Raw genomic sequence first — 72089 nt, 5'->3', positions numbered from 1 at the left:
TGCCAGTTCTGTGCATGGGGCCAGAGGGAGTGGTGAATCTGTGTCCTCTGTTACACAGTAACTCAAGGAGACCCTGAGATGCTAAGGGGGAGCGATCCTGTTCATCTTGTGGGTAAAGTCCCTTCATGTGCTTGAAGTTCCTGATTGAATCTCCCCTCTGCGTCACCCCATGAACAGCTGTGCACAGATGCCCATTGCTCCTGACTCAGATAACAAAGTAGTTCTCCCCTGGGAGGAGAGACAGGCGTCACCGACCAGGAAGGGAGAGCTGTTTTTGAATCCTCTGGAGGGGCAGCTGCAAAAGAGAGAGTGTGGTCATTAGACAGATTCTCCTGGCGTCCCTAAAGCCTAAAATAGCTAATTGAGGCAAAGGTCGGTTTCCTGAGCCTAACTTACACACTTCATGTTCTTTTGCTTCTCCACTACTTTATAAGCGTAGATTTAGTCGAAACAAACTTACAGCCTTAAGAGAAGAAAAAAATTTACCAAGGGATTTTATCTACATTATTTTATGTAAACCCTTTAATAACCCTGCAAGATAGATTGCATCATTTCCATTTTATAGGTGAGAAAATTTGAGCCTCAGAAAAAGCTTGAGTGGTCAATCTACTATTACCAAGCCAGGCCAGCCTTATTCTGGGCAAGCTGGAAGCCAGCACCCACCCGCCACGTGTAGAGGGGGATTTGGGAGGAGACCTGGGTTCGGGGCACTAATGTACATGGACGTATATGTTTCTCATTATCGTGAGCTAGGCAAGAGCAGTGTCTCAGAGGCCAGGAAGCAGGGCTCTTTGTGACCGTGTGTTGCAGCAGAGGCAGTGGAACACCTGCCATCCTGCCTTTGCTGCCAGGCACCACAGTCAGAGGTGAGGGCAGAGGCCATTGTAGAATTGAACGGGAAGAGAGCAAAAGAGGCTTGGAGCGAAAGGGGGCTCCTAAAACAGCACAGGATTAAACACTGCTAACTCCTGGAGAAGATGGATTGCAGGCGAATTCGAGTTATTGAAGACTGAGCAGGTTTTCAGCACTACTGCCTCGCCTGCTGAGACTGCAGGGGAGCTGAGGTCTGTTATCCATTGACAGCTGCTCTTGGGGTTCCCCAGCGCTCCTAGCCCGTTGCCATGTAGACAGATCAGAGGCCTCAGGGAAAGAATGGCAGGTGCTCACAGTAAGAAGCCTTTGGTATGTAGAGGAATGGTGAGTGCTGAGGCAATATGGTGGGCCCAACAGGGTCTGCTAGGCCTGATTTCATGGGGTGTCTGCCACAAACACAGGCGTTTCCCATTCTGTAGATTCATGTGGATCCTCTTAGTTAACCTGGGATGTGCCTTAGAGTCTAAAATCTCAGTTAAAGAACTGAAGGGTTTGGAGATGCAGCACTTTCACTTCTCTTTTCACTTGTTGGACCTAAGGAATGAGTGGAGGGTGTGGGGTGGGAACAGCTGGCTCCAGATACCAGCAGGGAGAAGGTAATTTTTCCTGGACTGTGGCCTTTGATGGCGAGGAGGAGGGTTCCTGGCTAGGGAAGGAAGGCACTTCATGAAAAAAAGGAGAAAGGTGCTTCATGAGGCCTTGCTTCCTTGATAAAGAGGGAGCTAGATGAACCTCGAGAGAAGGAGGGAGAAATGAAACACAGGGAAAATCAAAGTGACCAAAATTTTAATCTAAAAGCGGAACAATAGTCTCATCAAGTACGCTTGGGTCTGGTAAAGAACTCATCTGAAGTACAAGTAGATGGGTGCCATGGTCAAAAGAATGGCCTCCAGGCTCACACTGTAGAATAAGGTGTGATACCCAGGAACTCACGGCGCCAGTGGAGAAGTGCAGTGGGAATGTTCCAGTGAGGCGAGAAGGTGGGCAGTACGATCTGTTTTGCGTCAGGGTTCTAGTGATGGGGCTGGGGCTGCGGTGGCAGCTCTCCAGACTCTGCTGCAAGCCCCACTTCCTGAAAGCAGAGCCATTCCTAAACTGCGCAGCTGACAGCTTCCACTCCCAGCAAGGCAGGGAAAGCCACGAAGGAAGAAAAACTGTTCCAGAATGACTCTGACCACCAACAAAAAACTAGTCGGCAAAATGAAGAGATAAAAGCTTTGTAAGAAGTGACCATTTTACCCGGGGATTCTCAGTGAAATATTGGGGATGGTAAGAAAATGGATTCTAGACTTCAGAAGGCAGATAAAATGCCCACAAAAGATAGGTAAGTCCTGTGGCTGGAGTATTTAAATGGTGAAATGACATGAGACAAAGTAGAGGCTTTAAAAACCAAATTATAACAATCCAAGAAGAAGGCATCTCCAGAGAGAAATGTGCCTATATATGAGGCTCTCAGATAAATTCTACTCTAGAAAGTATAAGGAAAAGACAGAAGGAAGGGCAGAGCCAAGGACTACGATAAAAGTAAGGTATGGGACAGGAGGGCTTCTGGAAGCCCGAATCCCAGGGAAACCCTGACTACCTCCCCCCAAATAATCACTGAACGTTTACTGAGTGCCTTCTGTGTTCCAATCTCTGTGGAAAGCATAATATCCTATTTGATCCTCATATCCATCCTATGAGGTTGGAAGAGGAAACTGAGGCTCAGAGCTAAGTGACTTGTTCAAGTTCACACAGTTAGTTAGTGGGTTTAGTACTGAGTGACTTGTTCAAGTTCACACAGTTAGTTAGTGGGTTTAGTACTGAGTGACTTGTTCAAGTTCACACAGTTAGTGGGTTTAGTACTGAGTGACTTGTTCAAGTTCACACAGTTAGTGGGTTTAGTACTGAGTGACTTGTTCAAGTTCACACAGTTAGTTAGTGGGTTAAGCAAAAATATTTACAAGTGAGGTGGACTTACAGCCGATTCAACCATTGCTCAAAGAGCACTGATTTATGCCTCCACATTAGCCTGGAGAAAGGTTCCTAGTGGGTTACTAACAGGCTCTGCCGTGGGCATGGGTTGGGTTAACGTTTTTGTGAATGCCCCTGATGGAGGTTGCATAAAGCCAGGAGGCGCATAGAAGGAATTTTGGTAGATAAAGATTCAAAATTATGAGGAGTTGGACTTCTTATACAAACCAGTGTCCATGCACAGGTCGAAAGGCCCTCTGGGGAATTCCTGGGGTGCTTTGTGGTGGGGGCCAGATAATCACAAACTCACATGGACTGACAGGGTGTTGTGGCCACATCTGGTGAGGGCCTGGTGGTCTGACCGTCTGCTCTGAGTAACTACACTCACACACAGTTCTGAGCGGTCACACAGGCCTGCCTGGTGGGGAGGAATGCCCCCACTACACCACGTGGTTGCTCCATTGCACCACCCTAACTAGTGATGCTGCTGGTTACCCAGGGCCCCCTCCAGGTCCTGGATTCCACCACACTAGTCCTCATTGCTGTGTCCCCTTTCCACGGCCACCACAGCCACACTGTCTCACGCATTCCTCATTGCCTGTCTTCCTGTTCAATGTGATTCTCTCTGATTTCTGTTGTTCACAAGTTTCTCATAGCTTTTTATCCATTGAGAGCTCCTCTTCTTATTTTTGAGTGTGTTTACATAGCTGTGTAGTATGTTCTTTTAGATTTCCTATCATTTCTAGGATTTGGCTTATGAGGGGCTGACTCTGTTGCCACCAGCCACGCTGAAACCAGAAGTCACTGCCTACATGCTCTGCTGAACACTATTTATGAAGCCTCTATTTGAGAGCCACAAAAGACAGAGAAATTGTTTTCTTTTTAATTCCAACTCAAAAGGTACAAAGAACTGTTTATGCTCAATGCCCACGTGACAGCCACTTTCTCTTTTTTCACACACCCACACAGGTGCCTCCTCTGGTCAAAGACTGAAAAGGCAGTTGCAACAATTCTTCATCAAACACTTTTTAGACTTGCAGTGAATTTTTATTTGTGAAATCCTGGAGCAAGCTTTGGAGTATCTCCCGGAATAATAATTGCTTATAAGGTATCCAGTGAAATTATAATAGCTGGAGGCTATGAAAAATAATAACTTGTGTGGTGATTACATAATGTTTCCATTTTTTTCGTTATAGATTACTAGAGCCACAACTTTTCGATTTTTTCCAGCACACTTAATTTGAGCTATCAAAACTCCTTCTACTTGCCTTCTTATTCTTTCTTTTTGTCTTGGCAAGAAAAATAGAAGAAAAGGGGAATTAAATTGAGTCTTTTTATCTCACCTTATTATCAAGAATTTGTTCTACAAATTGAACAAGAAATAATATCCGAATGCAGCTTACGGTTAGTAGGACTAGCAAGGGTTCCCAGAGTCCAATTTTGTCCTTTGATATAAATCTCAGGAGATTTTGTTTAAAGACAAAGCAAATTTGGAGAGCCAGAGTCATCAGAATCGACCATAAGAGATATGTAAGAAAATCTGAATAATGCAGAGGAGAGTCAGAACTCTAACTGTGCGTGCAAGCGTTTGAGAAACTTGCAGAGAGTGGAGAGATCCTGGGTTGTCCTCACTGGGTTTAAATTCTTGGTGAACCAGCTCCTTCTTCCTTTCCAGGCTTATTTCCCACTGTTTTCTCTTGCTCTCACTTTTCCTCTCTCCATACATACGCACACACAGATGTATACAAAGGAGAGAACAGTTCAGCTGAAGTTCACCAAGATTCCCAAGATATTCTTACAGTTGACAGTGAAGGCTAGAGTTGCCAGTTCAAGTGTTAAAATACAGGATGCCTAGTTGAATTTGAATTTCAGACAAACGATGAATATTGGCACCTGAAATACAAAAAAAAAGTTTTGTTATTTATCTGAAATTCAGTTTCAATTGAGGAGCTTGTGTTTTCATTCTGTTAAATCTGGTAACCCTAATGGGGGCGGTGTGTCAGTCAGGGTCTTGTCAGAAAAGAGATCACACACTGAAATTGGGTAATTTGAGGAGAGTTTCAAAAAGAGATTATTTACAAAGGTGTGGACAGTCCCAGGAGACCAGAAAGGATGCTGGGGGTGTCCTAGAGTTAGAAACAGCAGGGCACAAGACAGCAGGGTACAATTACTACCCCCAAAGGGACAAGGAGAACCAGAGACAGAGGCTCCAGGGAGAGGGCAGCCCGACAGGAGTGACAACCTTCACGTGGGGCGCTGAATCCAAGGGCGGCCTGGAGCTGAGAGAACCTGCCGACGTGGCTCTCACAAAGATCAGCTTCCTGAGGCTGGTGCAGAATGGAGGAGGTTGGATCTAAGGGTCAAATGGAAAATATCCAGCACAGGACATCTTGGTGACTCTGGGCATCCAGGTGATGTGGCTCTAGTACAAAAGAGGCCATAGCACCCTGGGGTGGAAACACTTCACTGTCAGATGCCTGCCTGGGAAGGCTCCCTCTGCCCTGGCACAGCCTCCGCCTGTGAGCTTAGGCAGATCAGCTCCCGCCCCCAGTGAGAGACAAACTCCCCAGCTGTGGGTCTGTTTTTCTTGGGTTTACCTTTCCTTTCTTCTTCCCAGCTGTGGGCCTGAGAGAAAGTTCAAGGAACATCTTGGCCTGTGTATTAGTCAGAGTTCTCCAGAGAAACAGAATCTATAGGATATATACATATATCCATATATATATATATACCAGGGTCAGTTTTTTGTGCTACTCGGGACTTCAACTGATTGGATGAGGCCCACCCACATTATGAAGGGAAATCTGCTTTACTCAGTTTACCAATTAAAATGTTAATCTCAGCCAAAAACACCCTCACAGAAACATTCAGAATAATATTTGAGCAAATATCTGGGCACCATGGCCCAGCCAAGCTGACACATAAAACCAGCACAGACTGCTCTTAATGTAGTCCTTGGCCAAAGACACAAAGGTTGTCTGTTCTCTCCTGTGGTCCAGTTCAGCTACCAAGGCTGGGCTCTTCCTATGCAGTTCTGGGGCCAAAGCAAGTGAAAGCTTGCATTTTCTTCACCCTGGCCTCTTCCTTATTTCTCCCCTAGGAACCTGGCAAAGGTGTAGGCAGGTGGCCAAGGATTGGGGAATTTAGAATCTTGATCCTCTGATCCTCAATCTTAAATAGCGTGGAGGTATTTTGAAAAATAATCTACCACAATCAAGAAGCATTTACCTAAAATGGTGTCATGAGTTCTTGATCATGGAAAATATTAGAAGCTGGTGTCATGGTGTGCTGGCATATATTTTCCTTGTAACTGTTTGCAGTATTGGGGTTAAGAACTGGCCATCAAGCCAGGATTTTTTCAAGCTTTTATGTGGACAATTCCTAGAAGATCCACTTGTATAATAGCTAAACTAATATGATGAGTGTCTTTTGGAGAAATAATTCTGCTTCACAGGCAGATACGAAATGGTCCTGATACTTGAGAGATTCAAATTCCTCTGAATTAGAAATAATATTCAGTTTAAATTATGAACCAGTTTCCGACTTCACACAATTAAATGTGCAAAATGATCTGGGACCTGCTGTGGCATTTCGATTTTTACATTAGATGTTTCTCCGCTAGGTATATTACTATGTCAAAGGATTTCAGCATTGCATAGGTAGGAGCAAAAATAAAAATTATGGTCACATATTTTGATAAAATCTTGATCGGTGCTCCCTGTAATGTTGTCCTAGGAGTGGCAGATGTTTTTAACTACTGAGATGAGAGCAAAAGTTTACCTTGTGTTCCTAAGGATTGAGTAATGGGAGCCACATGGTCATTCTCTCATTTTGTGGCAAGAACTTCCTGTAGTCTTTCTGTGGCTAATTATTGGTTTACCTCATGATTAGGTAGGATCAGTTAATGTCATTTCCCAAAAAATGGTACCACCTTTAAGTTCTAGATGGCAGGGTGTCTACAAAGTCTTGGAAAAATCTCAAGGTCAACAAAATTCCAAATGGAGAACTTGAATGCAGTTTCTTGAGTTTGATTGTGTTTTTTCTGTAATAGCATTAATAATTAGCTGTTGATAAGCTTAGTAAATTCACATTTCACAAAGGTTTTAATTCCCCAACAAGATCAACAAGAGATTCACTGACTTTCAGTAAAGGTAATGCTTAAGAGTTTCAGTTAAATTCTATTTTCAGTCTCCATAGAGTCTTAGCTCACCCAGAGGTCTGAGTGCTGGAATAATGCACGTGTTACTAGTTCAAGGACATCTTGTTTGATTAAACGTTCAATCAATCTCTTATTCAGAGCAAGAACTCCGTTTATAGATTTCAAGGGAATTGGTAAAATCATTACTGAAGGCTCTAAGCAGAGGATTGACATATTCGATTTGGGTTTTAGAAAGGTCTTTCTGACTGCAGTGTGGAAATAGGTTTGGAGGGATAAAGATCAGCAGCAGGGAGACCGGTTGGGGGGCTACTGCCATCCTGCAGACAGGGAAGGGTCTGAACTGGGCTGGGGACAGTAGAGCTGGTGAGGAGCCATGTGTCTGGCCTCACATGGTGGTGGCCGTGAGTCTAGCCTCATGGATCTCCAATTACAGGGAGCACCCAGGGCCCTGCTGCCGTGCTCTGAAATCCAGCCTCATGTTTGTGTCGAAGTCATGCTTCCCATGGACTGCTCTCCACCAGTTACTGTAGGCAGCGGTTAACAAATGCAGGAAGATTCCCAGGAGACATGGAACCCCTCTGATGGCTGATTTTGCCCCAAGAACTCCCCAGTGGCTTTGTGAAACAGCAGTGTAAGGATATTTCCACCCAACCTTCCTTTCTGCTCTCTTTCACTCTGGGCCACACCGCATCATGGTCTGATGGCTCCTCCAGTCTCCCCTGGCTTCCTCCACATTTTCTCTCACGGCCATTTCCCTTAATCAAAATCCTTGCATGTTTAATCACACCTTGGTGTCTGCTTCTTGGAGAACCTGGTCAAACACAGGAGACAATTTCAAAATTTTTTTAAAAATCTGTTTTACTTTAAATCTTTTAAAAATAGAATTGACAAAGGAAGGAGGGAGAAGGGCGAGTTTATGACAATTCTTGTGTTTCCACCCAGCAAGAGGGTGGATGGTGGAAGCATTCATGGAGGTAGAGAACCAAGGAGAGGGGCAGGTTTGGAGTTGAGACTTACTTTATATCTATGGTCTCTGTGATGACGTGGAGCCCCTGATGCCTGAGGGGTCACTCTTTGCTGTCCCTTCTGTCTACAGTGTATAAAACATTGCTGTTCCTGGCTTCTTCCTTTCCTGAAGTTTGAGGTATGTAATGGTACAGGAACCTAAACCCCTGTCTTCTATCAATTAATTTCATTCCACCTTCCACTGTGATAATCCATGCACTCTTCACGCTCTTCCTGTGTTCTTGTCATCCAAGAACACACTCCACTGGATCTCCACGCTTTTGCTTCTGCTCTGTCCTCAGCCTGGAAAGCTCACCCAGAATTCTTCTGAAGTGTTTCTCTTTCTCTGGACAGTAGCTGTGTGAGAGAATGGGAAAGCACAGGGTTTTAAGTCGTGAGTCGTGGGCTCCAGCTCTGCCGTTAAGAGAGACAGCTGTGGTGGCTCTGGAGAGGACAATGTGGGGTCAAACCCTTGCTCTACCACCTGCAAGCTATGTGACCTTGGACAAACTGCTTCAGCTCTCTGTGCCTCAGTTTCTTTATCTGTAAAATGAAGATGGCAAGAGTCCCCATCTCCTAGGGTTGTTGTGAGGTTTAAAACATCAGTCTTGACGGTGACTGGCACATGGTCTGTGTTCAGTATGTGAGTGATTATCAAGCCCGGAGTCTTTGCACTGCCTGGATCCGGACCTGTGAAGTGAGGGTGTTGGACTAGACGACTGTAGCAGACTCTAAGGCCTCACTCATGTGCAAGAGTCCTTCCCTGACCGCTCCCCACTCCCCTCCAGAGCCCTTGGTTGCTTCCTAGGCATTCCTGCAGTGTGCACTCTATTTGGTTCTCATGCTTGTTTTGCTTTATATTTTACTTGCTTGGTTACAAATCTGTCTACTCCACCGGACCGGAAGCGACTGGAGGGCAGAGACTATGCCATATTCTTCCTTGGAACCCGAGTGACCAGCACTGTGCTTCACAGGAGCACAAAAATGTTTGTAATTAATTCCATTAATTAAAAATGACTTCTAGAGAAAAATGGTGGCAAAACGGAAGCATTATAATAATAGATATGTTGATTGAGTTCTCACTCATACCAATCACTATGCTTCAGTACTTTAAAACATTCTCTCACCTAACTCTCCAATCAGCTCTAACGATAGGCATTCGTTATGATTCCCGTTTTGCAGATGAGGAAAGAGGCCCACAGAGATTTGGAACTCAGTAGTGAGTGGCAGAACCAGGATGGAAACCCAGCTCGGTTGGTTTTCAGAGACCGTGCTATTCATGCTCCAATGCCAGAGTCTTCAATGCTCAGTGTTCCTCAAACTCCCGCAGGCTAATTTGTGTTGCATTCCACTTCCAGCTCCAGAGGCCCAAAAGCCACTGTGTTGTCCCGTGCCTGCCAATTGCACCCGTCCCCTGCGACTGTGGTTGTCATTCCAGGCTGGCCTTCCCAAGTGTCATTCCAGTCGCTAGACCTCTCCCTCCCCATCAGTACATCCTATTGCCCCAGAACCTTGCCAACTGGATGCTTTAGTGCATCTGAAGGTATTAGATACTCAAAAGGTTGTTCCTCCAGGATGAAGTTCTCTCTCAGGCTGTTGATGCCTTAAACCCAGCATACGAGACCTTTGAGTCCAAAGCAGGCTGGGAACAGAAGAACCTTTTGGTTCCTCTTGAAGCCGATCTCAGACTTTGTCACTTAGGCCAGAGCATCCATTTCTTACTAGAGAGAGAGAGAGCTGGAGGTGAGGCACCAACCTGTTTGTGCTAAACTTACTCCTGGGGGGATCTGTTAATAGAATCATCAATCTACAAATGACTCAGAGCCTCGCATTTCACTGATTAGGCAACTGAAGCCCAGAAGGGTTAGTCACAGTGACACATCCAAAGTGGCCAAGCCAAGGCTGGAAGGAAAGCACCACGAAAAAGCCACATCATTATTAGAGCAGAGCCACACATGTGTGCGCTCCCTCCCTCCCTTTCTTTCTCCCCCTCTGGCACGCCTCCTTGTCGCTTTTGCTGAGCAGGAGAGCTGAATCACAGGCACAGTTTCCAGAGGTCAGTTTCCAGGGTAGGCAGGTGCTGAGGTTACACAACCGCCTGGCGAATCGCTCTGGAAGGTCGCCTCGAGCACATTCTCCTGTGGTCAGCTCCACGGGGTGCGGCATTTGTCAACAGCTGCAGAGAAGCCTGAACAATGTTGTGTGCAAGATAAAACCCCTCTTAAGAGTTTTAACCAATGTTCCAGGATCTCTCCATGCCACAGCCACAACCTCCCTGTGGGCCGCCCTCAGAAAAGCAAAAGGCCTTGAACAAGATCATTTAACCCTTAAGTTTGGGGGCTAGGTCTTATTAGGAGAAAGTAAATCTCCAGGAAAGTGGCCATTTCTTAGGAAATTATAGAAGACCAAAATTAACTCAAAAGTAGAAAACCTGTACAGACCAATAATTATGGAAAACTCTAAAAAGTTATCCAAGTATTACCTGAAAGACAGCCACAAGTTCCTGGTAGAAACATGATTGAATAATTTCTTTTGAACTTTTAAGGAATACATCATTCTTTTGCTATAATAATTATTCCAGAACTTAAAAATGTAAAAAGCTCCTTTGATTCATTTCACAAGGCAAACATAACCCTGATACTAAACTATGACAACTACCATTCAACAAAGAAATTCATAGGGGCCAGCCCCATGGTGTAGAGGTTAAGTTTGCATGCTCTGCTTCAGTGGCCTGGAGTTCGCCAGTTTGAATCCTGAGTGCTGACCTACACACTACTCATCAAGCCATGCCGTGGTAGCATCCCACATATAAAGTAGAGGAAGATGGGCACAGATGTTAGCTCAGGGATGATCTTCCTCAGCAAAAAGAGGAAGATTGGCAACAGATGTTAGCTCAGGGCCAGTCTTCCTCACCAAAAAAATAAATAAAAAAACAAAAAAAGAAATTCACAGACCAATCTCATTTATGAGTATAGATGTAAAACTTCTAAATAGAAAGTTTACAACTCAAAAGTATAGTGAAAAGAATATGCATCAAGTGTTCTAGGACTGCAAGGATGCTTTGAAACCAAATAGTGAATAGAATTCATTACACCAAAAAATCACAGAACACTAATGGAGTTTACTATTCCTGATGTTTAAATAAGAGTAGAATGATATTTACTTGAGGTGCTGATTATTCCCAGTTTTTGCTCCCATATATTTCTTTCCTCCCTTTCTACCCTGTTCTGTGTCCTTCTGTGGCTGACCTCTACAGACCACATCTCCCGGGTCCTCTGCCTTCACATTGTGTTTAGCCATTGGGTGTGTGCAGAAGCCTGGAAGACGGAGAGAAAGTAGAGTTGGAGTAATTATCCCCTGCATTCCCCTCACCCCCTATAGTCCTGGCTCCACTAGTTTGCCCTGCCCTTATCTCTTCAGAACTAGAAGTAGTAATGGGCGCCCACTGTTGCTAGCTCCTGGGCATCTCACCATCTTTGTTGGTTCCCTGAACCCAGCCTCTATATTTAGTTTCCTCATTCAATTCTGCTTAGTTAAATTCTTTTCAGTGTGCCATCTGCTTCCTGCCAGGGTCTTGACTAATACATTTGGCATGATGAATAATATTTTTTATAAACAATAAGCAATCATGTTTATTAGTGTAATTAAATTATTTGGTAATATAATAATGGGGCAAAAACCCCTTAATTTTCCTCTCAGACAATTTTTGAGTCAATGAGAAAATTGAAGTTGAAATTGCAAACTCTCGAAATTATCAATAATAAAATACAGCATTTCAAAATTAATGGAAGATGGCCAAAGCTAGTTTCACAGAGGAAGAAAGCCATAAACACATATATTAGAAACTACAAATGAGAATTAAAAAAAAAAAATGCATGTAAGAAGTTAGGAAAAAACATCAAGGGTAATAAATGGAAAGCAGAAAGTAATACATTACAAGCCAGAAAAAGAGGAATCAATAAATTAAAAATCCGATTGCTGTTTCTTTGAGAAAACCACTTATATTATAAATAAATAAAATTAAAAATTAGAAAGAAGAATTAATGAGAAATACAGAGGTCATTAAAAGAAGTTTCAGGAAATGATTGGCAAATGTAGGTACAAATTAGATTGAAAAATGGACGAAATGATTAATTGTTTAGAAAATACAAAAATTACCAAAGTTTACTGTAGGAGAGATAAGAATTCCACACAGACCAATAATCAGAGAAGAAATTGAGAATGCAACATCCCTAATCACTAGGCCCAGATGGTTTCTCAGTTAAATAATTTCAAACGTTCAAGGAACAGAGAAATCTCAACACTTAAGCTGTCTCCAAGCACAGCAAGATAAGACCGGCTTCCAGAGGAAGCCAAAGATAACACCAGCACTCAATCAGACAGAGCACAAGAAGAGCTCCAAGCTCATTTGTGAATGTTGATGTAAAAATGGTAATAAAAATTAGCAACTAGAAATGAGCAGACTATTAGCACATCTATAAACCATGGCTCAAAGAGATCCATTTTCAGTGAAGCCAGGGATGGTTCGATATTATGAAATCAACAATATAATTTACCCCAATAACAGATCAAAGGAGAAAAGTGTATGTTCATCTCAGGGATTCAGAAAAGTCAACTGAGAAAATTCAATATCTATTTTGATAAAATCTGTAGATAAAATAGAAATATATAGATACTCCTTCTGTGATAAGGTCGTCTCCACCCAAAAGTCAGCTTAATAGTGAAATACTTAATAGCAGTCAGTATTGCCTTTAAATTAAGTGACAAAAGATATGCCTTCTGAATTGACCATTGTGGCTTTCTGGACATTTTAGCCTTACAAATAAAGTGGTTTATAAGAAAGAGATTTAAGTAATGGATGGGTAGGAGAGCAACATTATAATTATTTCCTGATGATGTGATCATAAACCTTGAACAACCCAGAAAAACCAACTGAAAAGCTACAGAGACAATAAGAAAATTCGGTAAGGTACTTAGAAAATTAACTCATAAAATCAATAGTCATTCTATATACAAACAATAAACAGATAATATAAAAGAAAATATTCATAAGAGCAACAAAGAAGATGAGATACCTTAGGAATAAAAATTCTGCAAGACACTGAGTTCAAATAGTCCAGTTTGATGCCCTCCCTTGGAGTGTGACACAGGAAAGGAAAGCTCTCGACCACAGGGAGAATGATCAACCGATTTAGCAGGAAAACCCTCCAGAAGACTCAAAATGTCCTGATTTTGGAAATGGATGTATAGGTTGGAGGAAAAAATACAAAACCTATATGGCAGCCCGCAAAATAGGGATTGAAAACAACATTGTATTTAATGTCAAATGGATACACTGTTCCGTATTTGATGTCAGTATTTTTTCCCCTGAATGCTGGTGTTGGTAGCCATGATTTGCTGTTCACAGTAAGAGAAAATATATTGTTGCCTCACCCCAGGTGATGGGACTTCGCACAATTTATGGGCATTGTTACTCTGAGTGTTCACAGATTGTCTTTAATTTGCCTGTGGATTAACTCTTGGGTCTTGTATGGAGATGGTGCTAGTTTTATTTTAAACAGCTTTATAGAGATATAATTCACATATCATAAAATCGACCTTTTTAAAGTGTACAATTCAGTGCTTTTTGGTATATTCTTAGAGTTGTGCAACCATCACCACAGCAAATTTTGAAACACTATGATCATCCCAAAAGAAAACCCTTACTCATTAGCCATGAACCTTCCACTCCCACCCCGTATACCCTAGGCAACCTCTAATCTACTTTGTGTTTCTATTGATTTGTCTTTTCTGGACATTTCATATAAATAGGATCATACAATATGTGGCCTTTTGTGACTGACTTCTTTCATTTAGCAAAACTTAGCCATTTTCTAGCATTTATCAATGCTTCATTTCTTTTTATACTGAATAATATTCCACCATATGGATATAACACATTTTATTTAACTATTTATTAGTTGATGGACATTTGGGTTGCTTCTACTTTTTTGGCGATTTATGAATAATGCTGCTATGAATGCTGCTATTTGTGTGGACATATGTTTTCATTTCTCTTGGTTGTGAACCTAGGAGTGGAATTGCTGGGATACTACGTTTAATTTTTTTTTTTTAAGATTTTATTTTTTTTCCTTTTTCTCCCCAAAGCCCTCCGGTACATAGTTGTATATTCTTCGTTGTGGGTCCTTCTAGTTGTGGCATGTGGGACGCTGCCTCAGCGTGGTTTGATGAGCAGCGCCATGTCCGTGCCAGGATTCGAACCAACGAAACACTGGGCCGCCTGCAGCGGAGCGCGCGAACTTAACCACTCGGCCACGGGGCCAGCCCCTATGTTTAATTTTTTAAGGGAATGCCAGACGTTTTCCAAGCAGCTGCAACATTTTACATTCCCACTAGTAAAATATGAGGGTTCCAATTTCCCCACATCCTTGCCAACACTTGTTATTTTCTGACTTTTTGACTATAGCTGTCCCAGTGAGCGTGAAGTGGTATCTGATTGTGGTTTTGATTTGCATTTTCTTGATGACTAATGATGTTGAGAAACTTTTCATGGGCTTGTTGACCAACATCTTTGGAGAAATGTCTGTCCAGATCCTTTGCCCATTTTTTAATTGGGTTGGTTTTTTGTTAATTGTGTTGTAAAAATGCTTATTATTTTGGATACAAGTACCTTATCACAAAGATGTATGATTTGCAAATATTTTTTCTCATTCTGTGGGTTGTCATTTTTTACTTTCTTGATGATATTCTTTGAAAGAAAAGTTTTTAATTTTGATAAGGTCTACTTTATCTTTTCTTTTGTTGCTTTGTGCTTTTGGTGTCATGTCTAAGAAACCATTGTCTAGCTCAGGTTATGAAGATTTACTCCTAATTTTCTTATAAGAGTTTTGTAGTTTTAACTCTTACGTTTAGGCCTATGATACATTTTGAGTTAATTTTGTGTATAGTGTGAGGTAGAAGTCCAATTTCATTTTTTGCGTGTGGAATTCCAGTTGACCCAGCAACATTTCTTGAAAAGACTATTCTTTCCCCATTGAGTTGTCTTGGCATTAGTGTTTAAAATCAATCAATTGTAAAAGTAAGGTTTATTTATGGACTGTCAATTCTATTCCATTGGTTTATATGTCTATTCTTATGCCAATATGAATTTATCTTAATTACTGTAGCTTTATAGTAACTTTTGAAATCAGAATGTGTGAGTTCTCCAACTTTGTTCTTCCTATTCGAGATTGTTTTAGCTATTATGAATCCATTGCATTTTCATATAAATTTTAGGACCAGCTTGTCAATTTTTGCAGAAAAGTCATCTGATATTTTGATATGGATTACACTAAATCTGTAGATCAACTTGGGAAGTATTGCCATCTTAACAATGTTAAGTCTTCTGACCTGAACTTGGGCATTTCTTTATTTAGATCTTTAATTTCTTTCAACAGTATTTTATAGCTTTTGGTGAATGTTTTGTACTTCTTTTATCATATTTATTCCAAAGTATTTTACTGTTTTTGATGCTATTACAAATGAAATTGTATTCTGAATTTCATTTCAGCTTGTTTATTGATTTTTGTATATTGATCTTGCATCCCACAATCTTGCTGAACTTATTTATTAGTTCTAGTAGTGTTTTCTTTTAATGGATTTCTTGGGATTTTCTACATATGACATAATATCATTTACAAATAGAAATAATTTAGCTTCTTTCTTTCCAATCTGAACACCTTTTATTTCATTTTCTTTCCTTGTTGCCTCGGATGGAACCTCAATACAATGTTGAATAAGTGATGAGAGTGGATATCATTGTCTTGTTTCTGTTCTTAGAGGGAGATAAGTCATCTTTTACCATTAAGTATGATGATAATTATGAGTTTTTCAAAAACGTCCTTTATCACGTTGAGGAAGTTCCTTTCTATTTGTGGTTTATTGAATGTTTGTTTTATCGTGAAGTGGCAGTGAATTTGGTCAAGTGATTTTCTGTATTTATTGAAGTGACTGTGTGATTTTTGTCCTTCATTTTATTAAGGTATACGTTAATTGACTATGTTGAACTTTGAATGTTAAACCAATCTCGTATTCCTAAGATAAATTCCACTTGGTCATTTTTGTATGCTGCTGGATTTTATTTTGCCAATTTTTTTGAAAAATTTTGCACCTTTATTTATGAAAGATACTGGTCTGTAGTTGTTTGTTTATTTGTTTGTTTTTTTAGTGAGGAAGATTGGCTCTGAGCTAACACCTGTTGCCAATCTTCCTCTGTTTGCTTGAGGAAGATTATCTCTGAGCTAACGTGTGTGCCAATCTTCCTCTATTTTGTATGTGGGATGCTGCCACAGCATGGCTTGATGAGTGATGTGTATGTCCACGCCCAGGATTTGAACCCGTGAGCCCTGGGCTGCCAAAGTGGAGCACGTGAACTTAACCACTACATCACCAGGCCAGCCCACTGGTCTGTGGCTTTATTCTTGTGATGTCTTTGCCTGGTTTTGGTGTTGGTGTCCTGTAGAATGACTTGGAAATTTTTCCCTCCTCTTCTATTTTTTTTGGAAGAGTAAAGTATTGGTATTAATTCTTCAAATATTTGGTGGAATTCACCAATGAAGCCATTTGGATCTTTTCTTTGTGAAAAATTTTAATACTAGTGATACAATCTCTTTACTTGTTATAGATATGTTCTATTTCTTCTTGAGTCAGTTTTGGTAGTTTGTGTATTTCTGGGAATTTGTCCACTGTTGCAAGGATTTGGCTAATCTATAAAGTTCTGCACATTTTGATTTTAACATTTTTTTTTGCCATTTTTTTAATTGTTTTTTGAGAAGCAGATTTATAGAGATCCTTACTCTGGTAGTCTGGAAGTCCCACCTAGTTTAATTTTAAACGTTGTGAATAGTGTGTCCATGTTTTCTAAGAGTTCAGATAATAAAATGAGAACAATTAGAATACAAATGGCACTATTGTCAGACGTCATCTGAAAAGAAGGCTAATTGTGTAATTTTAATGACAGATATAAAGACACATATAACTGGATTAGGGAGGTTACAAAACATTGCATACTATGCAATATGTAGAAAAAATTTTGTATTCAGCATGGTGGAGAAGGAGATGTGAAAACACAGATGGAGACTGAACCTCCCAAGTCTGGGATGAAACAGAAAAGTACTTCTAAATCAATCAAATGTTTCTTCATCTCCAAACAATACCATAAAGCGTACTTGAAAATAGCACCTTTGAAATTAACTTGGGCATACCACACAAATAAACACACTCTATCATGTTATCTCCTTGATTGCTCCATGAAATTGAGTGAGTTTTCATTTCTCGTTTCAGAGGTTGCAATGAAAATGTCCCGTGGGTGAACCAAAGGGGAAATTTTGATAACAGATATATTGGCCCCTTATAGTGGAGTGTAGATTCTGTCAGATTGCATCAACAATCATACTTTCTACGGTGCGTCAAGTGACGCGTCTTATTACAAAAGCCAACAGTGATAACTTATAGGAATTAGTTTCCAGCTCTTCAAAGATGTCCATCTGTTTTGTCATGCAGACTTGTTTTGGAGAGCTGAAAGCTGGTTCCTATAAGTCTAACACCCTGCTGTTCCTAGTAAGTAAAGTCCTAAGTATTCCATATCGAACACTTATGTAGACATTTGAGGGTGTGTTTAGTTTGATGTCATCACATTGGACTGATACCAGGAATCAATAAGAGCAGAACTGCAAGTCTAAGTAACATTTACGTTTGACTGTATTCAGTTTTACCACTACGTGAAAGAAAAGAGAGAGGTCCTAAAGTTTGCAGGCAATTCAGAGAAACGTTATTGAGACAGGAAACACAAAGAACAGAAGTGCGCTGTTGCATCGTGGGACAAAAAGAAACACGTCATTGTTATCTTTTATTAAATATATGTCACATCTATTTAACTAGTCCTATTGTAATATGTTCTTTTTAAAAATCTTGCATTTGTGTATCTGATGAATGCATGACAATATATCTACAAAGTTGAAATATCAATTAAAATTTCTTTTTAAAAAAAGAGTTTCAGTAAATTGCTCTCTCAGAGGATGGAAAGAACCATCATAAAAATATTATTATATTGCTCTCACACATTTATTTCATTAGTTCTACTATTAATTGCTACTAATTGGCACTGTTAGCTAGTCCTATTGCTGTTTTGTTTAATAATATAACATGAAAGTAAATAATACAAAATAATATTTCAAATAATCTATTTTTCATGTTTTTATGTTAAAGTAGAAAATACATGTGTATTATTATTTATTATATATTATTATTATATTCAATCTCATATGCCTGTGTCCTGAGTTGGTTCTCTACAAAGTACTCAGTATCTGCAAACTACACCAAAGCCCAGGCAGTTTAGGGATTCCCATGCCTCAGGGCCGGTGGTGAAAAAGAGACAACCACCCTGCTGGTCTCTGCCAAGAGTGGAGTGTCCATCCCGAGGCTGGGGCAGCATTAGCTGGTGGGAACTTTTGTGCCCAGGGAGAGCTTGTAGGGCTGTACACTCCCTACAAGAAATGAGCCCAGCGATGCTTCCTGGTGACTCTCAGAAATACTAGGTGGGTAGGAGGGAAACTAAGGTCTTCTGTGAAGAGGTATGGATGGGCACCAGTGAATTGGAGGTGTCAATGTTAGTGTGACTGTACTAGTCTGCGCAGGTTGGCATAACAGAATCTCACAAACTGGGTAGCTTAAAAAACATAAATTAATTTTCTCACAGTGTTGGAGGATGGAAGTCCAAGATCGAGGTGCTAGCAGCGTTGATTTCTCTTGAGGCCTCTCCTTGGCTTTCAAATGGCCACCTTCTCACTGTGTGCTCACCTGACTTTCCTCTGTGAGAGCACTGGGAGAGAGAGAGATCTCTGCTATCTCTTTCTCTTCTTGTAAGGATACTGGTCCTATTGGACTACAGGCACAAACTTATGACATCAATTAACCTTAATTACCCCTTAAGCTCTATCTCCAAATTAAGTTACATTGAGGGCTAAGGCTTCAACATATGAATTTTAGGGGGACACAATTCAATCCAGAATCGTGACCTCGTAGGCACCCATAAGCGGGTAGAACCTATAAAGCAGAAAAGAGAAATGAGATTAAACAAGAAATGAGACCACTTCAAGAAGCACCACTAGTTACACTCTGTTATTTAGGTACACAAACTCTCAGATGGGTCCCACAAACAAAATCCAGCAATATGCTGTCTATAAGAAATGTATGTAAAAAACATGTACAAGACAAAGGTTAAATTAAAAGAATGGACACACGTACGTCATTCAAGTGCAAATGAAAAGAAATCAGGGTTCACAAAACTGGTTTCAGAAAAAATACAATTGTTGGTGAAAAAAATAGTGAAATGGACAAATGGGATAATTTAACAAATTTAATTATGTGAAGTACAGTCAAAAGAAACTATGTATCTCTGTATCTATCTCTCTATCCTCTTCACAGTGAGAAACTTTAAGTGTCTTCCAGTCTTTGAACAATTAGGCAAACCATTAATTATGATAGAGAGGATTTGAATAATAAAATCAATGAAGCTTATTTAATAAGAATCCAAGGAACTTTATATTTTTTAAACAGAGAATATATATTCTTTTTATTATCGCCTTTTAGAACACACACGCACAAATTATTCCACATTCTTTGTTCAAATATCATGAAAGTTGACAGTAATAACAAAGACCTTAAACACTTGGGAATTTTAAAAAATTCTATCCTAAATAACATTTGGGTTAAAGAGAAAATGAAAACTATAATTACACTACATGGCAATATTTGTGTACTGAGTCCCAAAGCTTTGCCAAATGGGAAATCAGTAGCCTTAAATTCTGTCATTAATAAACAGAAAGAATGAAAATAGATGAGCTCCTGATTCCATTCAATAAGTTATATAAAGAACATGAAATGGAGAAAATAAATTAATGATGATAAAATGCAGAAATTAATTAGTAAGCAGAAAAGCAGTAAAACTGATAAATACCTCTAAAAGCTGCTTCTCTGAAAAAAGAACAATATAATAGACAATATTCTGACCACAAAGACAAAAGAGAGAAAACACAAATTCATGAAATTATGAATGAATAAAGGATCCAACCAAAATAACATTTGACAAATTGATTCTAAAACTGGTTAGGAAAGCTTGTGGCTCTAAATCTAGATGAAGATCTAGTTCACTCATTTAAACCACAGAATTCTTTTTTCCAGCATGTAAATAAATCACAGTATGTTTATCTGTTCTCCTATTGGTGAATATTTAGATTGTTTCCTGTTTTTGACTGCAACAAATAATACTCCAATGAACATTGGTGTACATACACCTTGTGCGTATGCGTAAGAGTTCTGCTGGGGCAGTCATTCTCAAAGTGTGGTCCCCAGCTCAGAAGCAACAGTATCATCTGGGAACAAGACAGCAAGGCAAATTCTCGGGCCCCACTCCAGAAACTCTAAGGCTGGGTCCCAGCAGTTTGTGTTTTAAAAAGGCTTCCAGGTGATTCTGATGGATGCTCTGGTTTGGGAAGCGCTGCTCTAGACTATATACCTAGAAGTGGAATCGTTGGATTGTAGGATAAATGCACCTTTATTTTTATAGGATGTTGCCAAATGCTCTCCTAAGAGCTATACCAGTTTACACTTTCATTGTGGTATAAAAGAATTTTTGGTCCTCTACAGTCTTGACAACACTTGCTATTATAAGACTTTTAAAATGTCAAACTGGTAGTCATGAAATAGTACTCCTTATTTTAGTTTTTCTCTGATAACTAGTGAGGTTAAGCACCTTATCCCAGGTTTTTTGACCATTTAGTTTTCTTCTTCTGTGGAGTACCTGCTCATATTGTTTGCCTGTTCTTCTATTGGGCTGATGATCTCGTTCTAAATGACATGCAGAAGTTCTTTATATATGTCAGGCATGCATATTGCAAATATCTTTTCTTGGTTTGTGGCTTATCTTTTTACTTTAATTATAGTGATTATAATTATACAAAAGTTTTACCTTTTATGTGGTAATAAAGTTATCACTTTTTTTTCTAGTTTGTGTGTGTGTGGTTTTTTGGGGGGGAAGTGTTGGATCCTTTTGAAGAAATCCCCCTTGGCTTCAGTCCCATAAAGATATTTCCCCTACTTTTCTCATGAAATGGGCCAGCCTGAGAGAGGGTAAGCAGACATTTAATATGAGTATACCATCGATTTCTTGCAGAATACTAGGGCTATTGCCCACTGGCCTACTCGTGTGCTTCTCCATGAAGCAAAAAGAATTCTCTTCTTTTTGTATCTTTATGTTCCAATCCCTCTCTTCTGTCCCTACCTTGCTTCTGCAGCCCCATCCTCCTGCATCCAGGGAGAGACTGCAAATCCCAGACACTAACTGCATCTGGAATGGCACTGGTTGAGGTGATGACAGTGGTGATGAAGCTCATAACGGAAATGATGTAATCAATTCTGAGAGGTATAATACCCACCAGAGAAACACCATTGGCTGTCTAGAGAACAGAAAATAAACCTAATAGAAGTCCACACAGAGAATTGTAGTTTTTCATGTGATACATTATTTAGAACCGAGGTAACCAGAGAAGTAGACCAAAGCATGAAAGTCAACCTAAAACTGGAAGATGCACTGGCTGGTGTTGACATTAACTTGCCCTTCAGGCAGAGATTTGAGAAAAACTTTGAAAGAAACCAAGGGGACCTATTCATTCCCACCTAGATGGATCTGCCTTATTTGAGGATAAAAGAAAAATACCAGTATGTGGGCTTTTGGAAAAATACTGAAAAATGAGAAAATGAAATTGCATCTAGAAGGTTCAGAGGAAGAGCACCCCTATGAAAATGATCTACTATAGAACCTAGAAGAAAAAAAATGAGACATTACTTAGCATACTTAATTGAGTACTAAGTACAGTGTCTCTAGGAATCAGTAGCATAGAGTCATAAAGAGAGAACATGCTATTTTGATCAGGCAACTGGAAGAGAAAAAAAAGAAAATGAAATAAAAGAGAAATGGACGAGAAGGAAAGTTTGCATGGAAACCAAAATCTAAGTAACAAAACTAAAATCTCCACTGAAATCAGAAGTTATGTTATGTATAAACAAGTTATGTCAAGGGAAATATAAGAAGTAACATGGAAGATAAACTTGAGATACTCTCCCGAATGCAGAAGAAATGGACAAAAAAGTGACACTGAAGGAAAGAAAATATGATAAATATAGAATAATGAATACAAAGATAATTCATTTTCCTTAAAAAGGTATAAGAACTAATGGAGCAAAACAACATTAATTCACTCATTTATTCAACATATATTTATTGAACAATCTCCCATGCTCATTGGGATGCGCTGTGCTAGCTGCAGTGTAGACCATGAACACGAACAAAACCCATGTGATTCCTTCCTTCATGTAAGTTTTAGTCTAGTTAGACAGATCTTAGAGAAGCAAATACACAAATAAATGTATACTTTCAGATTGTGGTAAACATTATAGAGGAAAGCAGAACAATAATTAATGATACAACAGAAGAAAACTTCAGTGAGTTAAAGCACTGTATGGACTTAAAAGCACCCATTCGTTGTCAGGCAAAACCAATAAAGATAGAACCATACCAACCAGATAAAGACAACATTTTCAAATTACCAGAGTAAAAAAATAATCCTATAAAGGGTCATGCAGAACAACAATGAAAAACCCAGAAGGGCTCATCTGTGCAATGTTGTATGTCAGAAAATTCTGGAGCATCAAGTCTAGAGGTTTTGCAAAAAAATGATCCAAGAATGTCATACCCTGACATAAGACATAAAACGTCTTTCATATGCAAAGGCACATGACCTTACCAAATAAATAAAACCTTCAAAATAGATACAATCCATGTATGCTTCTTATGGAAACTATTAGTTCAACCAAACAAGAGAAGATGAAACAGTAAGAGTGCAAGGATGAAACAGGCAGAAGGATGTGAGGCTGGATGGGTCCACATGGGCCAGGTCCTACAGACCTTACAGGCCATGTGAATTTTTCTGGACTTCTCCCTCTTTGAGAGAAGTACATCTAACTTTTTCAAAAGCATATTATACACATAATTAACAAAAGACCTCTGTCTCAAATTACACAAAACTTTCTCCATTCTGTAAGATAAAGGTGAATAACCTGCTGGGAAATTTCTTAAAAATGAAAAGACAAGTTGACAAAGGAAAATAAAAATGTCATTACAGGGGGGCCAGCCCTGTGGCTGAATGGTTAAAGTTCCACACTCCACTTTGGCGGCCTGGGTTCCCGGGTTCGGATCCTGGGTGCAGACCTGCTCCACCCATCAGCCATGCTGTGGAGGCATCCCACACACAAAGTAGAAGAAGATTGGCATAGATGTTAGCTCAGGGCTAATCTTCTTCAAGCAAAAAAAGAGAAAGTTTGGCAGCAGATGTTAGCTCAGGGTGAATCTTCCTCAAAAAAAAAAAATGGATGTTTGGATAACATTGGACAATAAAAAATCTTTTGGAAGAATGTATCAATAAGAATAGTCCAGATTAATCTTGATTTTGTAGAATCATTGGTGGACTTGTCCTATCAGATGTTTAGATGGTAAGATGCAAGACAGGACAGGCAGAGCAATGGAACCAAAGGAAAATTACAGGAAGGGACCACGCCTGCCCGATGTAACAATTTGGTCTGTGACGGAGATGGCATCACAGCAGGGTGTCTAAGGGAATGGTTATTTGGGAGTCAGAAAGTCTAGGTTGCTGGCTGTGTCCCTGCTCAACCTCTCTGAGGCTCAGTTCCCAGATCTACAGTGTTGTGAGGTTTAAAGCAAATGATGTATGCTAATGTGTGAAAAAGGACTTAGCACAATCTGAGCAGGTAAGAAGTACCGCTAAATGGTAGGGGGGTGGTTATTAATAAAATGACTAATATTCACCCTAGGTGGATTAAAGATTCTATATAAAAAAGAGGAAGTATATTCCAGGTGAATTAAAGAATTATATGTAAAAAACTATCACTACATTTCAAATGAGTTCGATAATTTTGAAAAACCCGTACATTGATATTTAAATGTCCCCAAATCAAAAATGCTAAAATTATAGCTTCAAATGCAATTTAACAACAACAAGAAGAAAAATGTGAAGAAATGGAATTTGGGTGTGATTAGAAGTCCCCTCACGAAGGCCGGACTTTTCCCTTGCAGAATCAATTTGCTTCCCTCCGTTCTGCTGGAAGCAGGGACTCTGCCTCTTGTTTGGAAATTCCCTCTAAATGTCTGTTTAGAATTCTGCAGTTGCAGCCTGCCATTTTCCCTCCACACCCGACTCATATTTTACATCACCCAACGCCCCCCTAATAGGAGCCATCTCCAGAGACATTATCTGACCTCTTCCACCTGAGATCTAATAACTCGGAGAGTTTTCAGATGTTTAAAGTGTCAGGCACACCATCATCCAAGGAAATATTTTGCCTAGCAATTTACCAAGTTTCACAAAACCATTTTCCCAAACACCGACAGTGCTTTGTGAAGAATAAGTAAGATAAGTATAGAAAATTGCAGGGATGAACCAAACATCCAGTGATTTCACAGATGGATCATTACCAGACTCTCGTGAAAGCTTGTTTATCTTGTTAAAGATAAATTAGAAATGGGCAAAATGGTTTTGATAAAATAACTGTATCTGGCATATGTTTCCTCTGACCTTCGAAAGCACTCCAAGTATCTCATACGTTTTAGTTTTCTGTTTTCACTAGCTCCTCATGAGTAAACTAACATTAAAAAATAACTTTGTATTTTATTAATTTATTGATCATCACTTTTAATTATGATACTTGCATATCATAGAGAATACGAAAGAGAAGAGTAAAAAGAGGGCAAAAGTCAATATTAAGCTCGTGGAACAAACATATCCCTTACCAACATTGTAGGGTATTTCTTTCATCTTGTTTTCCATGCATATACACAGAGATACAGAAAAACTGAGATTATATCACATATAAAGGAGGCAATCCTCCTTTTTAAAATGCAAGATTATATAGTCAACTTATTTGTGTAAATCATAGTCAAGAACCTGATTTTTAGAGAGTATTAAATATACCCATATTGAATTATTGTAATTTATCCAAGCAATTCCTTGGATTTTTGGACACATAAGTTGTTTTCAATTTCTCACTACTATAAGTAACTTCCTTGTATGTATCTATCAATAAATCTCTTTATCATTGGACTTCTTACTATTTTCCCAAGGTAAATTCCTAGAAATGGACTTACTGGTCAGAAGGTGTGAACACTTTAAAGGTTTTTCATATGTTAATTAAATCTCTGCATCTCAGTTTCCATGTTGTAAAATGGGGTAATAATAATACCAACCTCACATGACTGTGGAGAGGATCAAGTGAGATAATTGATTGCAAGTTTTTAGCAAACTATAAAGTGGTGTACAGAGTTTATTGTCATTAACCATTCCATTCCATCCCATTCCACTCCATGCCAACTGGTTCCCAGGTAGGCTAATTAGCCAGATCCTATTGCAAGCTTGCCGAAAACAAAGGCAGAACATTAATACTTTCCTGGGAGCCAGTGGCTGCTGGGACTTAAAGCTAGCATTTTGTTCCCTCGGGAATTTGCCAGTGTTTTCGCTCCATTTCCCTACCTGTAGTTACATGCTGTAGTGATTTATATGGGCTGGAACAGAACACTTTGGGGAGTGGTGAAAAACTTGCCTGTTTTCACATCCCAAACCCAAAGAGGCAATCCAGCTCTGAGAAGTCTCCTCCCAAGACTTCACTGCTCTGTGGAATCAGGAAGAGTAACTAATAAAGATTGTGTTTTATACTTTAAAGGAAAATTTCCTGAATATATTTCTAGAACACACATTTCCATCCACAGGCACACGCATAGATGTGCCATATGCATCATGACCAAGATCAACACCCAATTTTCAGGAGATGGTCTCAGGGCCACGGCCAGCACAGCCAGGGTCTCTCCCAGTGGCAGCTGAGTCTACACAGGGGAGATGAAGAAACAAAGCCATGGCCGCTTGCCGAATCCCTCTGAAGGCTGTGTTTAGGATCAGAGCTCTTGACCATAAACTGTCTAAGGGATAATGGGCTTCAAGTCACAAAATGAAGCAAAATGCAAAAGAAATTCAGGCCAGTTAAATAAAGTTGAAGTGACCGGTGTGCTGAGGGACAGCAATGGCTTGCAAGGAGAATCTCATTTCATCTTTAATTTGCATACGGTGAAGATTGATTTTCTACGGCTAATCCAAATTTATGACACATCAGGTGATATTTAAAGGACTCAATGGAGCATTTAATAGCCAAACATTTTTCCTGATTAGTACTCACTTGACCTGGTGACCCAGAGATGAATGCTGATCACCCTGTCCCCCCTCCTTCCAATGGCTGTAAGTGGAATAGCTGCCAAGCAGGCAGCAGATGAACAGAGTCAGACTGTAGTTATGTCCAGGCATTTAGAAATCTGGTGCTTTCAAAGGGTGGGCAGGCGTTGGGGGCAAGGGACTGGTGGGTTTGTCTCTTTTTCAAAATTACACTTGTCAGGAGCTATATACCTTTTACACACCTAGCCTCATTTATGCAGAATACACTTTTAGAGCATTCATTATATGCTATTGTCTTTATTATACGTAATCCCAACAATCTCTATAGATAGGGATTCTTAATTTCAATTGACAGATGAGAAAACTGAGTCACAGAGAAGTTAAGTAATTTGCCCAATCATCTAGATTCTAAGTGGCAGGGCCAGGATTGAAACTCAGTTTGGGTGACCTCAAAGCTTAGACTTTGCAATTCAGCACTGCTCACCAAAGAGTCCTGGGTCACTGCCTTGGGTGGCATCTAGATCCAAGCAGAAATTATCAAAAGTCTGGGTCAAGGCACAGGGGATAGAGTAGCCAAAGTCATGCCAGAGGTCTCTGCATAAATCTGGGAGCCAGATATGAGGAAATTTTTATCATGATTTTTGTTTCTTTACAGCATCCATCCAGACTGTGAAGAGGGTGTACTGGTCATAGAGCCTATGTTAATCACCCAGCGTGAGTAGCTCCATTGCTCCGTCATTTGTGGGCCTATTACAAAATGGGCTTCCCCAGGAATAAACTTGTTCAACCCTTAGTTTCACATCATTGAAGGTAATTTCTTCCACCAAGATGGAGGTGGACTTTTTCTCAGGAAGCTTGTATGGCTCTGGTTGAAAATTTCAGGAGTGTACTGTTATCGATGCATAAGAAACCACCCATAAAATTTGAAGGTTTAATACAATAACCATTTTTTTCTCATAATTCTATAGGTCAGCCATTCAGACTGGGCTCAGCTAGGCAGTTCTTCTGCTAGTCCAGAGGCCGTTCATGCAGCTGCTATCATCTGGCAGCTCAGCTGGGGCTGGAAGATCTAACATGACTCACTCACATGTCTGGTTATTGGTTATGGCTCTTGGCTGGGCCACACTCTCCACAAGTTTTTTCATCCCCCAGCCTGCTAGCTTGAGTTTCTTCTCATAGTGTTCTCAGGGTTCCAAGAAGATGGGAGCATAAGCCTCAAGGCCATTTGGGGCCCAGACTTGTAACTCCAACATCATCGCTTCTCCTGTAATCTATTGTTCAAAGCAAGATAGAAAGTGCCTAGATTCAAAGGAGCAGATAAAAAGACTCCCCCTCTTGATGGGGGAGTAAAGGGTATGCCAACAGAAGTGGGAGGAACTGTGGACAGTTCTTACAATCTCTCACAGAAAATAATCATACTTGGACAGGGAGATGCTCTACCTCAGTGGTCTTCAAACCATAGCGTGTATGTGAATCATTTGGGGGGCTCGTTACAATGAAGATTCTGATGCAGACTACTCTTGGAGTAGCAAGGTTCTAATCGTTGACATGGGGTGGTGTCCATTCCCTTTTTCCTGCTAAGATGAGCTATCATTGGCCTGCTCTTCCAAGAGTCGAGAGCCACCCATCCTGTGTCTTTAGTTGGGATAGGCAGTCAGTGAATGTGTTCATGTCCATGTCTGTGTTTTCCAGCATGGTTTTATGATCATGTTAGGAAAGATCATCAAATCTTAATATGAAAATATTCACTTTCACTTTTAAAAAAATGCCATCCATCTCTTTGATAGGATTTAAAAAAGATTTTAAATAGTTTCATATTTCAAGTATTATTAGAACAGATTGCTTAGATCAGATGGATGGTTCTCTGAGTCCAGAAATGTGTTCAGTCCCAATTTTCTTGCATGATAACTTATCCCTGCTGTGGGAGAAGTTACCACCATTTTGGGCAGGGCCCCCACGCTCAGGGATAGATGCTGGGGCAACAAAAACCAGCCTGAAGCCTGAGACTCTGGTCATGAGGAGCCCACACAGAGTGTATGTTCTCTTTCCAACATAAACTGATGATGTGGTTTGCAATACAATAAAAATGAATGTTCTGAGTTTGTGCCTGTTTTCTGGCTGATGTGGGAGCCATCAGGCACTTATAAACAAGAGTGGCCAATTGTTACATTTGTTCTTTTGTTTTGTTTTGTTTGATGTCACCAAGGTATTTTATTTTTGTCCTCACAAATGCTGATCAGCTGGAGGAACCTGAGGCAATGCGTATAGCTCTTCTTTGGATAGCGACAAAATGAAAAAAAGCATGAGAAATACAGACATAGACGACAGGCCACTATGTGCTGATCTTTCTCTTTGGAGAAAAATGAATCAAAATTAGGCATCAGGTCAATACCTAGAGACAGTTTATTTTTTTAATGGTTGCCCAGATTTCTTTCAAAATGGAGGATTCAAAGTATAACACGATTAAGCAAGGAGGAGAAAAAGTTCTGATCATAAATAAATAGAATGTTATTGTTCAAAGGGATGTCAGAGATCAGTTAATATAAGCATGCCATTTTACAGATAGGAAAACTGAAGCCCAGAGAGATGTTTTGACTTCCATGAAGCCACAGAGCTTGCTCCCAGTTGTCCTGATTCACTCTATAGACTCAAAGAAAAAGTGGGGGCGATTTGACATGCTGAGGTTGCTGTCACGCTGTTGGCCCCGCTTCTAAGATTTCTTGCCTCCTCGTTGGAAACTTCTGGTCCTGTATTTGAGATTTCCCAAATCATTTGTCCAAAATAGTGAATATGATAACAGCCCTATTTTTTCCCTTATGACCTGTTCCATTCTTTTGTGGAAATCGCTCATTTCACACTATAACATTTTTATTAAAGTCACCCTGACAAATGAGGGAAATAAAACCCTTCTGAGGGTTGCTCTCCATCAACCTCTCTGTCTCTGTCCTGTGCTTTACTAAGGATGGAAAGGACGATAAAAATCCAAAGCCAAACCACCTGCAGGCTTTCCGGAATCCTACATTGAATTGGCTTCCTCTGTGAGGGGCCATTAGGGTTTGTGGAGGAGGAAGGGGAAGAAATTCTGTGCATAATGCTGAACATTCTGCATATACTAGCCTGTTTAATCACCATAAGAACTTTCCTCTATTTTTCCGAGGAGAAAGTCAAATCTTAGAGAAGTTAAAATACTTGCCCAAGATTGTACAGTTAGTAAGTAGAAGTATCTGTCTTGGAACCCAGATTGCCAAACCCTTTGATCTTTGCTGTATACCAATGGTTCCCAAATGCTTGTCCTGTTTGTGTTAGAGTCATCGTGGAGATTTTAAAACACAAATTCTCAGGATTCACCCTCTAACATGATAAATCTAACTTGGGATTTAGAAGTCCTATTGTATATTTTTTAAATTTCTATTTTATTTCTATTTCTGTCTCTGTATCTACACCTATCAGTTAGCAATTGATATATAACAAATTGCCCTCAAACTTAAACGTCTAACACAGACTTTTATTTAGCTCACGACTCTGTGAGTTGGGAATTTGGGCTGGCCTCGGCTGGGTGGTTCTTCTGCTGGTCTTGCTGGGCTTATGCATCTGTGGTCAGCTGCCGGGTTGAATGGGACTTGCTGGTCTAAGATAGCCTCAGCTGGAACAGTTGGTATCTGCTCCATGTCATCTCTCACTTTCCAGCAGGCTAGCTTGGGCTTTTTACGTGGTAGCAGTGTCAGGGGTCCCAAGAGCGGCAAGAGAGGCCAAGCCCCCATGCACAAGCACTTTTCAAGCATCTGTCCCATTTGTATCACATTTGCTACTGTCCCATTGACCATCACAAGTCAAATGGCCAAACCTAGAAAGAAACCCAGAGGGGACTCCATAAGGGTGTGGATACAAGGAGAACAATTACTGTGGCCATTTTTGTAACCAATCTCTCTCTCTAGATAGATATAGATATTTGCTGAACATGGAGACAAAAGTTCAAATAGTACTTAAAGTTTTGAGAATATTTCTGCGCTTTATCCAGCCCCTCCATCATAATCCTACTCTCCAGAAGCAACCACTTTTAACTATTTAAGTTTTTACCTGGTAGTGTATAACCTTTTATTATTATTCAACAATTAAAAAAACCATTATAGTTATATAAGTACAAAACTTACAGAGACAAATTGTTCAACAAAGTGTGTTACAAACAACAGAATCCCCCTTCTCATTTTGCTCTCCTCCGAGGCAACAGCTTTCAGTTCTTTTGGCTGATTCTTCTGGTAGTTACCTCCATATTACTGATATACGTATATTTGCTTCTCGATCTTTCAGCACCTATTGTCCTCCGTCTTCAGAAGATGTGGGTCCAGCCCTCTTTCATCTCACCTCTACTTTATCCAACCACACCGCCTCGCACCCTCTGTCCTGCCAATGGAGCTGTCACCACTTTCTCTCCTACCAGCCTGGGACTCAGGGGACCCAGGTCAGTTAAGAGAGTTAGTCCTCAGCCATCTGCTCTCCAGTTGACAAAATTTTTCTGACGTTATATTTTACTCTTTCTCTTTGTTCTTATGGACTATGCCTTTAAAAATCCCCTTTACTGCTGTTTTATTGGAGTTTTGAGACAGAGAAGAAATATATTCATATACTCAATCTACCTTCTTGACCTGGAAGTCCTATAATATTTTTTCTTGATTTATCACTTTAAGAAATGTCTACTGACTCTCTACTTTCAAAGGCAAGAATTTTAGCTCATCTGTACTATCCTTTTCACTTCCTTCTATTAGTTTTGATTTGGATTGGTTATATTTTTATTTTATTTATTTGTGTCAAACTCTAGGCAGTAGGAACACAGCAATGAAAAAAATAGACAAAGTCCCTGTGTTCCCAGAGCTTACATTTGAGTGGGGCAAACAGAGTTTAAATTCTATGTGTGTGTATATATATACACATACATGTAATTATTACAACTATGAAGTCATTATGTATAAATTATGTATATAATTCATGAGCCCTTTCTTATTCTTTTTTTAATTGAAGTATAATTAACTTACAATATCCTATTAGTTTCAGATGTACATCATAGTGATTTGATATTTACATGCATTATGAAACGGTCAACAGGATAAGTCTAGTTACCATCTGTTACCATACAAAGTTATTACAATATTATTGACTATAACTCCTATGCTGTAATTACATCCCCATGACTTATTTATTTTATAACTGGAAGTTTGTACCTGTTAATCCTCTTTGCCTTTTTCCTGCTCCCCAACCCCTCCCCACTCTGGTAACCATCAGTTTGTTTCCTCTATCTATGAATCTGTTTCTGTTTTGTTTTGTTTGTTCATTTGTTCTGTTTTTTAGATTGCACATATAAGTGAAGTCACGTGTTATTTGTCTTTCTCTGTCTGAGCTATTTCACTTAGCATAGTACCCTCTAGGTCCATTCATGTTGTTGCAAATGGCAAGATTCCATTCTTTTTTATGACTGAGTAATATTCCAGTGTGTGTGTGTGTGTGTGTATACCACATCTTCTTTATCCATTCTTCTATTGATAGACACTTAGGTTACTTCCATATCTTGGCTATTGTAAATAATCTACAATGAACATAGGGGTGCAGATATCTCTTTGAACTAGCGTTTTAATTTTCTTCAAATAAAAACCCAGAAATGAAATTGCTGGATCGTATGGTAGTTCTATTCTTAATTTTTTGAGGAAGCTCCATATGTTTTCCATAGTGGCTACACCAATTTACATTCCCACCAACAGCATATGAGTATTCCCCTTTCTCTGTATCCTTGCCAACAGTTGTTACTTTTTGATAATAGCCATTGTGGCAAGTGTGAGGTGATATCTCCCTGTGGTTTTGATTTGCATTTCCCTGATGATTACTGATGTTAAGCATGTTTGCATGTTCCTGTTGGCCATCTATATGTCTTCTTTAGAAAAATGTCTATTCCAATCCTCTGCTCATTTTTTAGATTGGGTTGTTAGTTTTTTTTCATATTGAGTTTTGTAAGTTCTTATATTTTGGATATTAACCCCTTATCAGATATATGATTTGCAAATATCTTCTCCCATTCAGTAGGTTTCCTTTTTTGTTGTTGGTTTCCTTCTTTCTTATTCTTTTGTTGCTTCTTTTTATAGATGCATGTTCTTGTTTAATGGATGCAGTAGCCACTTAACTCTCTTTGGGGGGAAATTAGATTTCTTTAAAGTTCTCTTCTCCTCCACAAGTTATTTCTGCTCCCCTGGGGCTACTGTTCTATCTATTCGTATTGGCCCATCTTCTTTGTTTTGCTTGTTTACTTCAAAAGCTAGTGAACCTTGGTTGTTCCATCTTATATATGAAAGAGTAACTATGGCAATTAATATGGATGAGTTGTAGGGTATTCTCTCCCCTTTTGAAGGTCCATTTCCTTCATAGGCTTTCCTGTAAGCTCTGTGTGAGCGAACCAGATGGATCAACCAGCGAGCTTCATTTTAGGGGCCCACCAGAGATCAGGTGATCACTCAGTGGGCTTCAAATGTCAAGATAGAAAGAGTCCAGACAAAAGGTGCAGCCTCTTCATCACATGTGAGGCATGTTGTTCATTTATTTGGAATTCCTCTCCTAGGGCCAGACTCTGACACCACATTTACTAGAGGTAGGAGTCAGTTCAATTTGTGACTCTTTGCTGTTCCCCCTCTTTTTACTCACTAACCCAAAACCCAACAGTTTTGCCAAGCTCTTATCCCTGTGCCCTCTGAATTGTGATGCCCCTTGCTCTGATTCATTCTTTCAAATCAACACACCCCACCCAGAGATTCATCAAGGTCTCTGGTTTTCTTCACCATTCTCATTCCTGTATTAATGTATCATCTTCTGACCACTTTATTGTCATTTAATAGTACGTATATGAAACCACTCCACCATCTTGACCCAGCCAAAAAAATCTATGTTTTAAAAAACTCCCTAGGTGATCGAAAAGTACAGTCAGATTTGAGAATCACAGCCTGTGAAACTCACAGCCTGTGAAACGCTGGGCATCAGGGAAACTTTTGTTAATCTTTCTTTCAGCCCTTTTAAAGAACTTTATCTTAGTGATAAAGGAAGACACAGACCCGGTCATGGAGGGAGGCAATCCTAGTGTAGATTTCAAAAAGTCATTGAACACCAGCTGACAGCTAGGTGTTGTGAGGATACAAAAGATGTCGAGCTATGGTTCCTGACCTGCAAGTTGTGTACAATCTAGTGAGGGGCATTCACACGATACAAAAGGCAGGAACAAAAGGCTTGAGAGATGCATCAGAGGGAAGCATTCCTTCTAGCTGGCTTCACTGTGGAAGCCATGGAGAAGGCAGTGTTTAAGCCTTCTCTTCTTAACCTAAGCCAGGTTTCCGCAGGCCAGGATGTATCAGTTAGGAATCTTATGTTACATGGAACAGAAAACACAACTCAAAATAATTTAAACAACAAGGGTAATTTATTGACTCAAGTAACAGAACTCCTGAGTGAGGGCAGCCCTCAAGGTTGACGGCTCAGGTGGCTCAGCGTTCTCCTCACACTGCCTTCCACAGTGCTGTGTTTGTTCTAAGGTTGGTTGGTTGATGGCTGATAGCAGCAAGTAGTGCCTTTACTTCCCCTTTGTGTCTAGTGGGAGAGAGAATGCTACTACTCAGCTTCTGTCCAAGCAAGGGACCTCAATTCCCACTGAGCAGATGGCTTAGGTCATATGTTCACTCCCAGGCCAATCACTGGGGTCAAAGAATATAGTGTCTTGGTCGGTCTGAGTCAACCAGGATCCACTCCTTGGTGCTGGGTAGGGTGCAGCCTGTTTCTGGAGTGGGAGAGTGGATAACCAAACAAAACTATGGCTACTGATAGGAATTTCGGGGTGGAGAATGGATGCTGCAGAGGCAACCAGAAATATCCACTGCAGCAGAAATGGCATTTTAGACATGGTGTCAGTAGGAACATAGGCCTGAGACTGAGAAATGGAGTCTGAGTTTGGGGACTGGTGAATATCCCAATGTGCTGCACAAAGAGAGGAATAGCACCTCTGTACCTGCCTTTGCTGGAGTATGACTTACCTCTAGGTCTTTGATTTCCCTTTCCACGAGGAAAAGGGATCTTCATGTTGAGGTCTGTGTATCCCAGTAAGTCCGCTGGGCAGACTTTAGGGGGTTTGTAAACCTCACACAATTATGTACAAAGTTGGATATATTTGCACATTTTTCTGGGGCAAGATACCTTAACTTTACTCAGATGTTTAGAATGGTACATGATTCAGAACAGGTTAAAACCATAGGACCAACTAAGATCACCCACATCTGGGAGCAGTGCCAAAGGCTGGCAGCCTGTGCCCCTCTTGCTGATCTTCCCATCTGATTTACCCTGATCCTTGCCCACCTGTATCTTAGACCCAAGTACATGCCTCTTTCTTCCTACTTCTATAAATTTCCATGGACTTGACCGAGGATATACTCAGTCCTTCCACACTAGCTCACTTTTAAACCAATGAGGAAAGAATGGATTGTTACTAAGTGGAGTTGGGATATCTAGTTTTCAAAAGATGAACCTCATAATTTCTATACCAAAATAGATTCCATATGGTGGAAAGGAATAAATGTAAAACATTTCACCAAAAATATCCTAGAAGACTAGAAGGGTATATTTGAATAACCACATAATTTTAAAGTATGAAAGGAATTCCTTAACACAAGCTCAAGGGCAGTTATCTTAAAAGAAAATTGTGTAAGGATTAAAACCTCTAAACATCAAAAAGTAACATAAAAGATTAAAGGCAAATAAACTAAGGAAAAATATATGAAACATGTGTGACTGAGGATTAATATAATTAATCTATAAAAAATCCTTGTAAATCAATAACAAAAGATGAATTCTCCAAAAGAAAAATGGGCTACAGACATGAACAACTGGTTTACAAAAGATGAATTAGAAAGTGCTAAAATGTGAAAAACTTCCATTTTACTTATAATAGAAGTAGTAAAATGAAGACAATGAGATTTTTCTTTGAACTATAACAATCAGTAAAGGAAAGCCATAAGGAAATGAACCCAGGTACACCTGTTGATGTTTAAATTAGCACCACATTTTTAAGGAATGACTTGATAGTTTTTAGGTTGTAACAAAAGTCCTAAAAATGTATGTTTTTTGACTTAGGAATTCCACTTTTGGAAATTTAGTCTAATAAATAGTCACTCACATAGGCAAAGATGTAAGTTCAAGGATATTTATTACCATGCTCTTTGTAAGAATGAAAAATGGAAACATTCCACTGTTTAATAATAGGATATTGGTTAAAGAAATTATGGCCCATTTTTACAATGGAATATTGTGGCTATTACAAATGATTTTGAAGAAATATATCTATAGACACGGAAATATGCCAATAATATATTAATAAGTGAAGAATGTGGATTATGAAATAGAAAGTACTATGATCTTGCTCTTCTAATATGTATATATATGTATAGAGATGCACAGAAAATGATCATCTGATCAGCATTTGGAAATATGCATCCAAAAGAAATATAATGCAAGCTCTCTATATAATTTTACATTTTCTGGTAGCCACATTAAAAAGGTAAAAAGAAACTAATATAACTGATAATATGTTTTATTTAACCCAATATATGCATAATATTCTGGTTCGACATGTAATCAATATAAAAATTATTGAGGTCTTTTATGTCTTTTTCTGTGTGTTAAATATTTAAAATCTGATGTGTGCTTTCCCCTTACGACACATCTCAATGCTGGCGAGCCACATTCCATGCGCTCGATAGCCGTGTGAGAATAGTGCCTACTGATTTGGACAGCACAGCTCTAGAATCATGTTCCCCAAGGTTTTAATAGCAGTTGGAACAATCAGTGTTCTGTACGTTCTTTCTGTTATTGTGTTTTCTGGAATAATCACGTGTTACTTTTTTTATAGAAAAGATAAACAAAGAAACTTTTCTATTTACTGAGAGGATGGAGTAAAAAGAATAATTTTAATATCAGATCATGCAGAAGCAGAAGGGAGAATCAAGCACAGTGACCACGTACACCCAGGGAAGGGAACCGAATTTCTGAGGTCTCCACAGGCAAGCTTCCAGGAAAGCAGCCCAGGAGGGTGTTTATTTTTTTTAAGGATCTCTGGAATTTTGTTCAAGTAAAAATACTGATGAAAAAAAAATAGCTATCACCTGGGCTTTGGAAATCAGATAATTCCCTTTTAGAGATATTCCAATTAATTCTATGGAAGTGTGATGAGAAAAACATTTAAAGCTTTTCTTCGTGTGCGTGTTAATCTTAAATGAAGAGTATTTAGGAGAATCCTGCAATATACCCTTCAATTAAGCCAGATCAGTGGGTGGAAATGTTCCAGCAGAGATAACATAAAAATAGAATAGTTATTCAATCACAATTTAAATTATTAAAATATCTTCACATCAAGTAGAATTTAAATGAAGAGATAGAAATAACTTATTGTGGTCATTAGGACACATATGTAACAGAGGTAGTAATACTCAAGCAAGAGCAGCCACAAGAAGAAAAAGGTAAGCTGCAGAACTAATATTCTTGTAAGTAGGCCTTTTTTATCAAATTTGAACCTGCCAATTAATTTTATTTAACTCTCCCCCTAAACTGTAAATTCCAGGTCTTATTCGCTGATGTTTCCTAAAGGCCCAGCACAGGGCCTGTACATGACAAGTGCTTGTTATTAATTTCTTAGCTATTTAGTGAGTGTCTATTACATGCCAGACCCTGTTCTGCTTGGGATACATCAGAAAACAAAAAGTCAAAAATCTCTGCCCTCATGGAGCTTCCATTCTAGTGAGGGGACACAGACAGAAAGCAGTACATATATTAAATAAGTAAATTTTATGATATCATAAAGTAATAAATGCAATGAAAAAAAAAAAGAAGGTGCATACCCATGTTCACAGCAGCAGTATTCACAATAACCAAGAGGTGGACGCAACCCAAGTGTCCATCGATGGATGAATGAATAAACAAAATGTGGTATCTCTATGCAATGGAATGTTATTCAGCTTTAAAAGGAAAGGAAATTCTGACATATGGTACAACATGGACAAACCTGGAGGACATTAGGTTAACTGAAATAAGGCAATCACACAAAAAAACAAATGTTATATGATTCCACTTACATGAGGTATCTAAAATAGTCAAATTCACATTCACAAATAGAATGGCGGTTGCCCGGGGCTGTGGGGAGGAGGGAATGAGGAAGTGTTGTTTAATGGGAACAGAGTTTCAGTTTTGCAAGATGAAAAAGTTCTGGAGATTGGTTGCCCAACACTGAATATACTTAACACCACTGAACTGTACTCTTAGAAACGGTTACAACGGGAAATTTAACGTTATGCATTTTTTACTACAATAAAAAATAATTTAAAAAACATAGAAGGGTAAAGCGGATCAGGAGGGCTGAGGGTAGGGGGTTAGGGGAGGGCTCAGTTTTGATGTTGTGGTTCGAATAGGTGCTGTGGACTGAATGTGTGTGTACCCCCAAATTCATATGTTGAAATCCTAACCTCCAATGTGATGGTGTTAGGCAGTGGGGCCTTTGAGAGGTGATCAGGTCATGAGGGTAGAGCCACTATGAGGGGATTATAAGAGAGGAAGAGACATGAGATCTCTCTGCTCTCCACCACGTTGAGGACACAGCAAGAAGACAGCCATCTGCAAACCAATAAGAGGGCTCTCACCAGACACCAGGTCTGCTGGCACCCTGATCTTGGACTTCCCAGACTGCAGAACTGTGAGGAATAAGTGTTTGTTGTTTAAACCATCCAATGGATGGTAACTTGTTACAGCAGCCCAAGCTGCCTAAGGTAACAGGCCTCACCGAGAAAGTGACATTGCAGCAAAGACTGGAAGGAAGGCAGGGGATGACCACCTGGATTTCTGGGAGATACTTGCACTCCAGGCAGAGAGAGGATGGGAGCCAGGTCGTCCGGGCCTCATACGCCATTGTAAGGACTCCGGCTTTTAGTCTTGGATAGGAAACACTGGAGGATCCTGAGCAGAGGAGTGATGTGACCTGACGTAGGTTTTGAGGGGAAAGGATGCAAGCAGGGAGACCATTTAGAAGGCTATTGGAAGGGTACAAATGTGCTGCTTTAATTAAAAAATGAAGAAACAAATGAATAAATGGGAAAATTAAGGTATTTTCAAGCTGTTACATATTATTTTGTAATGAAGAATTATCTTTACCCAAAGCAAGTTCTGGCCTTTGCCCTCAGCTTCTGGAAGCTGATCTCTAGTCCCCTAGAATGTCCTGCCTGATAGGAATGTTTTCGTTTGCCTAGGACCTTTGACCACTGATGGTCTCAGAATGTGATTTAAAATGGGGTCTCTGGAACACGCCATGCCAGTTCTGACCTCTGGAGGAGCTGGATACTAAAGATTCCAGGCTGAACCTCCGGGAGGGACTGGAGACTGAAGGTCAGCCCAGTATGTGGTCAGTATGTGATCAAGCCCAGTGAAAGCTCTGGACACAGAAGCTCCTGTGAGCCTCACTGGCTGGCAGTACTCTTGAGTATTGTCCCACATCATAGGTGGGAAAGGGGAACCCTGTCCAGAGCTCCACGAGAGAAGATGAGTGAAGCTTTGTGTTTGGGCCCCTCTCAGACCTTGCCCTACATGTCTCTCACTTTGATTGATTCTGATTTAATTGGTTCTCATTAATATAGCACTTTCCTGAGTTCTATGAGTCATTCTAGCAAATTATCAAACCTGAGGGAGTCTGTGGAGACCCCTGAATTTGTAGTCACCTGGTCAGAAGTGAGGGTGGCCCTGAGGACCACCAAATTTGCAGCTGTGTCTGAATCTTGGGCAGATGTGGCACACTGTGCCCTTAGCCTCGAGTTTGGCAAACTCATTGTAGCTATGTATTCCATCCCAGTCTCTAACTGAAAGATATCACACACAGTTTTTTACAGGTGGTCACTTCCTGGACCAGAGATTTGCAAACTATAGCCCATGGGCCAAATCTGGCCCACTGCTTAGTTTTGCAAAAAAAGTTTTACTGGAATGCGGCCATGTTCATTCCTTAACATGTCATGTGTGTCTGCTTTCCTGCTATAACAGCAGAGTTGACTCATTGCAACAGAGACAGTATGGCCTGCAAAGCCTAAAATATCTGCTATCAGGCTCTTTACAGAAAAAGTTTACCAACTCTGATTTGGACCTGGCCCTGACCTGGGAATGGGGAGTATGGACTCAGAGGGTCACTAAATATGGGCTAATTCTTATTGTCTTTCACAGGACAACAGACAGGCAGGACAGCTCATACAGGACAAGGAAAGTGAGGCACAGTAATGGATTCAGCAAAAGAAGGGCAGATTACTTGTTTGGCATGGCACTATTGCATAATTAATGTAAAATGATAACCTTCAAGGCTGGCTTCCACCTCACCCTCTTTGTCATCAAAATATATTCTATAGAAGGAATTTTTTTGTCCCCATGACACACATTTCCAATTTTAGGCGAAGCAATGGTGGTAATTTACATTAAATACTCTACAAGCCTTGCCAACAACTGAGATAAAACATGTTCAATGCTTTAAGAAATGCCAGAGTCATTCTGTCAAGAGATTGGCTCAAATTCCATTCCGAATCCTGCAGAAAGTGAAATGCCGCTCTGAGATTTCTACAAGACTCCAGAGGTCACGTCTGCGGGGCCACCTCTCATGCTGAGCTCCTGCCTCAGCTGAACTAGTCCTGTTTTCAGCTCCTCTTCCCACCTGTGTATGCTGTCCCCAGCTTGCCTCATTGAACCATCTTTGACAGTCCTCCACTTTTAGACACTCACACAAGGCCTTTTCAGGTGTGTTAGAACTTGCTGAAAGTTGGGAGAGACAGAAGGACAACGTGGCAGTCAATACTACCAACTTAAAAGTGAATCCTAGAGTACCATGGTTCTCAAACTGTGCACCAAGACTGCAGCAAACTCACAGTGGTGCCGTAGGATATTTTAAATTTTCAAAGAAAGCAAAGCGATATTCAATGTCTGTCGAGCACTGCCCAAGTGACTAGCTTGAAGTAGTTCACTGTTTCAACAGTAGATTGCGCTGCATTCCTTTCAATGATGTCTTTGTGACTCTTGGATGTTTAGGGTTGCTGAGATAAAAAGCAAATACCTAGTGAAAGTCAACATGGAACAGGAAATGAAGATGGGGGTGTCTAATTTGACTCCAAAGTTTCAGAGGTGCACCCACCCAAGGTGTACACATCGGACTGGTAAATCACTGTAGTTAACAATAAAATCAAATAATTTTAATTTTGCATTATGTTTTTCAAAGTGCTACTAAGTTGTTAGGACATATTAAGCTGTTTGGGCTTACTAGTTAATAAAAGAACCGTTAGGTATTTCTCTTGGCCTGGGGGGTGCCATGAAAAAATTACGAGACACTAAGGGTGCTGTGACCCAAGAAAGTTTGGGAACTGCTGTTGGAGAAGTTAACACTGTTGATAAAAGTTGCTGGACCATTTCTGCCATCTTAGGCACCAGCTCCTTAGGGGGCTTGGCATTTTATTCGCTATTCTATGCTGTCTCCCTATTTTCCAGCTTCTGATTGTTTCCAGTACAGAACAATTTAGTCACCTCTTTCCTCCCCTCCTCCCAGGCCACGCCCTCAGGGTGTTCCCTTCCATCCTCCAGCAATTTATCAAGGTATTTCCTCCACAAAGACAATTTCCTCCCTGAAAGAAATTCTTTTACCAGTGGATTAAAAATAAAAACTTTCGTTTTTACTCTTCTAATACACATTGTTGTGATATGGGAGTAGAGACCTTGCATATGACAGCATGAGGCACTCAGGAATAGGGAGAAGGAAAGGCCAACTCAGACACAACATTGTTGATTACAAGGAGAGAAAGGGCTTGAGAAAAGGTGCCTGCTTCACAATTTCATCCTGACCAAAGGCCGTGTAGCCAAACACATTTAAATCTGTCCAGAGTCCGAACACAGACCATGGAGCACAGCTGCAATCTCTCCCCTATCTCTGCAAACTGTAAATTTTGCCTAACCTCACCAGGCAGGATTATATATCATCCTGGTGCTTCACTTCCTCCTGTAAATATACGTACTGGTATAAACTGTGGGAGCAAAAACTGGTAATTTCACCCAGCAAATATGTCTGTGTTCTCAAACAATTTTTCCAAAATTAATGAAATTTTTCTTAGTCATCATCTTTGGGCTTTGAACATACACACCAACCACTCCTTTCCTTGCTTTATCCCTTACTCCCTTCTTATTTAAGAAGAACGTTATGCAACTTTGCCAACCTTGTGGGGGAAGAGTGGAAGACCAGCTCTTTGATGAGAGCAGATCTGACCTGGCATTTCTGAAGGCCCTGCCTGCACTGTTTGCTCTGAAGTCCAATTAATGAAAATATCCGTGTTCTCTCCACCTTTGGCTTGCTGCAGCAATATCCTCTTCCATATCCATGACTGTCTAATGGCTGACAGAATGACAGACACACAGAATCATTCCTTGTTGTAGTAGAAATCTCTCACCCAAATGGGTTTCTTGTAGTTACTCTGACACATCTCTGGCCATAAGTCTCTTTTAAAATGGGTTTGGCATTCTGCTCTATATTGCAAGAACCACCTGTTCCCATGTTTCTTTGCATTAATTTGCATGAATCCCTATGGCAAATAGGACCTCTGTACTGCTTACAACACTCTGAGAAGGCCATTTACATAGGCTCAGGGCGGAGATGTAAAGAACGAAGAGGAACATGGCATTCTTGGGGCTTCCGTTGGGAATGTCTCCTTGGAATTATTTCTTGCTCATCATCTGAAGATCCCAAGGTCTTCTGAAATTTCAAGTGTAGAGTCTGTGTTTCATTTTCTGATATGTCCAGAGATCTCAATCTGATCTCAACCAAGCGTTTAAAAAAATGACTTCTATTGTTCGAGGCACTGGACTAAGGGCTTATGGTAGCTGGTCCCCAGGTACGGCTGCCATCAATTCCTTCCCGTCTTGCACACACATGTTGATCCTCACTTGAAGAGACGGAGCTTATTTCCCTTTCCTTGAATCTAGGTTGGCCCTTTACGTTGCTTTGACAGATACAATGCAGGGAAATGACATTGCCAGTTCTAGTCCTAATATTTAGGAGGTCTGGCAGTTTCACTTCTTCTTTCTCTTGGGAGCCAGCTGCCAAATAAGAAGTACAACTACTCTGAGACCACCATGCTGTAAGAAAGCCCCAGTCACCAAATAGACCATAGAGAGACACAGAGAGAGAGCTGCTTGGATGGCCCCTAGCTCTTCCAGCCATCCCAACAGAGGCATGAGACATGTGAGCAAAGAAGCCATCTTGGATATCCCAGCCTGATAGACACCACATGGAGTGGAAGGACCACCAGTTGAGCCCAGCCTAGACTGCAGAATTGTGAGAAATCCTCAAGTGTTGTTTCAAGTCACTAAGTTTTGGGATGATGTGTTGTGTAGTAGCAGATAACTAAAACAGGGCTCAAGATGTATTATTTTATTTAATAAATATAACAACCAACCCTGTGAAGTACAATGTGGTCCCCTCACTTCACAAGTGAGAAATAGAGGTTTTGAGAATTACAGGATCTGCCCAGTGTCGCACAGCTAGTAAACGGCTGAGCTGGGACATGATCCCAGGTCTGCTTGGTTCCCAAGCCTCATAACTTAGCCAAAACACGCTCATGCTTCTCTACAGAGAATGAAAACTCCCATGGACATGGTACATGATACGGGTGTCCTCTGTTCAAAGGAAATCTGTTAAAATGCTTGGATTAACAGATGCTCATGGCTCCTGACCACCCCATCCCTTCAAGTTTCCCTAAAAGAAACCCCCATGTCAGGCTTTTTATGAAGATGGATAGTGGCCGTGTGAACCATGTCTGGGAATCACAGCTGCTGACAGGGACACAGAGGACAAGAGGACAGCTGGGGAAGGAAGTGGCATTTGTTGAATAGCTACCATGTGCTGCTTGTTGTACGTGGCTGGCTGATTTAATCCTTAGGACACCTAATAAGGAGGGCATAATTATCTCTGTTTTACAGATGAGAAAACTGAGACACAGAGAGGGTAAGGAACTCACCCAAAGTACCCGGAAGTAAATATCAAACATAGGATTTGACCGCAAGCCAGTCCAGCTCCCCAGTCTGCAGTCTTTCTGATCTAATTAAAACCAAAGACCCGGGGCTGATATCGTATGTAGAACTTTGAGATTTTAAGTGTTGGGGGTAAGGGAGTTTCCAGTTTTTACCTTTTATTTTTCAATGTCCTGGTTTTGCCAAAACTAAAAGTCAGCCTGGGGGTAAAAACAGAGGAAAAGCAACATGTTTCAAAGAAAGACAAATGAGAACTAATTGAATTACAAACCTATTCAGGAAAGCAGAACCAAACAGAAGAAACTCTTGGTGTAGCCTCCTGAAAACACCAGGGGTTGGAAGGAACATGGTACAGGGGCTGATGCTGGACAGAGCTGATCCCAGCAGCCAGGTCCCGAGGCCTCTTGCTCACGCATTGTCCTGTTCTCTCTATAGCACGCCATTAGCAGAGACTGCTATTTGCTAGAGTGTGTTTCCAAGGAACTTCAAAATGTTTCGAGAAGTCAAAACAATCTCTAAAAGTTGCCCTGGACACACACGCCCCTCCAAAGTACAGCAGGCAAGATTCCAGAGTCCCCACAGCACCCATGGCCCTGTGGAGTAGCTTGTCGTTTCTGTCACTTACAGGAAGGTTGTCCCTGCATCCTGGGACTGTCTGCCTTTGTGAAGGTGTACACACACATACACATGCATGCATACACACACACAACACACATAGTCACGCCTGACAGGCCTCACAGCGTGCTGCCTCTATCAGCATGCCAAGCACTGTCCCAGTTTCCTTTGGGTTTCCTAGTTACTTGGGAGTCAGCCTGGATAGCTAGCACTCTCTGTCTCAGAATAGAGGCTATGGGACCAGCTGAGTGTTGTCTGTGTTCTGTGTAGTCTGCCCTGTCTGTTCCTGCATTCCATTTCCTCCTGCCTGTGTCCCTAGCCCACAAGGGATGCAGGCATCTTTGGAATGCTCCCCCTTGCTCAGAGCCACAGCAGGTGCAGAGGCTCTGGAAGTCTGTGCTACCTCGGTGGTCTTGCCTTGGGAGGGGAAGCATGACCAGCCATCCATGGGCTGTGTCTGTCCTTGGCCCTTGGCATGCCCCTCTCTGGTCTGTGGTTTCCTCTAGCTACAACCAGGAGGTTCCCACAGAGTTCTTTTTTTTATTTTTAGGTATGCTTTTTTTTTTTTTTTTTGGTGAGGAAGATTGGCCATGAGCTAACATCTGTTGCCAGTCTTCCTCTTTTTTCTTTTTCCTCCCCAAAGCCCCAGTACATAGTTGTATATCCTAGTTGTAAGTCATTCCGGTTCTACTATGTGGGATGCTGCCACGGCATGGCTTGATGAGTGGTGTGTAGGTCTGTGCCCAGGATCCCAACTGGTGAACCCAGGGCCGCTGAAGCAGAGCACATGAACTTAACCCCTTGGCCACAGGGCCAGCCCCTACTGTAGAGTTCTTAAGGGGCCCTCCCTGCTCTGACATGCTGAGACCAGAGAACTAGCAGTCTGCCATGTTAGGGAGGACGATCCTTTCCCTCCAGCTCTTAAAGGCTCAGCCCCGCCATGTCTCTGTGAGAAGCCCTCCCCGGAGTCCTCCTCGGAGGAGCAAGGCATGGGTGTGTCTGTGAGCTGATGTGGACTTTGCTCCGCATAATTAGGACTCTGAGTATTTACACATTAGGAGGTAAGCAGACACGCATGTGGGGCTCGCTTAGTAATTAGACATCTGGCTGGTCCCCCCATTTTACCAAGTAATTGCAGCATCTGGTTCACCCAAGAATGACTCTCCTATTATAAAGTAGAGGAGAGGAAAGAAAGACCTTATTAACCCACCCAGGTGGGCTAGGAGAGCTGCTAGAGAAGCAGGTGAATTAACAGTCTCATTTCGTAAGTTTGTCTAAAGCAAAGTAGCAATAGGCACCACTCCTGCCACCTCTCTCCCTACCTCATAAATGCTTCTGGAAGCTTTGGACAACTGGAGCTTATGAGAAAAAGACTGAAAATATATTTGGAGCTATGAAGTCATCTGTCATTCTACCAGGAGGATTGGATCTGGAGCTCCTGGCTCCGTGACCATATATAATACCATATCTTGCTTGTTCCTCTGCATCCTGAACTATAAGATTGTGTTTATTGTCCTCGCCACAGCTGCCTGAAAATGATCTGTGAAACTGTCTGAGGAGGTTCTTTGTTCATCGCTGCAAAACAAGGCTCAGGCCATGGCTGAGCAGGCAGGCACATGTTCCCAGATAAAAAAGATAATGTGTGGAAGAGAGAGGACGTAGGATCAGGGATTGGGAGAGTGACTTGGTGAAGTCACACAATCTTTCTGAGCCTCAGTTTTCTTATCTGAAAAATGGGAATAGAAATATTTATATTTGCCTAGCCTCTCTCACAGAGTTATTTTAGGGCTCAAATAAGGTAGACAAAAACTACATGTAGGTTTTTAATCGCTATAGAAATATGAGATGCCCTTGTTTGGCCCAGTCATACTACAAGGAGATGGACTACATGGTTAAACATGGCGGAGAGCCTGTCTTGATTGGAGCAGCTCAGAGTTACTCTTTTAAGGACCCTGGTCTTTATGATCTTTTCTAAGCTCTAGGTTGATTTTATTTTCTTCACCTGTAAGGAGAGGAAATGTATACATATAAAGTCTCATAAAATCCCAAGTCGTAGGCCTACAAGAGGCAGAGCAAGGGCAGGGGCATCTCAGAGCTCTGGCTGCTTTGGAGTGATTCCCAGGTGGCAGTTTTAGTGCTTTCATCTCCATTAAGGAGGAAGACACCTGTGTGCCAATTTCTCATCTCATTCTCAAAGTTATTCTTCCTTTAGCAAATATATAAGAGATATTTGTTGAATTGATTTGGTGAGACTCTAAACAAAGTAACACAAAATAAAATGCCATTTGGAAAAGATGATTGTTAAGTGACCAAGTTTTAGATAAAGACCAAGCACAGGATGTCAGCTCTGTCCACCCAAACTGATGAGTTTCACAAGGAGCTCATGAATCCTTGAAAGCAGGACTCCCTCAGACAAAAGTGTACAGGAATCAAGGCACTTCAGATTTGGAAGTGTCTTTAGGGATTCTCTCTCTTCAACTGTCATTTCACAAATAAGGAAAATAGGAAGAAAGTGTTTGGCCAGAGTGACCCAGAATATGAAAGGTGGAGTCAAGTCTCAAACCCAGGCCCCCTGTATCCATTATAAACTCAACCATAACTTCATCAAAAAGTGGCCAAAGTTCCAGGCACTCATTTGCAGTTATTGATCCCAAACACCAAGCTATGGCTGGTTCATTGAGGCTCAGTCATAGCCTCTTATTCAAACAGATCCCAAGGTCTGGCAGGGCAGACTGTTCAGATATCTCAGGCACTGGAAATATATTAAAAGGCTGGCAGTAATCAGAAAAGCCAAAAAGGATGCAACATATGGCCTGGACGTGAGGTAGAAGGATAGAGTATCCAGATATAGGGTGAATGAATAACAAGATGTCTTGGCAGGAGGCTGAATGGGAGGAAAATGAGAAGACAGGACAATGTCAGAAAGGTAGCATAGGATAGGTAAGAACAAGTAAGTTCCTGTGGGAATGAAGGCAGGTAGGAGAAAGAAAGCCAAAGCCAAGCTGCTAGAAGTAGAGTGTAAAACATCAGCCTGGTTCCAAAAAAACAAAGGGATGCCCCCCTGCAAGGAATGGAGTACAAGACCAGCACAAGTCTTTGGCGGATAGAACAGAACACCTGGCCTAGAACCCCATTAATTATCTTAGATCCAGAAAGGATTGGTCTCAGAGTCTGGAGGCAGTAGTAAGTAGCTCCAATCATGGAGACTGAAACACCATAGGAGGTGAGAAGGCAGAAGGTGAGACATTCTTCTGTGAATTGTACCCAGAACATATCTCATCCAGAGGGAAAGGAAAGGAAACAAAAGGCAGATGAGTTGATGCATAAAAGTTTCTAAAACTTTCGTTTCCAAAACACACTCTTTTTTAAAATTGAGAAATAGTGGCAAAAAGATCCAAGGGGTGGGGCCCTTTTTTATTGGAGTGACATCGATCAGATAGTCCTACAGTAGACAACAAGGAAGGAAAGGCAGAGCTCTCTAGATATAGCCCTGGATGGCATCTGGAGTGAAACCAAAGCCACTAGGTCTCCTCCCACTCCGGTCTTCAGCGTATTTTTGGAAATATATCATGTAGTTAAATGTCCCATTCTCATAAAAATTTGAGCCTTGAAATGTTTGACTTTATTCTCAGCTGGATACGGGCCTAGGGCGACCATCGCTTAAGTGATTCCATGCCTTGGGGGAGCCTAAGTTGGGGCTTTCATGTTCAAAGGACATGGTCCATTGAAGACTTGGAATATGGACTTGCTCTGATCTTCATAGTCTTCAGTTCTCACAGCCAAAGCAAGGCTGACTTTAAAAAGGTGACTGTATTATCTTCCTCTCTTCCCCCCACCTCATATTATCAACTGTTCAAAGGCAGAGGAAGCTAATGCAACATAGCAGTGGAGGAGCTGTGGCTGCACTGGCAGAGTTTAACTCTTGGGCTTTCATAGCTCTTCTTCCCAATGGGCAAACATCTCCCAAGATACTCTCTCGTCATGAAAAGCAAACCACGTCAGCTCAACTTTTCAACTGGACTTTGAGGGTTGGACTTGAGATAAAAGAAAAACGATTTTGAAATCTATATTCAGCCAGCATAGTCTGAAATTCCAAATTTGCACAAATTCAGAGGAGAGTGTAAATTCTTTGCCTTCATCAGGAGAATAATGGAGGTGTTATTAACCATCGTCCCAGCTCAAGACATCAAGATGGACTGGTGTGGAATGTATTCTAACATTTGGAGGAGGCAAGTTGGGCAAAGGGTATGTCTGCACCGTTGATGAATGGCATAATGCTGCAGGGTCAGGAGAAGGCACACACGTAGTGATGGTTAGGCAATAAATTGAATCAGCACTGCTTGTTAGTTTGTGATAAGGCCATGCATGTCGAGTGGGCACTAGGAAAATACGGTTGGTGCTGGGGAAGCCTAAGAGGTTCTGGGGAGGCAGAGCTAGTACAGACACTTGAAGTTCATTCCCAGGGGAAGAGGAGCAGTACTTCTTGTGGAAGAAAATGTGACAGATATGAGAAGACTAACGACTAATGGAGCACCCACTGTGTGTTAACTATTGTGCTAGGCACAGGCGTGTAGCAGATACAGTTTTTCACTTAGACATCCCACCTATAAACTCAGTAATGTTGTTCCCTAGTTGACAGAAATGGAAACTAGCAGCTTAGAGAGTTAAAAGACCTGTTAGAGCTGTGTGTCCCTCCTAGCCAAGACCACGGAGCTCTGGGCTGGAGGTGCCAACCAGAAGTGTTTACAGGCTGCTGCCTCGCTCTGGGAAACAGCATACACCTGCCAACATATATCTGTCTAATCAAGAATGCTGCTTTAAGTTGGACAGAAAGTGAGCAGCTTCCTGTCAGCACCAAGCACTGCATCCTACTGGAACAGCTGGTATAACTGGCCCGACTGGACTGGACTGTGAGATGCCTGATTCTAGGCTCTTGAGGTGAACTCTCCTTGCTGCTTCTCTCTCCATTCCTGGTTTGGCTCTGCAATATTGAAACATTTGGGATTCAGCTCTGCTCTGCCTCAAGACTGGCAGGGTTCTGTGCTCACCTCCTAAAGCCCACACCTTTCCATGACCTTGAGGCATTTGCCTTAAGGGCTGTTCCTTCCCTCTTTCTATATTGTTTTACATTTCAGTGCAACCCCTGCATCCCCTGCCAACAAATAGGACCGCTCACCTGTGGGCGGTAATACGTGCTGGGCTTTATTAACCTGGCTCCTGCTCATGAGACACCCTAGCTTGCTGCTGGGCACAAGCTGGACGGATGGAACAAAGATATCAATGAGCACGATCAGGAACCATGGAAGCAGAGGAGGAGGCTATGGGGGCGAAAAGTGGTGGGAAACAGAGTGGTGAAAGCAGGTTGGGCCAAACCACAGACAGTGAGAAAGGCCAGATTGGGAATGTAGATATTCAGCTGGGGGAGTGTGGCAAAGATGTGATGGAATTAGCGTTTCACCATCAGACTGGAAGCTGCACTGAGGATAGATGGAAGGGGGAGAGATCGGAGGTGTGAGAATGATGGAGAAACTGACTAGCAATGCAGGAATGAGACCATGTGGACTAGAAGTAAGGTTTTTATACAGGAAGTGGAGAGAAACAGATGCAAGCAAAAATCTCAAGAATAACCCGTGGTACTTGGCTTTTGATTGTGTAGCAAGCAAAAGGGATTTCTCATGGTAATACATCTGATTAAAACATTTCAATCTTCAAAGAGGGACCACATAGTGTAAAGCCACTTCTACCTTTAGGCAAAGCTTCACTCAAGTCACACCAGACAGAACTTTTTATTCTGAATGTTCTCCCAAATCTCTGGTGAGAGTTTCAATGTCTCACAGCCACTGATAGCAGATATTTTGATATTTTCCCCGTACAATGGAAGCATCTTCACTTCCTGTTGGCTATAATGCTGATGCATGAGAACTGTACATCACTTACATAGGGTTCTTTGGACCAATGGTGATTATGGATCCCCACCACTACCACCACCCTTGGGCAGCTTATGTGCCTTGGCTGACTGACACAGAGTTACAAAGCCCAGCCCCTTTGCCTCCAGGAGGGACCAGTTCTGTGGTTCAGTTCACACTCTGGAGCTCCCTGTGGGATCAGGCTAAAGCAGACTCCAGGTGAGACCACATCTCTGATTAGTTCTGCCTTCTGCCCTCTCCTGCTTGTTTTTCTCTTCCTTTCCTGAGAGCTTTCCCCCAATAAGTCACTTGCTCATCTCAGGCTCTGCTTCTATGAAGCTGAGTTAAGACACTTGGGATTCAAAATAGGTTAGTTCATAAGAACTGAATCCACACTATGAGTTGAAGCGCGTATAGTTGACTAAATAGAAAAATGTAACCATAACTATAAAAATATGGAAAACAGAACCCATGCCAAGCAGTTTAATCAAGGGAATTTTAAAAAGGGACCTAGTTACAGAGGTTTTGGAAGAGCTGAAAACGGGACAGAGATGTAAATTAGAGATTAGAAAGATGTAACCACTCTTAGGGCTAGAGGGACAAAGGGCAGAGATGGTGGCACCAGCACCTATGAACCAAGGCTGCCTAGGTGGAGCTGAACCTTGGAGTTGGAAACATGGAGGAAGCTGCCTAATGGAAGCTGGAACCATCAAGAGATATGATCACACCTGCTCTCACTTTCCCATTGGTTTGTCCCATTTGCTGAACTTAACAGGAAGCCAATGGACAAGAGATCCTGGGAAATGTAGTTTTTAGGGGACTGATGCCACATAGAGTAGAACAGCAGAGGGGCAGAGAATAGATCCAAGGCCAGATAGGCAAATGATCATTACAATATAGGGGGAAAACTACAAGTAACACATAACCATCTATGGTGAGTTACACGTCAGCTCCCCATCCTTTCTCCATAAGCAATTAGGGAAGCCATCAGTAGGAAGAGACTGGGAAAAGTCTCCAGGTTATTTCTTTTCTCTTCCTTTCTCATACATGTATCAGCTTTGGATCCTTTTCTGTGGTCCATGCTTGTTGATCCATGGCTTGTCACTTCCTGCACCCTGCTTGTTGATATACTAACTGTATAGAATTCTTTTTTTCAGGTATGCATCATTATATTTTGATTTCTTTGTAGATTACATCATGTTCACTAGCCAAAGACTAATTAAAATCCATCATCATCCACGTGTGCCTAATCACTCCTTTTGCCCTCCTCCCTTCCCCTGTGGTAACCACCAATCCAATATCTGTCTCTATGTATTTGTTTGTTGTTTTTGTTACCTTCCATTTGTCAGTGAGATCATGCAGTGTTTGACTTTCTCCCTCTGACTTATTTCGCTTAGCATAATGCACTTAAGGTCCATCCATGTTGTCGCAAATGGCCAGATTTCATCATTTGTTATGGCTGAGCAATATTCCATTGTGTATATACACCACATCTTCTTTATCCATTCATCCCTTGATGGGCGCCTAGGTTTCTTCCAAGTCTTGGCTATTGTGAATAATTCTACCATGAACATAGGGGTGCATATATCTTTACACATTTGTGTTTTCATGTTCTTTGGGTAAATACCCAGCAGTGGAATAGCTGGATTGTATGGTAGTTCTATTCTTAATTTTTGGAGGAATCTCCATACTGTTCTCCACAGTGGCTGCACCAGTTTGCACTCCCACCAGCAGTGTATGAGAGTTCCCTTTCCTCCACATCCTCTTCAACACTTGTTATGTCCTGTCTTGTGAATTACAGCCATTCTGACAGGTGTGAGGCGATATCTCATTGTAGTTTTTCTTTGCATTTCCCTAGTAATTAGTGATGTTGAACATCTTTTCATGTGCCTTTTGGCCTTTGGTATATCTTCTTTGGAAAAATGTCTATTCAGATCTTTTGCCCATTTTTTACTCGGGTTGTTGGTTTTTTGTTGTTGAGATATATGAGTTGTTTATATATTTTGGATATTAACCCCTTATCAGATATATGGTTTGCAAATATCTTCTCCCAATTCTTAGGTTGTCTTTTCGCTTTGTTGATGGTTTCCTTTGCTGTGCAGAAGCTTTTTAGTTTGATGTAGTCCCAATTGTTTATTTTTCCTATTGCTTCCCTTTCCCAATCAGACGTGGTACTTGAAAATATGCTGCTAAGACCAACGTCGAAGAGCATTACTGCCTATGTTTTCTTCTAGAAGTTTCATGGTTTCGGGTCTCACATTCAACTCTTTAATCCATTTTGAGTTCATGTGTATGGTGCAAGATAACGGTCTTCTTTCATTCTTTTGCATGTGGCTGTCCACTTTTCCAAACACCATTTATTGAAGAGACTTTCCTTTCTCCATTGTATGTTCTTGGCTCTCTTGTTGAAAATTAGCTATTCACAGATGTGTGGGTTTATTTCTGGGCTCTCAGTTCTGTTCCATTGATCTGTGTGCCTATTTTTGTGCCAGTACCATGCTATTTTGGTTACTATAGCTTTGTAGTATATTTTGAAATCAGAGAGTGTGATACCTCCAGCTTTGTTCCTTTTTCTCAAGATTCCTTTGGCTATTCGGGATCTTTTGTTGTTCCAAGTACCTTTTAGGATTCTTTGTTGTAATTCTGTGAAAAATGTTGCTGGAACTTTGATAGGGAGTGCATTGAATCGGTATATCACTTTAGGAAGTATGGACATTTTAACTATGTTAATTCTTCCAATCCAAGAACATGGAATATCTTTCCATTTCTTTGTGTCTTCTTCAATTTCTCTCAACAACGTTTTATAATTTTCAGGGTACAGGTCTTTCACTTCTTTGGTTAAGTTTATTCCTAGGTATTTTATTCTTTTTGTTGCAATTGTAAATGGGATTGTATTCTTAATTTCTCTTTCTGCTACTTCACTGTTAGTATATAGAAATGCAACTGATTTTTGTATGTTGATTTTGTATCCTGCAACTTGACTGTATTCATTTATTATTTCTAAAAGTTTTTGGTGGATTCTTTAGAGTTTTCCATATATAAAGTCATGTCATCTGCAAATAGTGACAGTTTCACTTCTTCCTTTCCAATTTGGATCCATTTTATTTATTTTTCTTGCCTAATTTCTCTGGCTAGGACTTCCAATACTATGTTAAATAAGAGTGGTAAAAGTGGACATCCTTGTCTGGTTTCTGTTCTTAGAGGAATAGCTTTCAGTTTTTCTCCATTGAGAATGATATTAGCCATGGGTTTGTCATATATGGCCTTTATTATGTTGAGCTACTTTCCTTCTATACTAATTTTATTCAGAGTTTTTATCATAAATGGATGCTGTATCTCGCCAAATGCTTTCTCTGCATCTATTGAGATGATCATGTGATTTTCATTCTTCATTTTGTTAATGTGCTATATCGTGTTGATTGAATTGTACATGTTGAACCATCCCTGCATCCCTGAAATAAATCCCACTTGATCATGGTGTATGATCTTTTTAATATATAGCTGTATTCAACTTGCTGGTATTTTGTTGAGGATTTTTGCATCAATGTTCACCAGTGATATTGGCCTGTAATTTTCTTTTTTTGTGTTGTCCTTGTCTGGTTTTGGTATCAGGGTAATGCTGGCCTCGTAGAATGAGTTAGGAAGCTTCCCCTCCTCTTCAATTTTTTGCAAAAGTTTGAGAAGGATAGGTGTTAAGTCTTCTTTGAATGCTTGGTAGAATTCACCAGGGAAGCTGTCTGGTCTGGACTTTTATTTTTTGGGAGGTTTTTGATTACTGTTTTGATCTCCTTACTGGTGATTGGTCTATTCAATTTCTCTATTTCTTCTTGATTCAGTTTTGGAAGGTCATATGATTCAAAGAATTTATCCATTTCTTCTAGATTATCCAATTTGTTGTTGTATAGCTTTTCACAGTATTTTCTTATAATCTTTTGTATTTCTGAGGTGTCTGTTGTAATTTCTCCTCTTTCCTTTCTGATTTTATTTATTTGAGCCTTCTCTGTTTTTTTCTTGCTGAGTCTCACTAAAGGTTTGCCAATTTTGTTTATCTTTTCAAAGAACCAGTTCTTCATTTCATTGATCTTTTTTCTTTGTATCTATTTCATTTATTTCTGCTCTGGTTTTTATTATTTCCTTCCTTCTACTGATTTTTGGCTTTGCTTGTTCTTCTTTTTCCAGTTCCAGGTGCACTGTTAGATTGTTTATTTGAGATTTTTCTTGTTTGTTGAGGTAGGCCTATATTGCTATAAACTTCCCTGTTAGAATTGCTTTGGCTTTATCACATAAATTTTGGTATGTTGTATTTTCATTTTCATTTGTCTGCAAGTATTTTTTTTATTTCTCCTTTGATTTCTTCATTGGCCCAATCATTGTTCAGTAGCATTTTGTTTAATCTACACATCTTTGTGGCCTTCCTGATTTTCTTCCTGTAGTTGATTTCTAGTTTCATACTCTTGAGGTCAGAAAAGATGCTAGGTATTATTTGAATCTTCTTAAATTTATTGAGACTTGTTTTGTGGCCTAATATGTGATCAATCCTGGAGAATGTTCCATGTGCTTTTGTAAAGAATGTGTATTCTATGGTTTTTGGATGGCATAGTTTGTATATATCTACTTAGTCCACCTGATCTAATGTTTCATTTAAGGCCAATCCTTCCTTATTGATCTTCTGTTTGAATGATCTATCCATTGATGTAAGTGGAGTGTTAAATTCCCCTACTATTACTGTGTTGCTATTTCTCCTTTTATGTATGTTAATAGTTGCTTTATATATTTAGGAGCCCCTTATAAAGTGCATAGATATTTACAAGTGTTATATCCTCTTGCTGGATTTTTCCCTTTATAATTATATAGTGCCCTTCTTTGTCCCTTATTACAGTTTTTGTTTTAAAGTCTATTTTGTCTGATATAAGTATTGCTACTCCAGCTTTCTTTTCATTGCCATTTGCATGGAATATCTTTTTCCATCCCTTCACTATCAGTATGTCAGTGTCTTTAGGTCTGAAGTGTGTCTTTTGTATTCAGCATATACATGGGTCTTATTTTTTAATCCAATTGGCCACCCTATGGCATTTGATTGGAGCATTTAGTCCATTAACCTTTAAAGTAGGTATTGATGAGAAAGTACTTCATGCCATTTTGTTACTTTTTTTCTGGGTGTTTTAGTAGCTCTTCTCTGTTCCTTTCTTCTTCTCTTGCTCATTTCCCTTGTGGTTTGATGCTTTTCTTTAGTATTATGTCTGTGTTCCTGTCTCTTAATTTTTTTGTGTATTTATTATAGGTTTCTGGTTTGTGAACCACGAGGTTCATACATAGAATTCTACAGTCTCTTTTCTCAGACTTCTCACTCTAGGATTTTCAGTAGAGCATCTTCATCAATTCTGTTTCTGTATTTTTTGCCAGTGTTGATCTTATTTGGTACTGCACTATTCAGTGCAAATTTTTGGAGTGAGGACTCACCTCTAATTTTCTAAATAGGATTGCAAAGAGCTCAGGAACACCACCTGCCCTCTGCATTATTATGCTCAAATGGATTGATAGACCTCCCAGGCTTTAATGAGAAGGGGACCTGCTCTATCTAATTGGTGATGGTTGAAGAAGTATCCTGGTCCCCACTCATTGCTTTTAGAAATGCTCTGTGGGTAACTCCTTGTGTCAGTATCCATTCTACTGCCCCCTCTCCTAAGCTGTTGTGTTTTCTGTCTTTAGCCTTTCATGTGTGGGTTGTATGAGTGGAAGTTAATGGATTAATCACCAAGTGTAAGCCTAAAGCCCCATTTTCACCAGCTGGAAAAACAATTCATGACCCACCTTTTAGCTCAGCTGTTTCCCTATGCATGGGTCAGATGGCCTCCCTTTTCCTATGTCCCCATCACAAGGCAAGGCCCAGTAGACAACCTCCATTTCCTGGGCCTCAGGGATGCTTTTGCATCTGACTGAATAGCTGCCTTGCTGTAGGCTCTCTGAAGTGGTGTCTTGCATCAAGGGATGTGAATGTCTGTGCCAAGTTCTCAAACAAAGGTTCTTTAGGGACAGCAAATATTTTACATGAGCCTCATGAATTTCTTACTTGGTTGCCTTTCATTCAACACATTGTCTTCATTCAACACATATTTATTGAGTATCGGCTCTGGGATTAGCCCTAGGGATGTGATGTTGGCTGTAGGGGACTAAAGGGCAGAGGGGGAGACTTCACATGACTGCTCCACAACACTAGCAAGGCACTCAAATCAGAATGCTCAATAAATATTTTCATTCTTTCTTTCAAAAGCATCCTAAGTGAGAGAGTACTATGGCTAGGCACACATAAATGACTAACATGGTAGGCAATATTATTTGTCTTGATTGTTCCATTCCTGGTCTTTGTGTGGTAGAGTTTACTTCCCTTCCCCATTGACTCTGAGCCTGGACGTGGGATTTGCCATGGCCAATGGAATGTGAGCAGGGGAGACAGGGTGCCAATTTGGAGCTGAGGCTTTAAAAGGCATCATACACAGTTTCTTCCCCACCTTAGAGTTTCTAACCTTCACCGTAGGAAAAGCCTTCTCCATGAAGCTGTTAGGCCCGGAGGTGGGGTCCTGAGATAATAAAATAGGCAACTTAAAGCCTGGAGCCTGGAGCTGAGCCCATCTAAGTTGCAGCGGAACCACAGACTCACGAGTGACTGGTAAGTACTTGTTGAAATCTACTGAGATTTTTGGATTGTTTGTTACACAGAGATATTGCAATCAAACCTAGCTATTAAGGCAGCCTCCTAAGCTTTGGTTTTTTCCCATCTGTAAAATGGCAACAACAGTACCTACTTCTTGCCAGGAGCAGGGAGCTCCTGGCTCCATGGGTTTCAAAGGAAATAACATGAATAAAATACTAAGCACAGTGCCTTGCACATTTAGAAAGTGCTCATAAATGGTGGCTTTATCATCATCATTAGTATTAATACAACTACAAGATTTATCCATTAGGTCCTTTTCAATGACTCTGATATTCACACTCCATAGTGGGTTCTAGATTAACCTATGGCCATGGTTTTATAAAGCCAGAGCTTTATAAATTGCTCTTCGAGCTGATAACATTTTAACTTGAATTCCCTTTAATATATCAAGCAAAGACTGTGTGAACTGCAGGTGCTAAAATCCATTACCAGATCACTTGGTCTGAAATCTGTGGGCAAAGGAAACACACTACCACAATCCCCACACATCATTAAAGAGCCGGTTTTGTCGAGAACATCAGGTGAGAAGAGTAATTTAATGAGAGCAATAATAGGCTTCCAAATGAAAATTCAAGTTTTGAGAATTAGGTCATCTTAAGCGGAACTCAGAAACCTGGGCCTAAAAATAGACTAACTCCATGCAGGGTGAGAGATGAAGAGCTGCCATGTGAGGTGGAAAGTTAGAACCAAGAGCCTTGCATAAAATCAGGATCCTCAAATGTCCCATTCTCATGAAATGGTTTGCTGGTTAATTTTGTGTGTCAACTTGGCTGGAACGCAGTGTCCAGATATTTGGTCGAATATTATTCTGGGCATTTCTGTGAAAATATTTTTTGGATGAGATTAACATTTAAATCACTGGACATTGAGTAAAGCAGATTTCACTCCATAATGCAGGTGGACCTTATCCAATCAGTTGAAGGCCTTAACTTAAGAACAAAGCTTGACTTCCTCAAGCAAGAAGGAATCCTGCCAGCAGACCACCTTTGGGCTGGTACTGCAACTCTTCCCTGGGTCTCCAGTCTGCCAGCATACCCTGAAGAGTTTGGACTTACCAAGCCTCCGCAATCACATGAGCCAATTCCTTAAAATAAATGTTTCTCTCCATATATATTCACATCCTGTTAGTTCTGTTTCTCTGGTGAACCCTAATGCAAACAGTGAACTAGGGAAAGTCTACTCATTATCAAAGGAAAGTGATTAACAAGCTTGAATCTCTCTAACCTTCCTCTGAATGGAAAAGATACTCCTTGGAGAATTTTCATCCCAGGGTTGCCTCATATGGGTGACAGGTTCAAATTTATCCCAAGAGACTCCAAACCTGGAAATTAATAAAAGGTGATCCTTGGTAAGCAATATCTCTGGGGCATCTGGAAAGAAGCAAAACTAAAACCCTTCAGGAGAGATTCCTCCCACCCCAAACTGTCCTCACAGGACACCACAGGTACAGCCCACCCAACAGGAAGTCACAATTTCAAATTATAAAACACATGCTGAAACAAAGCTCCATGAGCCAGAGTCAGGAGAGGCAACTAACAGAAGATTTAGACTCCTACAGACTTCAGATAATAAAAGTATCAAATGCAGAACATAAAATAAATGTGGTTAAGAGAATTCAATAGAGACAGTATAATATAGAGGTTAACTCACTGTCAAATGTTGGGCAAGTTACTTAATCTCTGTCTCAGTTTCCTTATCTGTCAGTGGATCCCTGAAATGTGCATTTTCACCAGATCCCTAAGGATTCTAATGCATACTCCTTCTTGAGATCCACTGCCCTGGTCATACTGGACCAGGAGCATCATAGGACATGAGATATTCTCCTGTTTTCTGGAGGGAGGGTCATCCTTTCCATTGCCTGCCCAACCCTCCTCTCAGCCCATACACAGGTGGGAACACTATCCCCTGAGCAGAAGAAGCAGTAGAGTATGGTGCTCTTACTACATGCCTAATGCCGCCAGGAAAGATGTCATAGGTTTGGTTGTAAACCTTGGTTGTCAGCCATCTCTGTTGAGGATAAGCTGAGGTGAGCCACTGGATCAAGGGCACGAGTGACCTTAGAGCCAAGTTACAGTAAGAGTACCAGGTAGCCACTACTGCTGCTCAGCACTGCAGGGACCTGACTAAATTATGTTGCCACAGTAAGGAGGCAGGAGCTGCAAGAAGGTGGCAAATTCAGGTACAAAACTGAGGACAGCATGGTAGGAATAAAATGGTCAACGCTGAAAGCCTGCTGTGGAAGGCCTGACCCTTCTACAAACACGGGGAAGCAGTGGAGGAGGGCGCATCAAGGTGGTTCAGATTGGAAATAACCTGGTTATTTCTTCTAAGGAAGATGATGGGAAAACTGTCCCCATATATGCAAAGTTCAAGTGTAGGTGGGCCCATTGGGTGGCAAAGGGATAGGGAGCATTTTCTTAGAAGGTGGGTCTGATGATGGACTTCCCAGGGGTTGTAGCAGGAAAGTCAAATCTGAGTTGGAGGAAGATGGAGACAGCCACAAGAAAGAGGCAGGCTGGGAAGCCGGGAAGGCAGAGACTTTCCCACAGCTTAGTTAACACCTGCATGATGATGTTTCAGCCTAACAACACACACAGGGATGGCCCAGAGGTGGACAAGAGACAGAGTAATGAGGAAATCACACCCTGGGAGACAAAGCACAAAGGAGGTGAGCAATTCACCCAGGGGCCAGGCTAATGCACACACCCAAGGAAGCCAGAGAGGCCCACCCACAGCAGTGGGCGGTGTGTCTACCTAAGGAAAGGAAGTCTGTCCTAGACACTGAAATGCACAAACAGATCACTGGCAGGAGAAAATGTAGCAGGAATTTATCATTCAACCTGGTTTTACATGTTGACAACTGTTTCTCCTCCCTTTTCTTTATCCCCTTAGTGGGCCGCAATCCAGTCTGGGTGCAGAGGGCACTTCCTACCCACAGGGACGGAAGGCAGATGTCTCATCACTTGCTGGCAGAGTTTCAAGAGCAAGCCCTCCCTGCCCTCAAGGAAAGGGGAACCAGTTTTTTGGTTGCTAAATATTCGAGCTCTGGGTTTTAATGAGCCAAAGTTAATTATGAAAGAAAAGAAAATAGGGCTTTTGTATGGAAGAAACAAGAGTGTAGGTCAGAACCCAAAGGAAGACTGTGGGAATAGGAGCAAGCCAGCTGTCCCGTGTGGGGCCTGGAGGTAAGCTAGGGATCTGCTCTCTGGACACCTAGAGGGGCCAGGGAAGGGAGCCCAAGACCCCCATTTGTGATAATGGCTAGTATTGCCTTCTTTACTTTGGAGACATTACAGAATTAGTCTGAAAATCCCCAGATCCTAGTTTTATACCAGAAGAAGACCTCATTAGCTATTCTGGAATATGTGGCAAGGCCATGACACCAGGGGAGACAATCTTCTTTCACAGCAGGTTGCTGACAACATCTACTCCCAACCTAGCATGCACAGGCTCGTCTGGAGGAGTGCATCCAGACAAACAACAGATATCAAACCCACTCGTAACTTAACTGTTTAAAGGAAACAGCCCAGCAATATAACATCCAATCCCATGAAACAACAGAAACCCAAGTAAAGCCCATCAATACGCAAACCACCCTGGGCCTTTGCACTTGCTGTTCCCTCTGCATAGGACATGTGGCTCCCTTTCTCCTTTCATTCCACTGTCTGCCGAAGCATCATCTCCTCAGAGAGGGCTGATAGGGCCACCCCATCTGAAATAGCACCACCTTCAACTCTTTCTAACTCTACTTCCCTTTTCTTCACAGCACATATGATTTCTGGCATCATTCTGTATATTTGTTTCCTTTCTATTTCTCCTTCCAAGATGTTAGCTTCAAGAGGGAAGAGAATTCATCCATTTTGCTCACTGCTATGTCCTCATTATCTAGAACAATGCCTAGCACATGGTAGGCACAGTTAATATTAGGTCAATGAATGGACCACCAAGATAGAAAAATTAGCCTCTCCATAAATGCTTCGTTTAAAACAGATATATTTCAAAGGGGTTTTATTTTAAGTCAGTGATGTATCATCCCAGTCCAAAAAGACCCTCCGTGAGCTAAAGAAAACCAGATTTCCTAATAAACCAGTGTTCTATTAGAAAAGAAAAAGTGGTCTGGGAGCCAGAATTATTTGTTGGAAGGCTTCATCAATTGATTTCTCAACCATTAATTTATCTTTGTATAGTTGTCAGACCTCAAGAACATCAATCCCCTAATGCCTGTCACTGATCCACAGTAAGGAGAGGATGTCTGTCTTGTCACTCCTGTTCTTTGCTTTGCTGTTTTTCTTCTATAATTTAAAAGTAATTTTATTACCTTTTTTTAGTTTAAAGAAATACAGGGATAATAATGTAAAATAAACTCAATGCAAAAGGGTATACACTGAAAAGTTAATTTCCTCTTAACCTCGGAGAATCTTGGTCTCCTTCATCAGAGACGTCCATTGGCATCATATTGTGATTGCAATTTACACTGCCCTCATTACGATGAAATTAATCACCTCTTCATGTATATTTGGTCATTTGGACATCCTCTTCTCTAAATGATCTGTTCGAGTCACTTGCCTATTTTCTCCTTGGGCTGTATGCCCTTTTCTTGTTGACTTATAGTACTTTATATTCCAGATGCAAGTCCCCTTTCAGTTCGATGTTCCAGATATATTTTCCCACTCAGTGACTTGCATTTTCATGCTCTTAAAGGTGATTTTTATGAACTGAAGTTCTTAATTTTGAGTCCCTTTTAGTAATCTTTTCCTTTATGGTTAGTCAGTGTTTTTTTTATGCCTTGTTTAACTCAAGAAATGTGCAAAGTTCACAAGAGAGAGGTGGCTTGGGGAGCCAGGGAGGCAAAGACTTTCTCACAACTTGGTTTTGAGTTTTGAAACTTGAGTTTGAAAATATGTATAAACCCATGAAATTGTCACCATAAACAACGCCACAAACTTAACTATCACCTCTACATGTTTTCTCCTCCCTTTTTTTTTGGTGATATGAATACTTATCATAATATCTACACTCTTAACAAATTTTTATTTCATTAATTACATTTTTTCTCTATTATTTCTTTCCTTCAAGATAATGAAGATATTTTCCTCTAGAGAATTTGTTGTTTTGCCTTCCAAGTTTAGGTTTAAAATCCACCTGGAATTGATTTTTGTGGATAGTATCAAGTTGAGATCCAGTTAATTTTTTTCGTATCGATATTTCATTGTCTTGGCACCATTTATTGGAAAGTCACTTTTCTAATCCTCTGTGGTGCCACTTTTGTCATAACTCAAGAATCTATACATGTATAGGTTTGTTTCTTGGCTCTCTATCATGTATCATTGGTGTATTTGTCTAGATTATTTACCTTAGTTAACTGTACCTCAATTATCAGAGCTTTACAATAATTCTTATCATATGGTAGAGCAAATCATCCTTCTTTATGTTTCTTCCTAAGAGTGTCTTGGTTATCCCTTGCTCTTTTCAGTTCCATAGAAATTCTAGAAAGAACTTACTAATTCTCACAAAAGAAAAACCTATTCATATTTTGTTTGGAATATTAGTTCAACAAGATTGATGGCTTTTATGATACTGAGTCTTCTAATCTATGAACATGGTATGCCTCTCCTATGCATATGTATATATGTAAATATATTCCTCTCAGATACATATATAAATATACCCTATACATTACAGAATGGAAGGAATTGCTGAAGAACCAGGTTTCCAATTTCAAAGAGGACAGAAGCTAGGGCACTCTCGGGATCTGAGGGCAGGAAGTAATGTAGTTTTTACATTACTCTGTTCAGAACTCAAATTCCAAGGAATGAGTATGTTATTTATGTCAAGTGCCTACCTCTTGGCCAGGGACAGGTAGGCCGACTGGCTTTTCAAAAGCAAATTCAGAGGCTTTTATCAGAAGATTTGGGAATGGATCCTGGGCAGACAAAAATAACAGATGTCCAGTACAGATACAGAAAGAGAAATACAGCAGGAGAGACACAGGAGCATGGAAGCAGAAGAGAGAGAAAGAAAGAAAAGAAGAAAGACATGAAGCAAGTGGAGTGGGGTGGTTTGGACCAGTGTGAGCCATCTGAAATGGGAGAACATTCCAACAATCAAGAAAAATAACTGAAAACTCCCCCTCTACCCAGGGATTCAGTATGAATTTTGTGGGTCTTCATGGGCCCCTTCCTCCATTAAAAAATATTAAAAATTATATTTTATGATTGTGCTGGTATAAAGACAAATATAATCCAGGCTGGATTTATTTTTATATATTCATTATTATTATGTCCATTCTTCTGATCTTAAAAGAAATTAAAACATTTTCCTGGGCCCCAGGTGCTATGCCTAACAGATGAGTCAGCCCTGCCTCTGCTCTTCTCTTCTTCCTCACAGCTCTTCCCCAAGGTGCAGCCTGCATCAGCACTTACCATTTTCTTGCAGGTTGGCCCATCTTTCCACAGCTAGCACCCTGGCACTTTGCCTGAGGGCTCTCTCCATCTGCTAAGGCCATCTTTGCCTGCAAGAGGGAAGCTGGAATTTCTGGGGATTTGACATCCTTATCCAGCAGCTCATAATCAATAAGTGATGGGAGATGGTGTGCAAATACCCCAACTCCTCACCCCTTGGGTTGGAAACTCAGAGGCACATGTTCTTCATTGACTCACAGAGGACCCAAGTAGGACTAACCTCCAGTCTCCCAAAGTGGTAATTTGTTTGATGATGGACATTTTATTGGTTGCCTTCTCTTTCCTATTTCAAGTCTCCACTCTGCTACCAGTGTTTTCTGGGATTGTCTCCCAAATGAACCATTCACACTCAAATTCTTGTCTCAGGTGTGCTGCTGGGAGAAACCAAACTGAGGAAATACTCTTTAGATTACCTTGTATTTGGGGACAAAGCTCTCAAACACACCAGCCTTGCAACCGGAGGTGAAGGGATGGTGCCTCCACTCTGCAGAGAGGAGAAGAACAAAGGCCCGCCAATTATTTTCTTACAGACATACTACCTAGTTGGGAGAGGTAGTCTGGCCTTGAATATTTTCTTGGTTGACTGCAGTGAGAATATTATTCGAGAGGTTTTTGTGGTCATCAGACTTTCTTAACCTGGGTATTTTCTCTTGTTTCAATTTCCTATGAAAACTCTAGCATTGGCCAAAGAATGATGGACTATTTAATTAAATCAAAGCCTGGTGAAATCCTTCTTCTTTATGTTTTGGCTGGCTGAATCACTTAGTTTATACAAACCAACAGCAGCGGGGCAAAGCACTTTGATAATATAAAGGGTTATGGAGAGACTAATTCACATTAATCATCTGAGTTATGTTTTCATTTGCTTTAATGTGGTGGATTTGGCCATGGGAGCATTAGGCCTCATGACTGCCCCTCAGAATAAAATTTTAAGGGAATGTGTATTTTTGGAAAATCGCTTTTTTGTAACACACCCAGAGTTCTTTTAAGATGCTTTAGTTTGCAAAACTTCAAGTGAAGAGCCATTATTTACATTATGATCCAAGGCAGAATGCTTGGGAATCTGGCAGAGAAGAATCTAGAGGCATCACACATGTTTTCATGGCATATTTACTGGTGGAAGTTGGGAACAAATGTGCTTTATTCTTTTTTAAAAATAGCTCTTATGGTTTTACCCACATTGAGACATCTGCAATTTTCCTCTCCAGTGTCCCCAAGGGGTCAGATCACACACAGCATAATGATTAACAGCATGAGCTTCAAACTCAGAAGATCTGGGTTTGAATCCTAGGTCCACAACTTTTGTGTGACCTTGGGCTAGTTAATTCACCTATAGACCATGGTTTCTGGATTTTTAGAATGGGGATAATTATACCCACATCATAGACCCATGAGCTTAGTGTTAGGATAAAAAAAAATGCATAAAAGTGCTTAGCATGTACTAAATACATTAGTATAAATATTATTATCCTTTGTTTCTTGTCCTCAGCCAATATTTCCTTAACTGAGTTCCTCTGCCCTTTTGATAACTTTTCTAGATCATTCACAATATCCTCAGCAAGAACCAAGCTGTTCCCACTCAAGGCCAAGGTGTTCCTCTGTGTGGATAATCATCTGGTGTAAGAGCTGAAGATGCCAGATCTTGCCCACACATGCATTTTTCCCAGAAGACTGATTCCGTACTGATCTCCTTGCCCACCATGTTGGATTGTCCATGTCAGACACTCTTTGGGATTGCATGACTAGGGTTGGATTTGGCCAGGTCAGGAGATATGGTCTCTGAAAGGCAACTGAAAGGATGAGAAATTGTCACCTACATGGGATTTGAGGGCTTGTCTCAACCTTCTCACCTTTGTGAAGGCAAGGTAGTTAGGTGAGAGATTGAGCAGAGGCCTGAAGTACTGAGAGGCAGGAAAGGTAAACTTCACTTGGTGACAGGGAGGGTATAACTGACCCTCAAAATACCCAAAGCAATCAGTGTCCATAACATGAAGACAAGGGTAGACTGTGTTCAGGGTTGTTCAAAGTCCAGCAGTAGGATGACCGTTACAGGTGACTGTGAACTTTGGCATCATAAACAGTCAACCCAGATAGCCCAGATGATGAAAGTAATAACCACAGAAATAGTAACACATTCCACTGATCCTTTGGTCCCTTGGTTCACAGTTTGAAAAGCATTTTCATAGCCATTACCTCCATATCTCATACCAAACAAACTGGAGACTGCTCTACACCATTGTCACCAATGTCCATGTCTGTCTCCTGGACAGATGCCAAGACAGAGTGGGCATTTGGAAATGAGAAGACCTGGGAGGGGTCTCCAGCCCTGCTGTCTCATTTATGAGCTGAGTGACAAGGGCAAGCCACACAGCCAACTGAATCTCAATAGATTCTCCAGTAAAGTGAGGGCACAATAATGTCAACCTCAGGACTGTTGGAAGAACCAAATGAGGCAGGTTATGGGAGATGCTTCATAAACTTTACAGAGCTGTGTAAATAATATATTCTTCAGTTTACAGGGCTTAATCCAGGGCCTTTGTAGGGGAGGAAGATATTTCCTCTACCTGCTTTAGGTCCTTCTTGCAGGAGAACAAATTAAATTCACATGATACAGAATAACAGGAGAAAATTAAACAAAGCTTTATAACATGTATACATGGGAGAGGCTCAGGCAACCTGAGCAACTTGCCAAAATGGCTGAAGACACCACCTTAAATATCATCCTCAGCTAAAGACAAAGGAGGATGTTGGGGGTAGGGGGAGTCAGTTACCCAAGGTTACCAAACAAGCACAGTAAACAAGAGTAAGATTATTATGCAGATTTAAGTCCTTGTCTTCCACATTGATCTATCAAGAGTTTCTAGAGATAAGGTCATCCCCCCTTCTTCCTGGTACAGACAGGGGGACATCTTTACAGATGGAGATTTCCTTTACAATGTAAATGTCTCTTAACAAAGGGTAAGTAAATTCTGCTTTTCAGAGTTTCTTTCCTGTCTGCAGTGTTTGAAAGTAACCACTCCAAAATAATCCTCATGCCAAAGAGACATATCTTGGGGTGGCCAATTCCCATCCCCTACCCCTTGTACATTTAACAAGGTGTTAACATTGAAGTTTCCACAGAGACAATGAGACACAATAGTGTGAAATTCCCAAGCCAGATCTCTCATGTAAAAATTACAAACAAAATTGTCAGGAGCTGGTTTCACAGCTCCTGAGTCCTCTCTGACCTGTCAGTCTCCTATATTTTATAAACAAAATACACAAAAATAGTAGAGAGAGGGGAGAGGGAGAGAGAATTTTGAAGGGATGTGTGTGTGTTTATTTATGGAGAACGCTGTTGCTATGCCATGAGATTCTCACTCTCCCCGGGGGAAATGGTAGGAAGGGCTACTTTTGCCTCAGATTTAGCAAGGGAGATTCCATAGGACCACGCAGAAAGCTGTGACATTTATGGCCTCATTTGGAAGTATGAAGGAAAGAGCAGTGTCTAACTGTACAGCTGATGGAGACAAAGTGGTCCCCGACTACAAGACTTAGGGCATGGAGTTGGGTGCAGCTGTGTCCTGCAGAAGCGAGGAACAGAGTGGGGTTTGCTTGTGTTCCTCTCAACAGAGGCCCCAGGAGCTGAGGGAGAATGCTGGATCTCCGGGGGCTGTGGAAAGAGCCTAGAATGACTCCTGGAACAGAGACATCTGTCTGGATGAAGGAAACTCCTAGTGAAGGGCTGGCAAGGAACCTCCAAGGAGCCCACAAGAGCTCCCTGAGAAACCTGGTCAGCTCCAAACATCAGCCAGAGCAAGAGAGGACAGACCCGGATCTGTTCACAATCAAAAAGGATTTTCCCTGCCCCTACTTCTCCTCTATTTCCCCACTGCTGACCACTCTGGGGGTCAGGAACTGTCCACCAGGTTGGCCTCTACACAGTCTGATGGTTCTGTACTGTGAATACACCCTCCCCAGAGACACCATCTAACTGCAGAAATCTGCTATGGAGCCTACAAGTTTCACCAGCGTCTTGGGGTAAAAGGTATCCCGGGGAAATTTCACCTTTTCCTCTGCCTCTTGGCAGGCAACCCTGAACAACTCTTCATAAATGTGGGAGCCCAAATGGGACCCCAAACGGGACCAGTTACATAATTTGTGGGGCCCAGGGCAAGGTGAAAAGACAGACATCCTTGTTTAAAATTATTAATAATTTCAAGATAGCAACAGTAGCGCATTAAACCAAGCATAGGCCCTTCTAAGTGGTGAGCCCTGTGTAACTTCACAGGGCTCACACATGAAGCTGGGCCTGACCCCAAATTATCTCCTCCATCGACAAGCCCTAAAAGGGGATTCTGGAATCTAGTTGCCGTTCAGAGAGCTCTTCCTTAGACTGCACCCCTCAGAATGACTTGAACAAGCATCAGCCCACAGTTCTCCTCCAACTCCTCCAGGTGGGAAACTGAGACTTCAGAGATGACTAGCGCCAGCTGGAGCAGGAGAGCCCATGGACACTGGAAAGTCTCCATCCTACAATGTGGCCTCGGTCTCAGGGCAAAAAGAATTCTTCGGCAGGATGCTGGCCTCTGCTTAAGAGCCCAGGGATGGCTGGAATGTTCACCTTCAATTGTGAGAACTGCAGAGGGACTCAGCTCATAACAGCATGGACTGGTCCCAAGCTGTTTAGGATTTTATGGGCTGGTGGTTAAAATCCAGGCTGGATTCTTCTAGGAGGCAGTCATAGCCCCTGTGGGCAGGAGACCCTCCCGAGAGGCTGAAAAGAACAAGTTTTTAAAAAATGTAAAATAATTAGAAAAAGGAGCACCTGCAAGGGGCCTCCTGCAGGGTTCTCACCCGTTTGATCGTGTCTCTGTTCATGGGTTCACTGATAAGAGTCAGCTCAAGGGAGATGGTGAGACTAACAGTGCCATTTTGGCCCCTAATCCCAACTACATCCCAGCAGCTCCCAAAACAGAAGAAAGGTTCTGATGGCTCTCCTTCTGCCTGGACTCACTCCCACTCCTCCACCATCTTGGAAATATGGCCTTGGAGACAAACAATCCCATTGCAATGAGGAAGACCCACCTGGCCATGATGTTCCCAAATGCATGCATATGCCTGTTTAATATCTGCCTTTCCCCAGGTTAATAAGTTCTCTGGGGCCCGGGCTGAGCCCATCTGGTTTCTCGTGTGCCACAGTGTATGAAACATGCTTCAACGTATTTTTTAACAAATGAATGGATTTAAAAGAGAAAGATGAATGAAAAATTTCACAGACAGCTTGAGTCCAGGCTCCTTATAAGGTCTGGCTGTATCTCCACTAGTCTTAGGTTGCCTGCCCCAGAAGCAGAGCCTGAGAAGGTGATCAAGGGCATGTAGTTCGTTGAAGGAATGCTTTCAGGGAAAGGGGCGAGAGGGAAGCCAGAAGGAGCAGAGGACAGAGCAAGATGGGGTCTCAGATGGAGACTGCTTTGGCCTGATCCTCCTCCTGGGGAGGAGGTCTGGAGAATGAACTGCACCGCAGACTTGTCTCACCCACAGGCAAGGGCCTGGCCTTTTGTGCCTCCAGTCGGTCATGGGCTGACTGCTGCCCTGGTGGGGAGATGTCTAACCTCCGGAGGGCAATTTCTGGAGAAGCAGCTGTGACCCCTTAGCAGCCAACACTCACAGCAGCTGAGCAATGCGCACACCAACCATCTCCATCTGACCACCCGGCTCTCACCCCCTCCCCCAACAGGTACACCTGAGCAGGTGGGTCCCAAGGTTTAAATTCGCCGAATATGAGAAAGCTACTCTTTGGTCCACTAGCAATTCACAGCCTTCGGGGTATCTGGTGCTTTCTCAGTGATCACAAATGGGATGCTTTGTTCTCCGTTTGGCTGCCGGTCTTTTTGAACACCAGAGACTCTCTCTGGGGCCCTGAAGGTGAGATACAGGGAGCTGGAGGATTACCAAAACCTTGCCCTCATTCCCCATAGACAGTGCCTGTGTGGAAAGAGAGAGGTGTGTGATACAGAGAGGAATCCAAGTGACTTAAGGCCTCAGCTGAGAGATGCCAGTAATGGACATCAGCTCCTATAGACCCTGATAAAAACCCTCCCCTGGCTTTGAATGGCGCTTGAATGAAAATCTAAACTCTGCACCCCATCTGGAAACCTCGCCTCATCTGGTCCCTGCCCACCCCTCTTACCTCCTCTCCTCCCATTCGCCCTCTTATCATGCTCCAGCAGCTCAGCATCTCTCTGTTCCACAGACAAGTAAATCTCATTGCTGCCCGGGGTCTTGGTACCGGCTCCTTCCCTGCCTGGAATGCTTTCCTCCTTCATCAGTTCCCTAGAGAAGCCAGTGTTGAGCACTCTGTCCAAGGAGGTCCACACTCCTAACCTATCACCACCCAACCCACCACCCCCTGACATTTCTCTTCTTCATTGATTACGTGTTTATTGTATTCTCCCCCGACCCCCTCTCTAAAATGCAAGCTCCATGGAAACACAGATCTTAACTAATTCACTCATGGCTGTAACTCTAGCGACTACATGTAGGAAAGTCAGGGAAGGGAGCTATTTGAGAGTCAAGGAGAAGGAAGAATCACACATTATATCTGGTAGAAGTCAAGTTTGATGTTCCAGTGAAATATGTAGATGGAAATGCCCAGGAGACAGCTGGAGATGCCTGGTTAGACGGAAGGGTGAGTTTGAGCCTGAGATATATATTTCGGAGTCCCTCCCATAAAGCTAATAGCTCAAGTCCTGGGTGTGGATGAGAAGACAGCTAAGAGCAGAGCCTTAGGCAATACCTACATTCTGGAGGTTTGTTTTATTGCTGCCTAGAATGTTCCTGCACCTCCAGTTAAGCATCCCTCTCTCAAAACTAAAGTTGCAGTTTAAGAATTCCTTCCCTCTTGCCCCACGTTTATAATCCCTGCCCTGTTGCAAATGCAGAACGGCAACCTCAGCCCTTCTGGAAGCAGTGCTCTCTTTCCTGGCAGCTGACAGGAGGCTCTCTGGCCAGGCTGGTGCTCTGCATATGGAAGTTCAATTACCGTCAATGGGAGGCCCATCTGCGGAGCGAGGGCAGAATATACAATGCAGATTGGTACACCAGATAGGAGCCTGGATCAAAGAGGAACCCAGAGTTTGTGAAGTCCTTTCATCCTCCCTGATGAAAGGTGATACATGAAGGCAAAATTATCATGATTATTTCATTGGGTTCCAATTGGAGATGGGCAACAGCTCACCAGTATGGACAATAGCTAGCAGCCTGCCTGGATGGCTCTATAATATACACAGACAGGCTGCACACAGTCTAATACGTGTGTGTGTGTGTGTGTGTGTGTGTGTGTGTTCATCAATAACATCACCAAAGCACTTTTTATTGTCAAAGAAGCCCTAAAGAGAATCACAGACTTGAACTCCTCGAGTCCTATAGACACAGACATACCATGAAATATACATGTTTTGTAAATGTGTATAGAAAAAATCATAAAAGTAGGGGGTAAAGGAAACAGTAAGGACATTTGGATTTGTCAGCGTCTCTCCAGAGAGGGCCCTGAGGATATACCATTCTTAGGATAAAGCTTTCATTTCACAGTGCATCAGTGGGAAAATTAACAAGCTCCCTTCGTCCTGTTCCATAATTCATTCTCTTTGTTTTAGATATTGAGCTAAGCTGGTGACTTAAAACCATGCGAAATAGCTTTTAAATACAGATCTGGGTCTGGCAGTTTTGCCGCGCCAGTGACAGAAGACCGACTTGTCCCATCATTAGGGAGATGGACATCATGTCACTTTGTCATTCAAATTCCTTTTCGATTTGAGTTTGTGTCCTTCACTGGTGCTGGCTGTGGCACTGCAGAGGATGTGGTTTCTGGGCCGAACATTTTCCTGCCATCCCAGGATTACTATTGTGGCTGGATTTAGAGGTCCTTAGCTTGGAGCAAGGATAAGACACAGCGTATGTGGGATGGGGGAGGGGAGAGCTTTCTCAGGCCCTGTGTTTACCTGACCTTGCACACAGCATTTTCTTCCTTAGGGAGGAGTTGGCTGCTGTTTTCAGCAGCTCTGCATGCCTGGGGAAAGTGGAAGGCCACAGGAAGGTGACAGCTGAGGCAGGGCTATAACAGCAGGTCCCCAGGGTGGGTCATTCACTGGGCTGACAATCCAGTTGATGCTTGCTTGGGTTGGCGCCTTACACTAATTTGGGTGCTGACATCCTGGTGACAGCAACAGAGGGAAAGTGAGCTGGGGAGCAAAGATGGGAAACCTTGAAATGACTCTCCTAAATGATGGTTGACTTGTTTTGTGACATCATATCCCTAAGGCACAGGGATGCTGAGGTGTCAAGTGGGTGGGCTGGGTACATTCCTATTTAGGATATGGTGGCAACAGTGTCCTACAGAGTCAGCCTGGTGGCTTCATCATCACAGGGCTTTGCCCAGCTGGCTCTGGAAATCTGTTAGCCTAGATTCCATTTTCCCTGCTGACTTTTTTATTCCAGCAGAAATAGAGGGCTTTCTCCTTGCAGCCGTGCAGCAGAGATACAACTCACACGCGATTCCTCTCAAAGGACATATCAGATTCTTGAAGAGAGTATAACAGGTTTAAGTGGGTCAGATGCCATGGCTCAACAGCATCTCCTTGATCCTTTAATCTCACATCTGAAGCTCAAGACCTAGCCAGGTTACCTGGGGCAGTGCCACCACGGTGCCAGCAGGCCTTCTCTTTCGGAAGGTTGAATAATCCACCTGCTGCACCATTCCACACTCAGTTTGAGTCTCTGAGCATGATTTCGAAGTGTGAGCTATTGTTTTCAGATTAACCAAGGTCATGCCAGGGAAATTCTGTCCTCTGGGAAGAGAGCCACAATGACCAGGCCACTTCAAAACCCCATGAAGGCCAAGAAGAAAGAGTCACCTCTCAGTGAGTTGGAGGGAGCAGAGACAAAAGAACGCTACAGGCCTTGGACTAAAAAGCGTGGGAGTGAGTTTTACCTCCATTTCCAGCAACT

This window comes from Equus przewalskii, chromosome 15 (genome assembly GCF_037783145.1).
Source record: "Equus przewalskii isolate Varuska chromosome 15, EquPr2, whole genome shotgun sequence".
Lineage (NCBI taxonomy): Eukaryota > Metazoa > Chordata > Mammalia > Perissodactyla > Equidae > Equus > Equus przewalskii.
The sequence above is the reverse complement of the archived record's forward strand: the minus strand, read 5'-3'. Positions refer to the sequence as shown.